This window comes from Phyllobates terribilis, unplaced genomic scaffold (assembly GCF_046119375.1).
Source record: "Phyllobates terribilis strain yellow unplaced genomic scaffold, ASM4611937v1 Scaffold_9__5_contigs__length_417890890, whole genome shotgun sequence".
In the NCBI taxonomy this organism is placed as follows: Eukaryota; Metazoa; Chordata; class Amphibia; order Anura; family Dendrobatidae; genus Phyllobates; species Phyllobates terribilis.
Genome location: NW_027362769.1, coordinates 379,842,130 through 379,914,218, shown reverse-complemented (window position 1 = coordinate 379,914,218; position 72,089 = coordinate 379,842,130).

The window sequence follows — 72,089 nt, the reverse complement described above, 5'->3', positions numbered from 1 at the left end:
ATCAAGTAATAACAAGCAACAAAAGTTGAAAAGTTTTAAAGCCGCCACCACGATAAGGTAGACTCTTCTGGCAGGGCCCTACTCTAACCTATTAAAATTTTCTTAAAATATCCAATACTCTTTTTAGATATATTTTTATTTAGTTTTCTTTAAGGGAATGTGTCATATACATTTTTTTTTTAAAAATGACCAATAATACCACATACAGGGAATACTGCCACACCATGACCAGACCACATATTACCACAACATAGTGACCGAATAATACCACACAGAAGGGGGAAAAACTGCCACACCATGACCAGACCACATATTACCACCACATTACTAATATTACCACCACATTACTAATATTACCATAAGTGTCATTATGCACGGGAGCTCTATACATGGTATGTATAATGTAAGTGTCCAGGTAATCTAGTGATCACCAGTGACATTATACACAGGAGCTCTGTATATAGTGTCAGTGTACAGGTAATACAGTGATCATCAGTGACATTATACACAGGAGCTCTGTATATAGTGTCAGTGTACAGGTAATACAGTGATCACCAGTGACATTATACACAGGAGCCCGGTACATAGTATATAGTGTAAGTGTACATGTAATACACTGACTCACTGGTGACGTCTCTAGGTGAAGTCCTTCAGCTACGCTTTTCTCCTTCATCCAGCACAGACCGCCATTACGTCTTCCAGCCAGGACTCGTCTCTGCATAAAATAACACAGTTATCTAGAGCACATTCCCCAACTTCTACATTACGCAGCTGAATACAGACGTGTATCCACCATCAATATATGGTTAGTTATTATACAACCTACCATTCCAAATATAAATTGTAATCCACCACGGTGCCCCCATTAACTGTAAATAGGCACTTAATATATAATTTAATTAGAACCTCTACTCTTTCCGCCAATTTGTTACCAGTTACACTCCTGCATCCGCAACGCCCCCTACTCTATACTTCCTGCTCCCCGCATTCATTATTTACATGCACCCCCTGCCCCAATTCATTATATCATGTCCTGCTCTCCCCACCCCATCATCATTTACTGTCCCCCACCCCACATTCATTATGTGCAGCTCATTATCCCCCTACTCCCAATTCCCCCATGTGCAGCTCATTTTCTCCCAATTCCCCCATGTGCAGCTCTCACCCCCCCATGTGCACATCTCTCATCCCCCTCCCCCACATGTGCCCCTCTCTCATCCCCCTCCCCCACATGTGCACCTCTCTCATCCCCCTCCCCCACATGTGCACACCTCTCATCCCCCTCCCCCACATGTGCACCTCTCTCATCCCCCTCCCCCACATGTGCACCTCTCTCATCCCCCCCATGTGCACATCTCTCATCCCCCTCCCCCACATGTGCACCTCTCTCATCCCCCTCCCCCACATGTGCACCTCTCTCATCCCCCTCCCCCACATGTGCACACCTCTCATCCCCCTCCCCCACATGTGCACCTCTCTCATCCCCCTCCCCCACATGTGCACCTCTCTCATTCCCCTCCCCCACATGTGCACCTCCCATTCCCCCCACTCCTAGTAAATTGTATTTAAAAAAAAAAAAAAACTTGTTATACTTACCCCCATGCGATCCCTGCAGAATCCTCGTCCAAATCGATGACACCAGGTTCTCCTGACTTCCGGTCATGTGACGGTGCCGTCACATGACCGGAAGTCAGAGAAATCATGACAGAGATGTTCCGGCCCCGGCGCTTAGCATGGGGCCGGGGGCCCCATGAGGAGAGAGACACACAAGAGGGGGGCCCCCAAGGGGGCCCCTACCGGCCGGGCCCCATACTGGAGTCAGGGCAGTCATGCCCTGATGGCGGCCCTGCTGGAGGCTGAAGGGGCCCCCTCTCCCTCGGGGCCCCCGTTCAATGAACCGGCTGCACGGGCGGTAGTTCCGCCCCTGTGTGTGAGGAGGAGAGAGTGCAGCGCGCCCGGGTCCCGGCCGGACATTTCAGAGCAGAGAGGGGGCGCCGGCGCCTGAGCACAGAAGAAACGCTGGGCGCTCCCTCTCTGCTCTTCCATAAGAAAAATACCGACGGGGAGGGAGCCAGCGCAGCGCCCCCCTTCACTCTCAAGTTTGAGGCGCCCTGTGCAGTTGCACAGCTGGCACGCCCCAAAGGCCGGCCCTGCACACACTCCTCAGGCCAAACATGGGCTGACTCCCTATAAAATTTTGTTTGGGACCCCACCCAAAATAGGAGAGATTAGGCCCCAAGAGTTGTCTGAAACACATGATAGAGTGGTAAAATTTGTGATTGCCTTGTCTAGAGAATTGACTAACACCCGCTCTCCAGTATCTGCTTCTCTCCCAGAATCTACAGGTGATGCAGTACATGATTTCATCCCAGGCGATCTAGTGTATGTGAAGAAGTTTGTCCGGAAAGACTGCCTCCAGCCGCGGTTCGAGGGACCGTACACTGTGCTTCTCACCACCCCGACGGCTCTGAAGCTTGAGGGCAAGAGCACCTGGATTCACGCCTCCCACTGCAAGAGAGACAGAACGAGTCTATAAAAGATGACTACCTTCTTCTATATCCTTTCCATATGCTTACTGTCTGTCCCAGGGTGGACAGCTACCACACAGGGGTAGATACCTCCTTCTTCTCAGGTTGGTTGGGAGGGCTCAAGGGATTCCTCCAACAAGTTTGTCTAGTAATGGGAGGTCTACTAGTATTGGGCCTGGTGGTCCTGTACTGCATAGTCCCCTTATACAGGAAAGCTATAACCAATGCTGTCCCAACCTCCGGGACCTTTCTGAATCAAGAAACCACATCTCTGTTACATGATGATACCAGTAAGGAAGATATGGAGAAATACACTCCTTTGAACAAGCCTGACCAGCCCCCCCATGACAAAGTCCAATTGAGAGATTTAGTTTAGGGACAGTTGGGAGAACTCCATGTGTCACCCAGGATAGGGCTCGATTGTCTGGGGGCGTCCCATAAGGGGGCAGCTTCTAAGATGATTGGGTGAAGAAATCCACCTCCCCTCTTCCCACACATGGACAGTCTCAAAGGCCCCGAAGCAAGGGAAAGCTTAGTGTTTAGGGGGGAATGTCGGGGTAAAAGAGAATATATATTTTTGTAACTTTTATACTTTTGTAACTTTTATACGCTTTTTTGCTAATGTACTAACCACCATTTTGTGTCTTATAACAATAAGCTTTCCTTGCTACGTATTACTTAAATCGAAACTTAAACTAAGACAGTTCCAGTGTTGCCAAGACTTATTTCAGAGAAACGAAACAAGATTATAAGCTGACGGCTGCAATATCTGCCCAGAGACTGAGATAAGGAGATGTGGACCAATCAGGAGTGGCCAGACACTGGACTTTCATGGCTTACCCCGCCCCGGACAACCCCTTTTCCCTCCCCATTATGTAGTGTATTTAGGTTTGTGTATGTAGGAATAAACACAGAACATTGCTGAGAACGTTGTCTGTAGTAGTCTTTTGAGCGTGCTCTGAGTTTGAACCAGCTTGTTGTCTGACTCATTCTTTGAATGGTTGACCCATGCTCATAATTTGAATTTGGAGTGACTGGAGGACGAGTGATTTGTCGTCACGACCCCCACATCAGTAACCCTAGCAACATGTAACCCAGGATAGAGGAAGTAACCTTGACAACTTGTATCCCAGGACAGAGGAAGTAACCCTGACAACTCGTATCCCAGGACAGAGGGAGTAACCCTGACAACCTGTATCCCAGGACAGGGGCAGTAACACTGACAACCTGTATCCTAGGACAGAGGAAGTAACCCTGACAACCTGTATCCCAGGATAGAGGAAGTAACCCTGACAACCTGTATCCCAGGACAGGGGCAGTAACCCTGGCAACATGTATCCCAGGACAGGGTCAGTGACCCTAGCAACATGTAACCCAGGATAGAGGAAGTAACCTTGACAACTTGTATCCCAGGACAGAGGAAGTAACCATGACAACTCGTATCCCAGGACAGAGGGAGTAATCCTGACAACCTGTATCCCAGGACAGGGGCAGTAACCCTGACAACCTATGCCTCGGGACAGAGGAGTAACCCTGACAACCTGTATCCCAGGACAGGAGGAGTAACCCTGACAACCTATGCCTCAGGACAGAGGCAGTAACCCTGACAACCTGTATCCCAGGACAGAGGGAGTAACCCTGAAACCTGTATCCCAGGGCAGGAGCAGTAACCCTGACAACCTATGCCTCGGGACAGAGGCAGTAACCCTGACAACCTGTATCCCAGGACAGGAGCAGTAACCCTGACAACCTATGCCTCGGGACAGAGGAAGTAACCCTGACAACTAGTATCCCAGGACAGAGGAAGTAACCCTGACAACCTGTATCCCAGGACAGGGGCAGTAACCCTGACAACCTGTATCGCAGGACAGGGGCAGTAACCCTGACAACCTGTATCCCAGGCCAGGGGCAGTAACCCCGACAACCTGTATCCCAGGACAGATGAAGTAACCCTGACAACCTGTATCCCAGGACAGGGGCAGTAACCCTGACAACCTGTATCCCAGGACAGGGGCAGTAACCCAGACAACCTGTATCCCAGGACAGGGGCAGTAACCCTGACTACCTGTATTCCAGGATAGAGGAAGTAACCCTAACATACTGTATCCCAGGATAGAGGAAGTAACCTTGACAACTTGTATCCAAAGACAGAGGAAGTAACCCTGACAGCTTGTATCCCAGGACAGAGGAAGTAACCCTGACAATCTGTATCCCAGGACAGAGGAAGTGACCCTGACAACCTGTATCCCAGGACAGGGGCAGTAACCCTGACAACCTGTATCCCAGGACAGAGGAAGTAACCCTGACAACCTGTATCCCAGGATAGAGGAAGTAACCCTGGCAACCTGTATCCCAGGACAGAGGAAGTAACCCTGACAACCTGTATCCCAGAACAGAGGAAGTAACCCTGACAACCTGTATCCCAGAACAGAGGAAGTAACCCTGACAACCTGTATCCCAGAACAGAGGAAGTAACCCTGACAACCTGTATCCCAGGACAGAGGAAGTAACCCTGGCAACCTGTATCCCAGGACAGAGGAAGTAACCCTGACAACCTGTATCCCAGGATAGAGGAAGTAACCCTGACAACCTGTATCCCAGGATAGAGGAAGTAACCCTGACAACCTGTATCCCAGAACAGAGGAAGTATCCCTGACAACCTGTATCCCAGGATAGAGGAAGTAACCCCGACAACCTGCATCCCAGGACAGAGGAAGTAACCCTGACAACCTGTATCCCAGAACAGAGGAAGTAACCCTGACAACCTGTATCCCAGGACAGAGGAAGTAACCCTGACAACCTGTATCCCAGGACAGAGGAAGTAACCCTGACAACCTGTATCCCAGAACAGAGGAAGTAACCCTGACAACCTGTATCCCAGGATAGAGGAAGTAACCCTGACAACCTGTATCCCAGGATAGAGGAAGTAACCCTGACAACTTGTATCCCAGGATAGAGGAAGTAACCCTGACAACCTGTATACCAGGACAGAGGAAGTAACCCTGACAACCTGTACCCCAGGATAGAAGAAGTAACCCTGACAACCTGTATCCCAGGATAGAGGAAGTAACCATGACAACCTGTATCCCAGGATAGAGGAAGTAACCCTGACAACTTGTATCCCAGGACAGAGGCAGTAACCCTGACAACCTGTATCCCAGGACAGAGACAGTAACCCTGACAACCTGTATCCCAGAACAGAGCAAGTGACCCTGACAACCTGTATCCCAGGACAGGGGCAGTAACCCTGACAACCTGTATCCCAGGACAGAGGAAGTAACCCTGACAACCTGTATCCCAGGATAGAGGAAGTAACCCTGACAACCTGTATCCCAGGATAGAGGAAGTAACCCTGGCAACATGTATCCCAGGACAGGGTCAGTGTCGGGGTAAAAGAGAATATATATTTTTGTAACTTTTATACTTTTGTAACTTTTATACGCTTTTTTGCTAATGTACTAACCACCATTTTGTGTCTTATAACAATAAGCTTTCCTTGCTACGTATTACTTAAATCGAAACTTAAACTAAGACAGTTCCAGTGTTGCCAAGACTTATTTCAGAGAAACGAAACAAGATTATAAGCTGACGGCTGCAATATCTGCCCAGAGACTGAGATAAGGAGATGTGGACCAATCAGGAGTGGCCAGACACTGGACTTTCATGGCTTACCCCGCACCGGACAACCCCTTTTCCCTCCCCATTATGTAGTGTATTTAGGTTTGTGTATGTAGGAATAAACACAGAACATTGCTGAGAACGTTGTCTGTAGTAGTCTTTTGAGCGTGCTCTGAGTTTGAACCAGCTTGTTGTCTGACTCATTCTTTGAATGGTTGACCCATGCTCATAGTTTGAATTTGGAGTGACTGGAGGACGAGTGATTTGTCGTCACGACCCCCACAAATGGCGCTCAACGTGCGGCGTGGCTAGCGGTACGCCGCCCTCCCGGACCCATATTGCTGACTTCCCTGGTGGTGACCGCGGTGGCTGAATTTGAGGCCTGATCAACCTCCATCGAACACGGTAAGTTGAGATATATATTATATATGTTTCACTTGCCTGTGTGTCAGCCGCAGCGGTTCCTGTTGGGTTATCAGGTTGGATCTGGGTGGGTGATCGGTCGAGTGGTGAGACCTCAGGCGTCCCGCACCACGTCCTGAACCAGCAAGTGTTAAAACGAGTGACGTCGCATGCCTGCGCGTGCTCGTGTGAACACCATCTCCTCCTCCTCCGGTCACTGAACTCTCTTTAGATAGCTGCCTCCCGTGATTGATAGTCGAGGTTTCAAAGCATTCCTGAATTGTAGTGTAAGGGAGAAAGAATCTGTGACGAATTGAGGAGTGCTCTTCGTCTAACACAGAGACTGCTGTAAAGTCAAGGTTAGGAAACAGTGTATTGAGGTGTCTCTACACTGTCGGGTGGTGCCGTGGTAGGAAAGGAGATAGATTGAGGTGTCTCTCTATCTCATCAGTGTATTGAGGTGTCTCTACACTGTCGGGTGGTGCCGTGGTAGGAAAGGAGATAGATTGAGGTGTCTCTCTATCTCATCAGTGTATTGAGGTGTCTCTACACTGACGGGTGGTGACCTGTAGTCAGGGTGCCGTGGTGAGTCACACTGTAAAGTCGCCATTCAAGGCTAGGAAAGGAGTTAGATTGAGGTGTCTCTCTATCTCATCAGTGTATTGAGGTGTGCTCTACACTGAGGAGTGGCGACCTGTGGACTGCACCAGTGATCTGAGTCGCGACAGATCATTGCATTCTATAAGAAAATGTTGCGTATATTCAAATTTGAAAGATCTCGTAAGTTGCGGAATGCTGCTGTGGGAGTTAAGCCAATTAGTGGAGTTACGGGAAGGCAAGAAGGCTGTTAAGAATGTTAAGAATTTGTATAACATGATAAGCTTATCCAGTACAGGCAGGCTTTAGCCTTCAGTGTAGAAAGAATGTGTTACACAGAAATTGGGAAAGCTGGGTGAGGACTTCTGCACCAGGCTCAAGCACATGTTAGAGTAGCGAGTGATTTGAAGTCTGAAGGCTGGAAAGAAGTAGATGGTGTGGGGGGGACAGAGAATGCCGAGCCTTTGTTCGGATACATGAAAGCTGCAGACTGTGATTTGTTATGTGCCCCCAAAATGGCCGTTGCACCTTTGATGCCTGTCACTACACCGAGCCCTCAGCCACCGCCCTATAATAGTGCCAACAACAAATCACCGGAGGGGTGGACGTGTCGGGTGTGTGGAGAGCAAAACCCACCCTGGGCGGAGTTCTGCTGTGTCTGTGGGGCGGGCCGCCCATGGCACGATGCCCAGCCTGCCTCCAAGAACAATCCCACTTCCACTCTAACTCCTCCCTCCCACGGCCATCTTGCTACACCTCTTACTTGTTGTGGGGGGCCCGGAAAGCCCCAATCCGGCCTATATCCACTACTAGATCCGTCCGGTGCATATTACCAGCCACCAGCACAGGTGGAAAAGCCCGTAGTCCCAGAGCACCCATCTGAAACTAATGTGACACCCTCTGCTCCAGTCCACGATGCTGAGATGCTTCCCCTGTTTCCTATGGGAGTCACCCACAACCCTGGGGATATCCTCCTCAACTCCCCAGAATTTCAGGCCAGACTGCTCTCCCTCCGCCAACATACTGTTACTCAAGACGATACGGAGCCAGATGAGGGATGGGCTCAAGATACTCCAGCCCCCCCTCCTTTACCCCATACGTCTCCTATGGCATCCTCCACCCCACATTTATTGCCCATACTCCGGCCCTTGCTCCAAGCAACTGCTGAAAGAGCACCACCCCCCCAGTCTCTCAGAAGTTTGGGACCCCTGCCGCTCCCGGAACCTAGTAGACCCATCAGGACGCCCCGTCACTCTGTCAATAGGCTATGGTGACATCCTTACACATCGGGTGGGGGCCATAATCAACCCTGCAAACACCCTATGAGCCATGCTGGAGGATTGGCTCGTAAAATTGCCCTTGCTGCTGGTTCTACTCTGGCTGCAGAATGCCAGGCTCACTTAGCCGAAAACGGAGAGCTTTCAAAAGGCCATGGATTCCACAAAAGCAGGACCCCTTAGTACGTATGAATCCGGCCTAGAATACATGAAACAGTTAAAAGCCTGGGCTCAGAATCGCTTGTCAGATCAAGCTGGGTCTGTACAAGATGTTCAACAAGACCCTGATGAATCTGTGGAAAGATATGCTGCAAGACTCAGCATGCATTTTGAGGATCTCGGATACAGTCCTCACGTCAAGACGCAGGCCGTCCTGTTGGTTCAGGCCCTAGTAGATGGCCTACAAGACGCTCTCAGAGATGAAGTCCTGAGGGTACGCCCCGAGATTCGTTCTTCTTCTTTTAACGACGCAGTGGACATTGTCAAAGCTTTCCAAAAAGCCATGCTAAAAATGGAAAAGGATACTAAGCCAAAGAAGAAAACCGCTCCTGCCATGGTATATCAAGCTCAAGAAAGCTACCCACCCCTTGGCAACCAACATGGAATCAAGTGGGTAATGGTTAAAGGCACAGGTGATGATACTCCTCCCACATATAGAAAACAAGACAGAAGAGATGACAAGGGACCATCTAGAAACAGAAGACAATCTCGTGATTCTGAAGGACGAATGTTGTGTTGGGAGTGTGGTAGCCTTGACCACATCCTCAGAGACTGTCCAACCCGCAGACAGTACCATGACCGGTCGTTCCGTGACGGTCCACACAACCATGGACCTTCCCGTAAACCATCTCATCTACGCCAATGACGGCTCGGTCAACCAGTGTCCACTTTCCCGGCTACGCATCTCACGGCCGCCTGTGGGACTGTCACTTTACAGGTGGACCATCAACCACTGGAGTTCCTGGTGGACACTGGGGCGGCCACATCTGTCATTTCCTCTGCACAGCTCCCTCCTTCTGTATCCCTATCACCGGATACCCTCACCTGTGTTGGGGTGGAAGGCCAACATATTTCCTCTCCACTCACAGTCCCTGTGTCTGCAGGACCGTTCACCGGAGTACTCACAAGATTCTTGGTCTCTGAAACTTGCCCTGTCAACCTGTTGGGAGCCGATCTCTTAGAGCGGATGAAGGCAACAATTACTTTCGAAAACCATGGTATGGAGCTTCTTTTGCGGGACCCTCATTCCGAACAAGGGACTGAAGACCGCTGTGTTCTTAAAGCCTTCCCTCTCATGATGATGACCATACAACCTCACACTCTTCTTGATACCTCACAGTTCCCTCACTCTCTGTGGTCCAGTGGGCCAGAGGACGTCGGCCTCCTGCAGGTTCCCCCGGTCCGAGTACACCTCAAGCCTGGACACAGGTACCCACGGTTGCCACAATACCCCCTCAAGGCTGCACAAGAACAAAGCTTGGGTACCCAAATCGCTTCCCTCCTGGAATCAGGAGTCCTTGTCAGATGTGTATCTCCATGCAATACACCCCTCTTTCCTGTAAAAAAAGAAAACCACTCCGGGAGAGCCTCCAAGATACCGGTTGGTTCAGGATCTCAGAGCCGTCAATGCAGCTACCATTTTAGAAACTCCAGTAGTACCCAACCCAAACACCCTCTTGTCTCAGGTGTCTCCAACGGCCACCTTGTTTACGGTGTTAGATCTGGCCAACGCCTTCTTCAGTATACCCTTACATGAAGATTCGTGGTTTCTTTTTGCCTTCACCTTTCAAGGAGCACAGTTTACATGGACCAGGACTCCACAAGGAGCCCAGAACTCTCCTAACCAATTCACTCATTCTATGAAGTCTATTCTGGAACCATGGGTTCAAGAGAACCCTCAGGTCACCCTTCTACAGTATGTGGATGATCTTTTACTCTGTGGCACTGAAGAAAATTTGCCAGAGATGTCAGCATCCCTTCTCTGGTTTCTTCACTCAGCTAACTGTAAAGTCTCGAAAGGCAAAGTCCAATGGTGTCTGCCCAAGGTCATTTTCCTCGGACATTGTATTTCACAAGGTGCTAGACATCTGACTGAAGAAAGAAAACAAGCCATCATGGATATCACCTTCCCAACCACCTATTCCGCTATGCAGACTTTCCTTGGCCTCATCACTTACTGCAGGCAATGGATCCCTGATGCCTCAAAGCTCATGCAACCTCTGTACGACTGTCTCAAGAATGAAGGCTCAGTTTGGCTTCATGCTGAAGATCCACGTGTTTCTCATCAACACAGACTATGTTTTGACCGCCTTAAACAGGCTGTTGTCTCTGCCCCGGCCTTGGCTTACCAGACTATACTCAGCCATTTCACCTCTTTGTCTCGGAATCGGAAGGTCATGCCTCTGGAGTTCTAGCACAACGTTATGATCATAAGTATCGGCCTTTGGGCTACTACTCAGCCCGCCTGGACCCTGTCGCCCGAACTGCCCCCACGTGCCTTAAGGCGGTCCACGCTGTTCACATCCTCCTTGACAAGTCAGCTGATATCGTCCTTGGACATGATCTAGTTATACAGGCTGGCCATGATCTCTCGGCTGTTCTGCAACAAACATCTCCGAAACATCTCACCAACCAAAGACACCTGCGGCTGCAGTGTTCCCTATTGTTGCCCTCCAATATAACATTTACCAGATGTCTGACTATCAACCCTGCCACTTTGCTTCCACCTTCTAGGGGGGAAGGTGAAGAGGGTGAAGGTCCATTGGTGGAACCTCATGATTGTATAAATATTTTGCAGGAAGAGACTTCTGCTCCAGAGAATATGGTGGCACATCCGCTCGCAGACCCTGCCTTGCACCTATGGACTGATGGATCCCGTTTCGCAGACCCTCAAGGGAAGTTCCACACGGGATATGCTGTCACAACAGACCTAACAGTTCTGAAGGCTGAAGCTCTACCACCATACATGTCTGCACAAGAAGCCTAATGAAGGCCCTGGAACTACCCATTCAGGTTGCTGTTATCAAGGTCAAGGCTCATGGAAGACTAGATTCCAGGGAAGCCAGGGACAACCACCTAGTTGACCAAGCAGCCAAGACTGCAGCAGTGGAGAATGTGTCATCAAAGTGGCAGGAAAAGGAAGAAGAGATGGGGGAAACCCTGCAAACCGTAGCTGTGGCGCTCACTAGAGCAAGAGCCAAAGAACAGCCGGCGGAAGATCATACAAGTCCAGCGGAGACACGAGTGGAATCCAGGGGGGTCAGGATGCCTGAAGAAAAATTGTGTGAGGAACAAAGGAAAACCCCCCACTGAAGAAGTCAAGCAATGGAAAGCGGCAGGAGCTGTGCTGACAGGTCGCAAAGATTCAAAGGTCAACTCGACTCTTTACCAAGTGGATGGGAAGCCTTGCTTGCCTAGACGCATGTACTCAGCTGTGGCAGCATGGGCTCACGGGCCTACACACAGAGGAAAGAATCAAGCCTTGGCATGTATCAAGAAACTGTACTTTGCACCCGGAATCTCTTCCACTGTGACTGCGTACTCAAAATCCTGCTCTGTCTGCGCTACCTGCAACCCAACGTGTACGGCACGGGTCCCTCTCCAACACCTGGCTAAACCAGACTACCCTTGGCAGAGAATACAAGTCGACTATATCCAAATGCCTAAAGCAGGAAAATAGGAGTACGTTTTGGTAGCCGTGGATATGTTCTCAGCCTGGCCCGAGGCCTACCCGGTTGTCAACATGACTGCTAAAGTCACAGCCAAGAAACTGATCACCGAAATTGCCTACAGATTTGGAGTTCCCCAAGTCATAGAATCGGATCAAGGACCAGCTTTCACAGTGAATATCTACGAAGAACTCTGGAACATGTTGGGAACAGATTTGGGCCTCCACACTCCATACCATCCTGCCAGTTCAGGCAAAGTGGAGAGAATGAATTCCACACTCAAGACCCAGGTCTTGAAAATGACCTAAGATCATCCCCTCCCCTGGCCCGACCTACTCCCCATAGTATTGTATCATATCACACACACTCCTCAGGCCAAACATGGGCTGACTCCCTATAAAATTTTGTTTGGGACCCCACCCAAAATAGGAGAGATTAGGCCCCAAGAGTTGTCTGAAACACATGATAGAGTGGTAAAATTTGTGATTGCCTTGTCTAGAGAATTGACTAACACCCGCTCTCCAGTATCTGCTTCTCTCCCAGAATCTACAGGTGATGCAGTACATGATTTCATCCCAGGCGATCTAGTGTATGTGAAGAAGTTTGTCCGGAAAGACTGCCTCCAGCCGCGGTTCGAGGGACCGTACACTGTGCTTCTCACCACCCCGACGGCTCTGAAGCTTGAGGGCAAGAGCACCTGGATTCACGCCTCCCACTGCAAGAGAGACAGAACGAGTCTATAAAAGATGACTACCTTCTTCTATATCCTTTCCATATGCTTACTGTCTGTCCCAGGGTGGACAGCTACCACACAGGGGTAGATACCTCCTTCTTCTCAGGTTGGTTGGGAGGGCTCAAGGGATTCCTCCAACAAGTTTGTCTAGTAATGGGAGGTCTACTAGTATTGGGCCTGGTGGTCCTGTGCTGCATAGTCCCCTTATACAGGAAAGCTATAACCAATGCTGTCCCAACCTCCGGGACCTTTCTGAATCAAGAAACCACATCTCTGTTACATGATGATACCAGTAAGGAAGATATGGAGAAATACACTCCTTTGAACAAGCCTGACCAGCCCCCCCATGACAAAGTCCAATTGAGAGATTTAGTTTAGGGACAGTTGGGAGAACTCCATGTGTCACCCAGGATAGGGCTCGATTGTCTGGGGGCGTCCCATAAGGGGGCAGCTTCTAAGATGATTGGGTGAAGAAATCCACCTCCCCTCTTCCCACACATGGACAGTCTCAAAGGCCCCGAAGCAAGGGAAAGCTTAGTGTTTAGGGGGGAATGTCGGGGTAAAAGAGAATATATATTTTTGTAACTTTTATACTTTTGTAACTTTTATACGCTTTTTTGCTAATGTACTAACCACCATTTTGTGTCTTATAACAATAAGCTTTCCTTGCTACGTATTACTTAAATCGAAACTTAAACTAAGACAGTTCCAGTGTTGCCAAGACTTATTTCAGAGAAACGAAACAAGATTATAAGCTGACGGCTGCAATATCTGCCCAGAGACTGAGATAAGGAGATGTGGACCAATCAGGAGTGGCCAGACACTGGACTTTCATGGCTTACCCCGCCCCGGACAACCCCTTTTCCCTCCTCATTATGTAGTGTATTTAGGTTTGTGTATGTAGGAATAAACACAGAACATTGCTGAGAACGTTGTCTGTAGTAGTCTTTTGAGCGTGCTCTGAGTTTGAACCAGCTTGTTGTCTGACTCATTCTTTGAATGGTTGACCCATGCTCATAATTTGAATTTGGAGTGACTGGAGGACGAGTGATTTGTCGTCACGACCCCCACATCAGTAACCCTAGCAACATGTAACCCAGGATAGAGGAAGTAACCTTGACAACTTGTATCCCAGGACAGAGGAAGTAACCCTGACAACTCGTATCCCAGGACAGAGAGAGTAACCCTGACAACCTGTATCCCAGGACAGGGGCAGTAACACTGACAACCTGTATCCTAGGACAGAGGAAGTAACCCTGACAACCTGTATCCCAGGATAGAGGAAGTAACCCTGACAACCTGTATCCCAGGACAGGGGCAGTAACCCTGGCAACATGTATCCCAGGACAGGGTCAGTGACCCTAGCAAGATGTAACCCAGGATAGAGGAAGTAACCTTGACAACTTGTATCCCAGGACAGAGGAAGTAACCCTGACAACTCGTATCCCAGGACAGAGGGAGTAATCCTGACAACCTGTATCCCAGGACAGGGGCAGTAACCCTGACAACTTATGCCTCGGGACAGAGGAGTAACCCTGACAACCTGTATCCCAGGACAGGAGGAGTAACCCTGACAACCTATGCCTCGGGACAGAGGCAGTAACCTTGACAACCTGTATCCCAGGACAGAGGGAGTAACCCTGAAACCTGTATCCCAGGGCAGGAGCAGTAACCCTGACAACCTATGCTTCGGGACAGAGGCAGTAACCCTGACAACCTGTATCCCAGGACAGGAGCAGTAACCCTAACAACCTATGCCTCGGGACAGAGGAAGTAACCCTGACAACTAGTATCCCAGGACAGAGGAAGTAACCCTGACAACCTGTATCCCAGGACAGGGGCAGTAACCCTGACAACCTGTATCCCAGGACAGGGGCAGTAACCCTGACAACCTGTATCCCAGGCCAGGGGCAGTAACCCCGACAACCTGTATCCCAGGACAGAGGAAGTAACCCTGACAACCTGTATCCCAGGACAGGGGCAGTAACCCTGACAACCTGTATCCCAGGACAGGGGCAGTAACCCAGACAACCTGTATCCCAGGACAGGGGCAGTAACCCTGACTACCTGTATTCCAGGATAGAGGAAGTAACCCTAACATACTGTATCCCAGCATAGAGGAAGTAACCTTGACAACTTGTATCCAAAGACAGAGGAAGTAACCCTGACAGCTTGTATCCCAGGACAGAGGAAGTAACCCTGACAATCTGTATCCCAGGACAGAGGAAGTGACCCTGACAACCTGTATCCCAGGACAGGGGCAGTAACCCTGACAACCTGTATCCCAGGACAGAGGAAGTAACCCTGACAACCTGTATCCCAGGATAGAGGAAGTAACCCTGGCAACCTGTATCCCAGGACAGAGGAAGTAACCCTGACAACCTGTATCCCAGAACAGAGGAAGTAACCCTGACAACCTGTATCCCAGAACAGAGGAAGTAACCCTGACAACCTGTATCCCAGAACAGAGGAAGTAACCCTGACAACCTGTATCCCAGGACAGAGGAAGTAACCCTGGCAACCTGTATCCCAGGACAGAGGAAGTAACCCTGACAACCTGTATCCCAGGATAGAGGAAGTAACCCTGACAACCTGTATCCCAGGATAGAGGAAGTAACCCTGACAACCTGTATCCCAGAACAGAGGAAGTATCCCTGACAACCTGTATCCCAGGATAGAGGAAGTAACCCCGACAACCTGTATCCCAGGACAGAGGAAGTAACCCTGACAACCTGTATCCCAGAACAGAGGAAGTAACCCTGACAACCTGTATCCCAGGACAGAGGAAGTAACCCTGACAACCTGTATCCCAGGACAGAGGAAGTAACCCTGACAACCTGTATCCCAGAACAGAGGAAGTAACCCTGACAACCTGTATCCCAGGATAGAGGAAGTAACCCTGACAACCTGTATCCCAGGATAGAGGAAGTAACCCTGACAACTTGTATCCCAGGATAGAGGAAGTAACCCTGACAACCTGTATACCAGAACAGAGGAAGTAACCCTGACAACCTGTACCCCAGGATAGAGGAAGTAACCCTGACAACCTGTATCCCAGGATAGAGGAAGTAACCATGACAACCTGTATCCCAGGATAGAGGAAGTAACCCTGACAACTTGTATCCCAGGACAGAGGCAGTAACCCTGACAACCTGTATCCCAGGACAGAGACAGTAACCCTGACAACCTGTATCCCAGAACAGAGCAAGTGACCCTGACAACCTGTATCCCAGGACAGGGGCAGTAACCCTGACAACCTGTATCCCAGGACAGAGGAAGTAACCCTGACAACCTGTATCCCAGGATAGAGGAAGTAACCCTGACAACCTGTATCCCAGGATAGAGGAAGTAACCCTGGCAACATGTATCCCAGGACAGGGTCAGTGTCGGGGTAAAAGAGAATATATATTTTTGTAACTTTTATACTTTTGTAACTTTTATACGCTTTTTTGCTAATGTACTAACCACCATTTTGTGTCTTATAACAATAAGCTTTCCTTGCTACGTATTACTTAAATCGAAACTTAAACTAAGACAGTTCCAGTGTTGCCAAGACTTATTTCAGAGAAACGAAACAAGATTATAAGCTGACGGCTGCAATATCTGCCCAGAGACTGAGATAAGGAGATGTGGACCAATCAGGAGTGGCCAGACACTGGACTTTCATGGCTTACCCCGCACCGGACAACCTCTTTTCCCTCCCCATTATGTAGTGTATTTAGGTTTGTGTATGTAGGAATAAACACAGAACATTGCTGAGAACGTTGTCTGTAGTAGTCTTTTGAGCGTGCTCTGAGTTTGAACCAGCTTGTTGTCTGACTCATTCTTTGAATGGTTGACCCATGCTCATAGTTTGAATTTGGAGTGACTGGAGGACGAGTGATTTGTCGTCACGACCCCCACAAATGGCGCTCAACGTGCGGCGTGGCTAGCGGTACGCCGCCCTCCCGGACCCATATTGCTGACTTCCCTGGTGGTGACCGCGGTGGCTGAATTTGAGGCCTGATCAACCTCCATCGAACACGGTAAGTTGAGATATATATTATATATGTTTCACTTGCCTGTGTGTCAGCCGCAGCGGTTCCTGTTGGGTTATCAGGTTGGATCTGGGTGGGTGATCGGTCGAGTGGTGAGACCTCAGGCGTCCCGCACCACGTCCTGAACCAGCAAGTGTTAAAACGAGTGACGTCGCATGCCTGCGCGTGCTCGTGTGAACACCATCTCCTCCTCCTCCGGTCACTGAACTCTCTTTAGATAGCTGCCTCCCGTGATTGATAGTCGAGGTTTCAAAGCATTCCTGAATTGTAGTGTAAGGGAAAAAGAATCTGTGACGAATTGAGGAGTGCTCTTCGTCTAACACAGAGACTGCTGTAAAGTCAAGGTTAGGAAACAGTGTATTGAGGTGTCTCTACACTGTCGGGTGGTGCCGTGGTAGGAAAGGAGATAGATTGAGGTGTCTCTCTATCTCATCAGTGTATTGAGGTGTCTCTACACTGTCGGGTGGTGCCGTGGTAGGAAAGGAGATAGATTGAGGTGTCTCTCTATCTCATCAGTGTATTGAGGTGTCTCTACACTGACGGGTGGTGACCTGTAGTCAGGGTGCCGTGGTGAGTCACACTGTAAAGTCGCCATTCAAGGCTAGGAAAGGAGTTAGATTGAGGTGTCTCTCTATCTCATCAGTGTATTGAGGTGTGCTCTACACTGAGGAGTGGCGACCTGTGGACTGCACCAGTGATCTGAGTCGCGACAGATCATTGCATTCTATAAGAAAATGTTGCGTATATTCAAATTTGAAAGATCTCGTAAGTTGCGGAATGCTGCTGTGGGAGTTAAGCCAATTAGTGGAGTTACGGGAAGGCAAGAAGGCTGTTAAGAATGTTAAGAATTTGTATAACATGATAAGCTTATCCAGTACAGGCAGGCTTTAGCCTTCAGTATAGAAAGAATGTGTTACACAGAAATTGGGAAAGCTGGGTGAGGACTTCTGCACCAGGCTCAAGCACATCTTAGAGTAGCGAGTGATTTGAAGTCTGAAGGCTGGAAAGAAGTAGATGGTGTGGGGGGGACAGAGAATGCCGAGCCTTTGTTCGGATACATGAAAGCTGCAGACTGTGATTTGTTATGTGCCCCCAAAATGGCCGTTGCACCTTTGATGCCTGTCACTACACCGAGCCCTCAGCCACCGCCCTATAATGGTGCCAACAACAAATCACCGGAGGGGTGGACGTGTCGGGTGTGTGGAGAGCAAAACCCACCCTGGGCGGAGTTCTGCTGTGTCTGTGGGGCGGGCCGCCCATGGCACGATGCCCAGCCTGCCTCCAAGAACAATCCCACTTCCACTCTAACTCCTCCCTCCCACGGCCATCTTGCTACACCTCTTACTTGTTGTGGGGGGCCCGGAAAGCCCCAATCCGGCCTATATCCACTACTAGATCCGTCCGGTGCATATTACCAGCCACCAGCACAGGTGGAAAAGCCCGTAGTCCCAGAGCACCCATCTGAAACTAATGTGACACCCTCTGCTCCAGTCCACGATGCTGAGATGCTTCCCCTGTTTCCTATGGGAGTCACCCACAACCCTGGGGATATCCTCCTCAACTCCCCAGAATTTCAGGCCAGACTGCTCTCCCTCCGCCAACATACTGTTACTCAAGACGATACGGAGCCAGATGAGGGATGGGCTCAAGATACTCCAGCCCCCCCTCCTTTACCCCATACGTCTCCTATGGCATCCTCCACCCCACATTTATTGCCCATACTCCGGCCCTTGCTCCAAGCAACTGCTGAAAGAGCACCACCCCCCCAGTCTCTCAGAAGTTTGGGACCCCTGCCGCTCCCGGAACCTAGTAGACCCATCAGGACGCCCCGTCACTCTGTCAATAGGCTATGGTGACATCCTTACACATCGGGTGGGGGCCATAATCAACCCTGCAAACACCCTATGAGCCATGCTGGAGGATTGGCTCGTAAAATTGCCCTTGCTGCTGGTTCTACTCTGGCTGCAGAATGCCAGGCTCACTTAGCCGAAAACGGAGAGCTTTCAAAAGGCCATGGATTCCACAAAAGCAGGACCCCTTAGTACGTATGAATCCGGCCTAGAATACATGAAACAGTTAAAAGCCTGGGCTCAGAATCGCTTGTCAGATCAAGCTGGGTCTGTACAAGATGTTCAACAAGACCCTGATGAATCTGTGGAAAGATATGCTGCAAGACTCAGCATGCATTTTGAGGATCTCGGATACAGTCCTCACGTCAAGACGCAGGCCGTCCTGTTGGTTCAGGCCCTAGTAGATGGCCTACAAGACGCTCTCAGAGATGAAGTCCTGAGGGTACGCCCCGAGATTCGTTCTTCTTCTTTTAACGACGCAGTGGACATTGTCAAAGCTTTCCAAAAAGCCATGCTAAAAATGGAAAAGGATACTAAGCCAAAGAAGAAAACCGCTCCTGCCATGGTATATCAAGCTCAAGAAAGCTACCCACCCCTTGGCAACCAACATGGAATCAAGTGGGTAATGGTTAAAGGCACAGGTGATGATACTCCTCCCACATATAGAAAACAAGACAGAAGAGATGACAAGGGACCATCTAGAAACAGAAGACAATCTCGTGATTCTGAAGGACGAATGTTGTGTTGGGAGTGTGGTAGCCTTGACCACATCCTCAGAGACTGTCCAACCCGCAGACAGTACCATGACCGGTCGTTCCGTGACGGTCCACACAACCATGGACCTTCCCGTAAACCATCTCATCTACGCCAATGACGGCTCGGTCAACCAGTGTCCACTTTCCCGGCTACGCATCTCACGGCCGCCTGTGGGACTGTCACTTTACAGGTGGACCATCAACCACTGGAGTTCCTGGTGGACACTGGGGCGGCCACATCTGTCATTTCCTCTGCACAGCTCCCTCCTTCTGTATCCCTATCACCGGATACCCTCACCTGTGTTGGGGTGGAAGGCCAACATATTTCCTCTCCACTCACAGTCCCTGTGTCTGCAGGACCGTTCACCGGAGTACTCACAAGATTCTTGGTCTCTGAAACTTGCCCTGTCAACCTGTTGGGAGCCGATCTCTTAGAGCGGATGAAGGCAACAATTACAGTCATGGCCAAAAGTTTTGAGAATGACACCAAAATTATATTTTCACATGATCTGCTGGCCTCTGGTTTTTATTAGTGTTTGTCTGATGTTTATATCACATACAGAAATATAATTGCAATCATATTATGAGTACCAATAGGTTATATTGACAGTTAGAATGAGTTAATGCAGCAAGTCAATATTTGCAGTGTTGCCCCTTCTTCTTCAAGACCTCTGTAATTCTCCCTGGCATGCTCTCAATCAACTTTTGGACCAAATCCTGACTGATAGCAGTCCATTCTTGCATAATCAATGCTTGCATTTTGCCAGAATTTGTTGGTTTTTGTTTGTCCACCCGTCTCTTGATGATTGACCACAAGTTCTCAATGGGATTAAGATCTGGGGAGTTTCCAGGCCATGGACCCAAAATCTCTATGTTTTGTTCCATGAACCATTTAGTTATCACCTTTGCTTTATGGCAAGGTGCTCCATCATGCTGGAAAAGGCATTGTTGGGCGCCAAACTGCTCTTGGACGGTTGGGAGAAGTTGCTCTTGGAGGACATTCTGGTACCATTCTTTATTCATGGCTGTGTTTTTAGGCAAGACTGTGAGTGAGCCGATTCCCTTGGCTGAGAAGCAACCCCACACATGAATGGTTTCAGGATGCTTTACAGTTGGCATGAGACAAGACTGGTGGTAGCGCTCACCTCTTCTTCTCCGAATAAGCTGTTTTCCAGATGTCCCAAACAATCGAAAAGGGGATTCATCAGAGAAAATGACTTTGCCCCAGTCCTCAGCAGTCCACTCCCTGTACCTTTTGCACAATATCAGTCGGTCCCTGATGTTTTTTCTGGAGAGAAGTGGCTTCTTTGCTGCCCTCCTTGAAACCAGCCCTTGCTCAAAGAGTCTCCGCCTCACAGTGCGTGCAGAAGCACTCACACCAGCCTGCTGCCATTCCTGAGCAAGCTCGGCACTGCTGGTAGTCCGATCCCGCAGCTGAAACAGTTTTAAGATACGGTCCTGGCGCTTGCTGGTCTTTCTTGGGCGCCCTGGAGCCTTTTTGACAACAATGGAAGCTCTCTCCTTGAAGTTCTTGATGATGCAACAGATTGTTGACTGAGGTGCAATCTTTGTAGCTGCGATACTCTTCCCTGTTAGGCCATTTTTGTGCAGTGCAATGATGGCTGCACGTGTTTCTTTAGAGATACCCATGGTTAACTGAAGAGAAACAATGATACCAAGAACCAGCCTCCTTTTAAAGTGTCCAGTGATGTCATTCTTACTTAATCATGACTGATTGATCGCCAGCCCTGTCCTCATCAACACCCACACCTGTGTTAATGGATCAATCACTAAAACGATGTTAGCTGCTCCTTTTAAGGCAGGACTGCAATGATGTTGAAATGTGTTTTGGGGGTTAAAGTTCATTTTCTGGGCAATTATTGACTTTGCAAGTACAGTAATTGCTGTTAAGCTGATCACTCTTTGACATTCAGGAGTATATGCAAATTGCCATTACAAAAAATGAATCAGTAAACTTTGGAAAAATTACTATTTGTCTCATTCTCAATACTTTTGGCCATGACTGTACTTTCGAAAACCATGGTATGGAGCTTCTTTTGCGGGACCCTCATTCCGAACAAGGGACTGAAGACCGCTGTGTTCTTAAAGCCTTCCCTCTCATGATGATGACCATACAACCTCACACTCTTCTTGATACCTCACAGTTCCCTCACTCTCTGTGGTCCAGTGGGCCAGAGGACGTCGGCCTCCTGCAGGTTCCCCCGGTCCGAGTACACCTCAAGCCTGGACACAGGTACCCACGGTTGCCACAATACCCCCTCAAGGCTGCACAAGAACAAAGCTTGGGTACCCAAATCGCTTCCCTCCTGGAATCAGGAGTCCTTGTCAGATGTGTATCTCCATGCAATACACCCCTCTTTCCTGTAAAAAAAGAAAACCGCTCCGGGAGAGCCTCCAAGATACCGGTTGGTTCAGGATCTCAGAGCCGTCAATGCAGCTACCATTTTAGAAACTCCAGTAGTACCCAACCCAAACACCGTCTTGTCTCAGGTGTCTCCAACGGCCACCTTGTTTACGGTGTTAGATCTGGCCAACGCCTTCTTCAGTATACCCTTACATGAAGATTCGTGGTTTCTTTTTGCCTTCACCTTTCAAGGAGCACAGTTTACATGGACCAGGACTCCACAAGGAGCCCAGAACTCTCCTAACCAATTCACTCATTCTATGAAGTCTATTCTGGAACCATGGGTTCAAGAGAACCCTCAGGTCACCCTTCTACAGTATGTGGATGATCTTTTACTCTGTGGCACTGAAGAAAATTTGCCAGAGATGTCAGCATCCCTTCTCTGGTTTCTTCACTCAGCTAACTGTAAAGTCTCGAAAGGCAAAGTCCAATGGTGTCTGCCCAAGGTCATTTTCCTCGGACATTGTATTTCACAAGGTGCTAGACATCTGACTGAAGAAAGAAAACAAGCCATCATGGATATCACCTTCCCAACCACCTATTCCGCTATGCAGACTTTCCTTGGCCTCATCACTTACTGCAGGCAATGGATCCCTGATGCCTCAAAGCTCATGCAACCTCTGTACGACTGTCTCAAGAATGAAGGCTCAGTTTGGCTTCATGCTGAAGATCCACGTGTTTCTCATCAACACAGACTATGTTTTGACCGCCTTAAACAGGCTGTTGTCTCTGCCCCGGCCTTGGGCTTACCAGACTATACTCAGCCATTTCACCTCTTTGTCTCGGAATCGGAAGGTCATGCCTCTGGAGTTCTAGCACAACGTTATGATCATAAGTATCGGCCTTTGGGCTACTACTCAGCCCGCCTGGACCCTGTCGCCCGAACTGCCCCCACGTGCCTTAAGGCGGTCCACGCTGCTCACATCCTCCTTGACAAGTCAGCTGATATCGTCCTTGGACATGATCTAGTTATACAGGCTGGCCATGATCTCTCGGCTGTTCTGCAACAAACATCTCCGAAACATCTCACCAACCAAAGACACCTGCGGCTGCAGTGTTCTCTATTGTTGCCCTCCAATATAACATTTACCAGATGTCTGACTATCAACCCTGCCACTTTGCTTCCACCTTCTAGGGGGGAAGGTGAAGAGGGTGAAGGTCCATTGGTGGAACCTCATGATTGTATAAAAATTTTGCAGGAAGAGACTTCTGCTCCAGAGAATATGGTGGCACATCCGCTCGCAGACCCTGCCTTGCACCTATGGACTGATGGATCCCGTTTCGCAGACCCTCAAGGGAAGTTCCACACGGGATATGCTGTCACAACAGACCTAACAGTTCTGAAGGCTGAAGCTCTACCACCATACATGTCTGCACAAGAAGCCTAATGAAGGCCCTGGAACTACCCATTCAGGTTGCTGTTATCAAGGTCAAGGCTCATGGAAGACTAGATTCCAGGGAAGCCAGGGGCAACCACCTAGTTGACCAAGCAGCCAAGACTACAGCAGTGGAGAATGTGTCATCAAAGTGGCAGGAAAAGGAAGAAGAGATGGGGGAAACCCTGCAAACCGTAGCTGTGGCGCTCACTAGAGCAAGAGCCAAAGAACAGCCGGCGGAAGATCATACAACATACAAGTCCAGCGGAGACACGAGTGGAATCCAGGGGGGTCAGGATGCCTGAAGAAAAATTGTGTGAGGAACAAAGGAAGACCCCCCACTGAAGAAGTCAAGCAATGGAAAGCGGCAGGAGCTGTGCTGACAGGTCGCAAAGATTCAAAGGTCAACTCGACTCTTTACCAAGTGGATGGGAAGCCTTGCTTGCCTAGACGCATGTACTCAGCTGTGGCAGCATGGGCTCACGGGCCTACACACAGAGGAAAGAATCAAGCCTTGGCATGTATCAAGAAACTGTACTTTGCACCCGGAATCTCTTCCACTGTGACTGCGTACTCAAAATCCTGCTCTGTCTGCGCTACCTGCAACCCAACGTGTACGGCACGGGTCCCTCTCCAACACCTGGCTAAACCAGACTACCCTTGGCAGAGAATACAAGTCGACTATATCCAAATGCCTAAAGCAGGAAAATAGGAGTATGTTTTGGTAGCCGTGGATATGTTCTCAGCCTGGCCCGAGGCCTACCCGGTTGTCAACATGACTGCTAAAGTCACAGCCAAGAAACTGATCACCGAAATTGCCTACAGATTTGGAGTTCCCCAAGTCATAGAATCGGATCAAGGACCAGCTTTCACAGTGAATATCTACGAAGAACTCTGGAACATGTTGGGAACAGATTTGGGCCTCCACACTCCATACCATCCTGCCAGTTCAGGCAAAGTGGAGAGAATGAATTCCACACTCAAGACCCAGCTCTTGAAAATGACCTAAGATCATCCCCTCCCCTGGCCCGACCTACTCCCCATAGTATTGTATCATATCACACACACTCCTCAGGCCAAACATGGGCTGACTCCCTATAAAATTTTGTTTGGGACCCCACCCAAAATAGGAGAGATTAGGCCCCAAGAGTTGTCTGAAACACATGATAGAGTGGTAAAATTTGTGATTGCCTTGTCTAGAGAATTGACTAACACCCGCTCTCCAGTATCTGCTTCTCTCCCAGAATCTACAGGTGATGCAGTACATGATTTCATCCCAGGCGATCTAGTGTATGTGAAGAAGTTTGTCCGGAAAGACTGCCTCCAGCCGCGGTTCGAGGGACCGTACACTGTGCTTCTCACCACCCCGACTGCTCTGAAGCTTGAGGGCAAGAGCACCTGGATTCACGCCTCCCACTGCAAGAGAGACAGAACGAGTCTATAAAAGATGACTACCTTCTTCTATATCCTTTCCATATGCTTACTGTCTGTTCCAGGGTGGACAGCTACCACACAGGGGTAGATACCTCCTTCTTCTCAGGTTGGTTGGGAGGGCTCAAGGGATTCCTCCAACAAGTTTGTCTAGTAATGGGAGGTCTACTAGTATTGGGCCTGGTGGTCCTGTGCTGCATAGTCCCCTTATACAGGAAAGCTATAACCAATGCTGTCCCAACCTCCGGGACCTTTCTGAATCAAGAAACCACATCTCTGTTACATGATGATACCAGTAAGGAAGATATGGAGAAATACACTCCTTTGAACAAGCCTGACCAGCCCCCCCATGACAAAGTCCAATTGAGAGATTTAGTTTAGGGACAGTTTGGAGAACTCCATGTGTCACCCAGGATAGGGCTCGATTGTCTGGGGGCGTCCCATAAGGGGGCAGCTTCTAAGATGATTGGGTGAAGAAATCTGACGCGCCCCTGGGCCTGCTGTGTCGCGCAGCGTCTCGCGCACGGGGGCTTACCCGGAACCGGATCAGATGAGGGTTGTAGTCTCCGAGTGGCGGGGACCCGGTTCGTGCCCAGGGGGTCAGACTCAGTGTGTGGCAGTCTTGATAGATGTTATTTGAGTGTCGACTACGCCACCCGTTGATTTGCAGCTATGGAGCTGCCGCTGCAGGGCAGACCGCTGAGGCCGGTGTAGAATTGTGCAGCGTGATAGTATAACCCCCAACGGGAGGGGTATGGCCTCAGGGCAGCCGACGTGGAAGATGGGGGTAGCAGGAACCACTCAGAGACGGTGTGGTGTAATTCAGGGTCTTTACTGGTAACAACGATAGACCCTCCCGGAGTACTTGCTAGCGAACGGGGCCTGGTGAGTCCTTGAGCAGATGGGATCTCCCCTGGCCAGGCGGAGTTGTAGGCCTCCCAAACTGACTGTACTCTTCTGGCTACCTTGCTAGAAGCGGGTATAAGTAGCCCACGTCCCTGAGTGTGCCGTGTGGTGCTCACCCGTATGGCCGGTGACTCGGGGCCTTCTAGTAGCTTCCGCTCCACGATGGCGGTGCTGGTCCCACACGTGTGACCGTGCCTTCGGGTTTCTGGGCCTGAGGACCTGAAATCCCCTGCCGGTCGGCTTCTGCTGCTGGGTAAGAGTTAGTCCCCACAGCCTCGGACGCCGGGTCCGGTAAGAAAGCTTCTCAGTCAGGGCGAGCTCTGCAGCTGCCAGCCCCTGACTCGTAGTAGTATTGCTCCCACTGAGCTCCAGCTGTTTCTTCCTATGACTGTCTCTTGTCTCTACTCTCCTTGACTCCTAACCCTGCTTCAGCCCCGGGTTTATATAGGGGAAGTTCTTCCCCTCCCAAGACTGGGCAGGAGGTGTGGCATGCACAGGATCCCTGACCAAAGGACCTCCCACCTGCTCTCAGACATAACATCTCTATCACTGTGGCAACCAGACCCCTGGGGTGTCACATTCCCCCCTAGTGAAATTTAGTACTCCGGGACTAAACATATTTTAGAAAAACATAACAAGGTATAAACAATAATAGTACAATAAGAAAAACATATAAAGATGGTCACGGCGTGTCCGCAACCGGGTGCAGTTTTGAAAAGCAAGGTGTCCATTTCACCAAAACAGGGAGACGTAACCAGGTAGGGGTCTGTCCTACCCCGAGTCCTTAACAGTCTTTAGTCCGTCCTGGGTTACGCTCCAACTATGTACAAGGATTCCCGGTAAATCCACCAAGGACTCCTACAAATAACTAGAAACACAAAATTATACACAAGCAACAATACACAGGTAAACATAAATAAAACAATTTATACACTTCAAATCCTCCACCGTGCGGGTAACTGGCCTCTAGTGGCCCTAGTGGACCTACGGAGCTGACTGCCTAGCCCTGAACTACAGGGTGTAGGAGCTGTCAAGGGTAAACTGGGCAGCTGTCTACCGGCTCTTTGGCTCACTAGGGATATGGCAGGCTCACTGCAAGCAGAGGGTTGATCCTCCTGATCTGCTGGTGTGGAGTCTTCTGCCTCCTGGACCGGCTGTTCTTCCAGCTCTACCTGTTGCTCCGTAGGTGCTTGGGATGCTGGTTGGAGGAAGGTGAGTACGGGTACCACAACTGCACCATTGACTTGAGTCCAAGACCGAGGGAAGTCCCCGAGCACAGTACTAACCATATCTTCCCTTTCCTCTACGGCTCGATGGTCTTCTTGTTCCTCTTCAGGGTTCCTCAGTTGTTCGGGACACTTCTTCAGGTGGTCCCGGGATACAATAGCTGTGGTTTCCCCTCCGTCTTTACTGATGGTACAAACCTTCGGGTTCTCGTGGCTTGAGGGCAGTACGGTGTACGGGTCCTTTTCCCACTGGTCGTCCAACTTGTGGAGCCGTCTCTTCCTCTTCAAGACCTGCTCTCCGGGTACCAGGGGAACAGCGGGAGCATACTGGTTGTAAGTTTTCTCTTGTCTTTCCCTAGCCTGACAGAGACTTCGCTCCACGCTCTCCTGTATTCTCCGGTACTGCTGCTGCCTCTCCGTGTCCCAGTCTGTTTCTGGTGAAGTGTCCTCGGGTGTCAGGACTCCCATTTCCAGGTCAACAGGTAACTTACCAGGTCTTGCCCTCATTAGGTAAGCCGGGGTACAGTTGGTGGAACCTACCGGGATGTGGTTGTATAGGTCCACCAGATCGGGCAACTTCTCAGGCCACAGACTGCGTTCTTCCAGGGGCAACGTTTTTAAAAGATCCATTACCACCTGGTTCATTTTCTCACAAAGTCCATTAGTTTGCGGATGGTAGGGTGTCGTCCTTATCTTCCGGCAGCCATACAGATTGCAGAATTCCTGGAAGACCTCCGCTTCAAAGGCAGGTCCCTGGTCCGTCAGCACTTGGTCCGGGTACCCGTGTGGACGGCAAAAGTGCTGCTGGAAGGCTCTAGCTGCTGTTTGAGCCGTTAAGTCCTTGACGGGGACGACAACCAAGAACCGGGAGTAATGATCCACGATGGTTAACGCGTAGACGTAGCCACTTCTGCTTGGGGTCAGTTTTAAATGATCCAAGGCTACCAGTTCCAACGGTTGCCGGGTGACGATGGACTGCAGGGGAGTCTTCTGGCTGGCACGGTCCTTCCTTCTCAGGTTGCACGGGCCACAGTCTCTGTACCACTTCTCAATGGTTCCCCTCATGCCTACCCAGTGGAATCGCTCGCGCAGCAGGAACTCCAGCTTCTTCCACCCGAAGTGTCCAGCTCCGTCGTGGTATGCCTCCATCACCATGGCTGCGTCTCTTCGTGGCACCACTACTTGCCAGAGTAGTTCATGCGTCCGGGAGTTAACCATTCTGCGGCACAACTTCCCCTTGTAAAGGAACAGTCGACTCTTCTCTGCCCATAGTTGTTTGGCTTCCTCCGGAGCGTCTGGTTCAAGGCAAGCCTCCGGGCGAGTCAGCATCTCCTTCACCAGTCGGACGGCAGGGTCGCTGTCTTGCGTTTCCGCCCAGTTGTAGTGAGGTAAGGGGTTCAACGTAGCAGCCTGCTTATTCCTTACCCGGTGGGAATACTGGATAGTCCCATGACGGTGGAACGCAGGGAGTTCAACTTCTTCCAGTCCCTCCGGATCTTCTCCTTCGTCCGGCAGGTTGGGCATCCTGGACAGGGCATCCGCGTTGGTATTGGAGCGTCCGGCCCGGTATTTGATTGTGAACTCGTAGTTGGACAGACGGGCCATCCACCTCTGCTCCAGGGCACCGAGTCTTGCCGTGTCCAGGTGTGTCAACGGGTTGTTATCCGTGTACACGGTGAACCGGGAAGAAGCGAGGTAATGCTTAAAGCGCTCGGTGACTGCCCATACTACGGCCAGGAACTCTAGCTTAAATGAGCTGTAATTCTCGGGGTTCCTTTCGGTGGGTCGCAGTTTTCGGCTGGCGTAGGCGATTACTCGTTCCTTCCCCTGCTGGATCTGGGACAGTACGGCTCCTAGCCCGATGTTACTGGCGTCGGTGTAGAGGATAAAGGGCTGGCTATAATCCGGGTACGCCAGGATTTCGTCCCCCGTGAGGGCCATCTTCAGCTGGCGGAAGGACTCTTCTTCCAACTCCTCCCATTTGAAGGGCGGCTTCTGGTTCTTGGCCTTCCGGGACTGGCCTATCAGGAGGTCCTGCATAGGTGCTGCCTTTTTGGTGAAACCGGGAATAAACCTTCGGTAGTAGCCTACCAACCCGAGGAACTGCCGCACTTCTTTTACGCTGGAGGGGCTTGGCCATTCCTTAATTGCGGTGATCTTATCAGGGTCGGGAGCCACTCCGTCAGCACTCACCACGTGTCCCAGGTACTGCACCTTTGGTTTCAGGAGGTGACACTTGGAGGGTTTCACCTTTAGGCCGTAACTCGCCAGAGCTTCGAACACTTCCGCCAGGTGTTTCAGGTGGTCCTCATACGTCTTGGAATATACGATGACATCGTCCAGGTACAACAAGACCGTCTCGAAGTTTCTGTGGCCCAGACAACACTCCATTAGTCGTTGGAAGGTTCCTGGTGCGTTGCAGAGTCCGAACGGCATGCAGGTGAACTCGCTAAGTCCCATCGGGGTGGTGAATGCGGTCTTCTCCCGGTCCGCCTCTGCTACAGGAACCTGCCAGTACCCGCTAGTGAGATCCAAGGTAGAGAAGAAGTTAGCAGATCTTAAAGCAGCCAATGACTCCTCTATCCTTGGTAAGGGGTACGCATCCTTGTGTGTGATACGGTTGATTTTCCGGTAATCTACACACATCCTCATGGTGTTGTCTTTTTTTCTGACTAAGACTAGTGGAGCTGCCCAGGGGCTACAGCTATCCCTGATCACCCCAGCCTCCTTCATGTCTCTAAGCATCCCCTTGGCGTGTTGGTAGTGGGCAGGGGGTACGGGTCGATACCTCTCTTTTATAGGAGGATGGTCTCCCGTGGGGATGTGGTGTTCTACCCCCTTGACTCGCCCGAAGTCTAACGGGTGTTTACTGAACACTCTCTCGTACTCCTGAACCACCCGATAGACTCCTTGTTTCTGGTGTGAGGGAGTGGAGTCAGTACCCAGATGTAGTTGCTGACACCAGTCCTCCTTGTTTTTCTTAGAGCCGTTACCTTCCTCCGGGTGAGATGGAGGCAAGGGTTCCACAGATTGTATAGAATTTTGGTTAATGGTATATAATTTGGCTAGCGTGGCATACCGGGGCAGGTACACTTCCATCTCCCCGATATTTATTATGCGAACGGGCACCCTCCCATGGCGTACATCAACTACCCCCCGTGCTGTCAAAATGGTGGGCCTACTGTCTGAGTAAACTGGTTCTACCATTGCCTGGTAATCCCTACCTCTCAGACCAATAGCTGCCCGGCACCAAATCATCATTTCACTTTTTGGGGGCATGGCAATAGGAAAAGGGTCACACATTCTTACGCTACCAATCTCACCGCCGGAGAGTTCCACCTGTTGCCGTCGCATCAGTGCCCGGATCTCTTTCTGGAGCACCCGCTGCTCGCCAGAGCTGGCGTTCTTGGCAACCTGCTGTAAAAGGAAAATCACCTCTGCAACACAATTTTCAATTACATTAGTTCCTAGAGTTATTTTTGGGTGACTCTCATGTTTGTCAATATCTACAATGATCAGTCCCTGTGCTGCCAGTTCGACTCTACCGATTTTGATGGTCACCTCTTTAAATCCGATCTGTGGCACGGGCTGGCCATTGCTGGCGATGATACTCAAGTCGTCGTCAGGGTAGCGGGTAATATCCGAGTCATTCCAGTACTGCTTAAAGAGCACGTACGGGATGGTGGTGACCTGCGACCCGGTGTCCAGTAGGGCACTCATGGGAATGCCATCCAGTACCACCGGCAAGACTGGACGTCCTCCCACATATCTGTCGCGCCAGTTCGATGGGCCTGGTGATCTTTTTCCTGGGGGTTGGCCCTCTACCCCAGGTTGTGCCCGTTTAAAGAACAGTACCTTGCCATATGTCCGGGTTGATTGCAGCGGCGGCAGATCGGTCGTCCGTCCTCGCTGTATCGGTCACTGGGTCTTCCTCTGGCCGGTGGGGTCCTCCTTGGTCGACGCCACGGGATGTCCTCCGGTCCGGATGCCAGCTGGATCTTCCCTGGGGTGGAAACCTGTAAAGACTGCACAGTTCGGGTTAGCGCAGCTACGCTCTTAGCTAGCTCTTGGACCTGATGGTGTAGGTCTGGAGCCGGGTCATTGTCCAAAGCCTGCGCATCAGCTCCCACAGGCCCTGCCGACAAGGGCGCCGCCTCCTGGTGGTAAGTAATAGCTGGGCGCCTGTGGGTCATAACGCCACCCGGTGCCGGTTCTCAGAGCACCCGGATGGCTCTGTCCTTGAACTGTGCAAAGCCCAGATGGGGATCCTGTAAGGCCATTGCCCGCAACTGAGTTCGGTGGGTATTACAATACAGTCCCTCTATAAACTGTTCGGTCAACAGCCTGTCCTCGTTTCCCACTCCATCAGGGTCGGTCTGCTTAATGGCCCTCAGGGCCTCTTGTAGGTTTAGTGCATAGTCCCTTATACTCTCATGCGCTCGCTGCTTGCACCCGTAGAATCTAAGCTTAATCTCGGCTGAGGTGCGGGTATCAAAGGTGTCCTTCAGCCGGGTTAGTATCCCTGCGACAGTCTTCCTCCCAGGTGGCCAGGATTTTACTTCCCTTTTGGCTGCCCCGGTTAGTTGGGCCACCAGGATGCTCACTTTTTGCTCTTCTGTGAGGGGGTACACCTGGAAGAGGCTATCCAGCTTTTCTCTAAAGTCATGCAGGGTATGTGACTCCCCTGAGTACTGGGGTAGCCAAGCTGCTCCCGGGATATAGGGCATGGTGAAGGGCATAACTGCAGCAGCGGTGGCGCTGGCGGGGGTTGAGGCAGTGAAGCTCTCCTCCGTATCCGACATCTTCCTCCCCCCTAGTGGACCGTGGCCTACCTTGCGATGATCCTGTTCCGTAGGCCGCGGCTCCGCAGTAGATCGTCAGGGTTGAGGACCTTCCGTCGCGCTCCGGTGACGTCGGCGTCTGCTGGGCTCCTTCCAGGACCTTACGCAACGTCCGGACGTAAGGCGGGGCTTCAGTTCTCGCGCGCTTTCGAAGTCCACGCCCCTCTTCTTCCCGCGCGGCGTCCTCAAGATGGCGTCCAACGGCGGGAAAACTCCACGGATGGCGGGAAGAAGGCCGAAGATGGCGCCGGATGGCGGGAAAACTTTGCGGATGGCGGGAAGAAGGCAGAAGATGGCGCCGGATGGCGGGAAACCTCACCACTGGTAAGTTTGAACAGTCTTTGCTTTTCAGGCACGCAGTACCCGGTGGTTGCGGGCACGAAATCCTGCCGACTACGCCAAAGTTGACGCGCCCCTGGGCCTGCTGTGTCGCGCAGCGTCTCGCGCACGGGGGCTTACCCGGAACCGGATCAGATGAGGGTTGTAGTCTCCGAGTGGCGGGGACCCGGTTCGTGCCCAGGGGGTCAGACTCAGTGTGTGGCAGTCTTGATAGATGTTATTTGAGTGTCGACTACGCCACCCGTTGATTTGCAGCTATGGAGCTGCCGCTGCAGGGCAGACCGCTGAGGCCGGTGTAGAATTGTGCAGCGTGATAGTATAACCCCCAACGGGAGGGGTATGGCCTCAGGGCAGCCGACGTGGAAGATGGGGGTAGCAGGAACCACTCAGAGACGGTGTGGTGTAATTCAGGGTCTTTACTGGTAACAACGATAGACCCTCCCGGAGTACTTGCTAGCGAACGGGGCCTGGTGAGTCCTTGAGCAGATGGGATCTCCCCTGGCCAGGCGGAGTTGTAGGCCTCCCAAACTGACTGTACTCTTCTGGCTACCTTGCTAGAAGCGGGTATAAGTAGCCCACGTCCCTGAGTGTGCCGTGTGGTGCTCACCCGTATGGCCGGTGACTCGGGGCCTTCTAGTAGCTTCCGCTCCACGATGGCGGTGCTGGTCCCACACGTGTGACCGTGCCTTCGGGTTTCTGGGCCTGAGGACCTGAAATCCCCTGCCGGTCGGCTTCTGCTGCTGGGTAAGAGTTAGTCCCCACAGCCTCGGACGCCGGGTCCGGTAAGAAAGCTTCTCAGTCAGGGCGAGCTCTGCAGCTGCCAGCCCCTGACTCGTAGTAGTATTGCTCCCACTGAGCTCCAGCTGTTTCTTCCTATGACTGTCTCTTGTCTCTACTCTCCTTGACTCCTAACCCTGCTTCAGCCCCGGGTTTATATAGGGGAAGTTCTTCCCCTCCCAAGACTGGGCAGGAGGTGTGGCATGCACAGGATCCCTGACCAAAGGACCTCCCACCTGCTCTCAGACATAACATCTCTATCACTGTGGCAACCAGACCACTGGGGTGTCACAAATCCACCTCCCCTCTCCCCACACATGGACAGTCTCAAAGGCCCCGAATCAAGGGAAAGCTTAGTGTTTAGGGGGGAATGTCGGGGTAAAAGAGAATATATATTTTTGTAACTTTTATACTTTTGTAACTTTTATACGCTTTTTTGCTAATGTACTAACCACCATTTTGTGTCTTATAACAATAAGCTTTCCTTGCTACGTATTACTTAAATCGAAACTTAAACTAAGACAGTTCCAGTGTTGCCAAGACTTATTTCAGAGAAACGAAACAAGATTATAAGCTGACGGCTGCAATATCTGCCCAGAGACTGAGATAAGGAGATGTGGACCAATCAGGAGTGGCCAGACACTGGACTTTCATGGCTTACCCCGCACCGGACAACCCCTTTTCCCTCCCCATTATGTAGTGTATTTAGGTTTGTGTATGTAGGAATAAACACAGAACATTGCTGAGAACGTTGTCTGTAGTAGTCTTTTGAGCGTGCTCTGAGTTTGAACCAGCTTGTTGTCTGACTCATTCTTTGAATGGTTGACCCATGCTCATAGTTTGAATTTGGAGTGACTGGAGGACGAGTGATTTGTCGTCACGACCCCCACAAATGGCGCTCAACGTGCGGCGTGGCTAGCGGTACGCCGCCCTCCCGGACCTATATTGCTGACTTCCCTGGTGGTGACCGCGGTGGCTGAATTCGAGGCCTGATCAACCTCCATCGAACACGGTAAGTTGAGATATATATTATATATGTTTCACTTGCCTGTGTGTCAGCCGCAGCGGTTCCTGTTGGGTTATCAGGTTGCATCTGGGTGGGTGATCGGTCGAGTGGTGAGACCTCAGGCGTCCCGCACCACGTCCTGAACCAGCAAGTGTTAAAACGAGTGACGTCGCATGCCTGCGCGTGCTCGTGTGAACACCATCTCCTCCTCCTCCGGTCACTGAACTCTCTTTAGATAGCTGCCTCCCGTGATTGATAGTCGAGGTTTCAAAGCATTCCTGAATTGTAGTGTAAGGGAGAAAGAATCTGTGACGAATTGAGAAGTGCTCTTCGTCTAACACAGAGACTGCTGTAAAGTCAAGGTTAGGAAACAGTGTATTGAGGTGTCTCTACACTGTCGGGTGGTGCCGTGGTAGGAAAGGAGATAGATTGAGGTGTCTCTCTATCTCATCAGTGTATTGAGGTGTCTCTACACTGACGGGTGGTGACCTGTAGTCAGGGTGCCGTGGTGAGTCACACTGTAAAGTCGCCATTCAAGGCTAGGAAAGGAGTTAGATTGAGGTGTCTCTCTATCTCATCAGTGTATTGAGGTGTGCTCTACACTGAGGAGTGGCGACCTGTGAACTGCACCAGTGATCTGAGTCGCGACAGATCATTGCATTCTATAAGAAAATGTTGCGTATATTCAAATTTGAAAGATCTCGTAAGTTGCGGAATGCTGCTGTGGGAGTTAAGCCAATTAGTGGAGTTACGGGAAGGCAAGAAGGCTGTTAGGAATGTTAAGAATTTGTATAACATGATAAGCTTATCCAGTACAGGCAGGCTTTAGCCTTCAGTATAGAAAGAATGTGTTACACAGAAATTGGGAAAGCTGGGTGAGGACTTCTGCACCAGGCTCAAGCACATCTTAGAGTAGTGAGTGATTTGAAGTCTGAAGGCTGGAAAGAAGTAGATGGTGTGGGGGGGACAGAGAATGCCGAGCCTTTGTTCAGATACATGAAAGCTGCAGACTGTGATTTGTTATGTGCCCCCAAAATGGCCGTTGCACCTTTGATGCCTGTCACTACACCGAGCCCTCAGCCACCGCCCTATAATGGTGCCAACAACAAATCACCGGAGGGGTGGACGTGTCGGGTGTGTGGAGAGCAAAACCCACCCTGGGCGGAGTTCTGCTGTGTCTGTGGGGCGGGCCGCCCATGGCACGATGCCCAGCCTGCCTCCAAGAACAATCCCTCTTCCACTCTAACTCCTCCCTCCCACGGCCATCTTGCTACACCTCTTACTTGTTGTGGGAGGCCCGGAAAGCCCCAATCCGGCCTATATCCACTACTAGATCCGTCCGGTGCATATTACCAGCCACCAGCACAGATGGAAAAGCCCGTAGTCCCAGAGCACCCATCTGAAACTAATGTGACACCCTCTGCTCCAGACCACGATGCTGAGACGCTTCCCCTGTTTCCTATGGGAGTCACCCACAACCCTGGGGATATCTGTTAGAACCTTGCTGTTAGGTTTTTTTTCCTTTGCTGGTCACATGACCTTGTTGGCCTATTTAATCCTGCTCCGCCCTTCTGGCTTTGCTGGACTTCATTGTATATCTACTTTCTAGCTAGCCTGTGCTCTGTATCTTACTCTGTTAGTTTGCTTGGTCTACGGACCTCTATGTTCTATCTATTTTGTTTGTTCGTCTGTCTGCTACTATTTCTGTTAGGAGGTGTCCCATATTCCTCCCAGTCCTTAGTACTTGTAGGGATTCCCTCCTCACATCTATAGGTCTCCGTACAGACTAGATTAGGACTTTAGCAGGTCTGATCGCAGGATCAGGTTCCCTGTTACATCGTAGGGATTCAGCTGAGTCTTATAGTAGGGACAGATCTCCTCTCTTTCCTTAGCTTTGGTAGCAGAACATAACAGTAAGTCCAGCCTGCAAATTCTCTAAGGAAAGATTTTTTTTTTTTTTTTGTTCCATCATGGTGTCGGTTCAGGATTTGGCTAAACACCTGCAGGGACTCTCTCTGGAAGTGGCCGAGCTCCGTCAGCACGTGAGTAACTGTCCTGGAGCATATTTCTTGGAGCCTAAGGTATGTTTGCCGGATTTATTTTTTGGTGAACATTGAGAATTTTTTTCATTTAAAAATGCTTGCTTATTGTATTTTCGTTTGAGACCCAAGTCCTCTGGGGATGAATCCCAGCGCGTAGGGTTCATAATGTCACTTTTGCGCAAAGAGCCTCAGGAGTGGGCCTTTTCTTTGCAACCTAGTGATACATGCTTCAGATCAGTGGATAGTTTTTTTTCTGCTTTAGGACTATTATATGATGATCCTGACCGTGTGGCATCAGCTGAGACTGAGTTGAGACGTTTAAAACAAGGATCAGGTAATGTCGAAAAATATTGTACTCATTTTCGTCGTTGGTCCACTCAAACAGGGTGGAACGATTCTGCTCTGAAAAGTCTATTTCTTGCTGGGCTCAGTGAAAGGGTTAAAGACCTGCTAATTGCTTATCCTACACCTGAGGATTTGCAACAGGCTATGCAATTAGCTATACGGGTGGATAGAAGACTGCGTGCTAGGGTTAATGAGAGCAAATCCTCTGCTATGTCAGTTTCTGGTTATGATAATGTGTGTACTAACAGTGGTGAACCGATGGAGATTGGATCGGTGGCACCTCGCTCTCAAGAAAAAGACCGTCGTTTTTCAGAAGGCTTGTGTTTCTATTGCGGAAAATCTGGTCATTTGATTAAAGGCTGTGAGCTTCGTATGAAGAAAGAAAAAAAAATGGTCAGTCACGCCCGTATTGCCTGTTTAAATTCCAAGGGTATATTTTTAGCTGCTTCCACGATTGCTCAGGAAAAATTAATGGAATTTCGGGTGTTTGTTGATTGCGGGTCTACACTGAATGTAATTGATGGGGGATTCGTGGAAAAACTCAATTTAAAACCTGAACCTTTATCATCCCCCATTGCTGTGGTTTCTGTGGATGGCTCCCCTTTGAAGAATATTACTCTTAAGGTCAGTGAATTTCCTCTCACTATTAATGGTGTTCACCATGAGAAATTGGATTTGGTAGTGTTGAATAACTTGCCTTCTCCAGTAATATTGGGATTGCCCTGGTTAAAATTTCACAATCCTGTACTGGATTGGTCTACCAGTGAAATTAAATCCTGGAGCCATAAATGTTATGACAAGTGTTGTAACGGGCGTATTGCAGCCTTGGATAGGGGAGAATTGCCTGTTCCTATTCAGGATTTTTGGAGAGTTTTTTCTGAGAAGGAATCGCAGGTTTTGCCTCCCCATAGAGACTATGATTGTTCTATTGAATTTGTCCCTGGAGCGACTCTTCCTAAAAGTCGTTTATTTAACCTTACCATTCCTGAGAGGAAGGCTTTGGAGGAATACATACAGACAAGTTTGGCCGCCGGTCACATTAGGCCCTCTAAGTCTCCTGTGGCGGTTGGATTTTTTTTTGTAAAAAAAAAGGACGGCGGTTTACGTCCTTGTCTGGATTTTCGTGAGATTAACAAAATTACGGTACGCAATCCTTACCCACTGCCATTGATTCCTGATCTGTTTAACCAGTTATTGGGGGCCAAGTGGTTCTCTAAAATTGACCTTAAGGGGGCATACAATCTGTTGCGCATGAAGGAGGGTGATGAATGGAAGACTGCTTTTAACACTCCTGTGGGTCATTTTGAGAATCTGGTTATGCCTTTTGGTCTTACTAATGCTCCTGCATTTTTTCAGAATCTGATTAATGACATCCTTAGACCTTTGATCGGTAAAAATGTGGTTGTGTATTTGGATGACATTTTGATTTATTCGCCTGATCTGGAGTCTCATTGGCGGAGCGTGCGTGAGGTATTACAGTTATTAATGGACAATTCGCTTTTTGCTAAGCTGGAGAAATGTGAGTTCGCTGTACAGAGAATTAGTTTTTTGGGCTACATTATCTCCAGCAAAGGTTTTGAGATGGATCCGGTTAAGGTTCAGGCTGTGCAGGAATGGCCTAGGCCTATTGGTTTGAAATCGATACAGAGGTTTTTGGGTTTCGCCAATTACTACAGAAAATTCATAAAAAATTTTTCTAGTATTGTCAAACCTCTGACTGATCTCACCAGGAAAGGTGCTGATGCGGTTCAGTGGTCTTCTGAGGCCATTGAAGCTTTTGTGTATCTCAAGGAGAGGTTCACCTCTGCTCCCATCCTTATGCAGCCTGATGTTACTAGGCCGTTTTTGGTTGAGGTTGATGCTTCCTCTGTGGGGGTTGGCGCAGTATTGTCTCAGGATAACGGGGATGGATTACATCCCTGTGCCTTTTTTTCAAAAAAAATTTTCGGAGACTGAACTGAATTACGATATTGGTAATCGGGAATTATTGGCTATTAAACTCGCATTTGAACACTGGCGCCACTTCTTGGAAGGTGCGGAATTTCCCGTTCAGGTTCTTACGGATCATAAAAATCTGATATATCTTGATGCTGCCAAGCGACTGAATGCCCGTCAGGCTAGGTGGGCACTGTTTTTCTCGCGGTTTAATTTCTCCGTTACTTACATCCCTGGTACTAAGAATGTTAAGGCGGATGCCTTGTCTCGCAGTTTTTCTCCCATAGTCGGTGCTGAGAAAGAGGAAAACATTTTACAAGAAGGTGTTGTGATAGCTGCTTTAGACTCCGTTTTGGAAGATGAGATTCTTAAAGCTCAGGAGAATGCCCCATCTAACACTCCTTATGGGAGGTTGTTTGTGCCTGGGACCTTTAGGAGAGATTTGTTTGTTGAGTGTCACGAATCTCGGTTGGCAGGTCATCCCGGAATCTCTGAGACCAAGAGACTGGTGGGTCGCAGTTTTTGGTGGCCTGGATGGCAGAAGGAAGTCATTAAGTGGGTGCGCCAATGTACTATATGTGCTAGATCTAAGTCCTCACATACTCCTGCTGCGGGGTTGCTTTGTCCTTTGGAGGTCCCCAGTGCTCCTTGGACACATTTGGCTATGGACTTTATAACTGACCTTCCCTCCTCTGAGGGTTTTACTGTCATCTGGGTGGTCGTGGACCGTTTTAGCAAGATGTGTCACTTGGTTCCCTTCGTCAAACTGCCCTGCGCTAAAACTCTCGCTAAGGCCTTTGTCAAGGAAATTGTCAGACTTCATGGCGTTCCTACTGACATTGTTTCTGATAGGGGTCCTCAGTTCGTGGCTCGTTTTTGGCGTGCCTTTTGTGACAGGTTGGGAATTCATTTGTCGTTTTCGTCCGGATATCATCCTGAATCTAATGGCCAGACAGAAAGGAAAAACCAGGATGTTGAGCAGTTCTTGCGTTGTTTTGTGGCAGACAATCAAGAAGGGTGGTCTGAGTTTCTGCCACTTGCCGAATTTGCTCTGAACAATCATACATCTTCTTCTGCTGGTTGTTCGCCTTTTTTTTGTTGTTCTGGGAGACATCCGTCGTTTGGGTCGTTCTCCAAGTTGGGATCTGCCGTGCCTGAGGAGGAGAATTTTTCCGGTAATTTGGAAAGAGTTTGGACGGATGTGCGTGGTAATCTTCAGGAGGCCAACAGAAAATCTAAAGACTACTTTGATAGGAAACGACAGGAGGTTTTGTTCGCTGTTGGTGACATGGTTTGGTTGTCCTCTAGGAATCTGCGGTTGAGGATTCCTTCTAAGAAATTGGGTCCCAAGTTTGTAGGGCCCTTTAAGGTGCTTCAGGTTGTCAACCAATCTGCTGTTAGGTTGGAGGTTCCTACCTCCTGGAGAATTAATCCGGTCTTTCATGTCTCTCTGTTAAAAAAAGCCGTTGTGTCGGATGGTGACGCCTCTGCCTCTGTTCCTCCGGTGGTGGAGGACGGGGAATATGAAATTTCTCGCATCCTTGACTCTAGACGGTATAGAGGTAGTTTGCAGTATCTTGTGGCCTGGAAAGGTTTCGGACCCGAGGATAACTCTTGGGTGAGGTCAGATGATGTTTCCGCGTCCAGACTTATCAGAGCGTTTCACAGGAGATTTCCTGATAAGCCTGGTCCTAGGGGATCCGGAGGATCCTCTTAGAAGGGGGGGTACTGTTAGAACCTTGCTGTTAGGTTTTTTTTCCTTTGCTGGTCACATGACCTTGTTGGCCTATTTAATCCTGCTCCGCCCTTCTGGCTTTGCTGGACTTCATTGTATATCTACTTTCTAGCTAGCCTGTGCTCTGTATCTTACTCTGTTAGTTTGCTTGGTCTACGGACCTCTATGTTCTATCTATTTTGTTTGTTCGTCTGTCTGCTACTATTTCTGTTAGGAGGTGTCCCATATTCCTCCCAGTCCTTAGTACTTGTAGGGATTCCCTCCTCACATCTATAGGTCTCCGTACAGACTAGATTAGGACTTTAGCAGGTCTGATCGCAGGATCAGGTTCCCTGTTACATCGTAGGGATTCAGCTGAGTCTTATAGTAGGGACAGATCTCCTCTCTTTCCTTAGCTTTGGTAGCAGAACATAACAATATCCTCCTCAACTCCCCAGAATTTCAGGCCAGACTGCTCTCCCTCCGCCAACATACTGTTACTCAAGACGATACGGAGCCAGATGAGGGATGGGCTCAAGATACTCCAGCCCCCCCTCCTTTACCCCATACGTCTCCTATGGCATCCTCCACCCCAAATTTATTGCCCATACTCCGGCCCTTGCTCCAAGCAACTGCTGAAAGAGCACCACCCCCCCAGCCTCTCAGAAGTTTGGGACCCCTGCCGCTCCCGGAACCTAGTAGACCCATCAGGACGCCCCGTCACTCTGTCAATAGGCTATGGTGACATCTTTACACATCGGGTGGGGGCCATAATCAACCCTGCAAACACCCTATGAGCCATGCTGGAGGATTGGCTCGTAAAATTGCCCTTGCTGCTGGTTCTACTCTGGCTGCAGAATGCCAGGCTCACTTAGCCGAAAATGGAGAGCTTTCAAAAGGCCATGGATTCCACAAAAGCAGGACCCCTTAGTATGTATGAATCCGGCCTAGAATACATGAAACAGTTAAAAGCCTGGGCTCAGAATCGCTTGTCAGATCAAGCTGGGTCTGTACAAGATGTTCAACAAGACCCTGATGAATCTGTGGAAAGATATGCTGCAAGACTCAGCATGCATTTTGAGGATCTCGGATACAGTCCTCACGTCAAGACGCAGGCCGTCCTGTTGGTTCAGGCCCTAGTAGATGGCCTACAAGACGCTCTCAGAGATGAAGTCCGAGATTCGTTCTTCTTCTTTTAACGACGCAGTGGACATTGTCAAAGCTTTCCAAAAAGCCATGCTAAAAATGGAAAAGGATACTAAGCCAAAGAAGAAAACCGCTCCTCCCATGGTATATCAAGCTCAAGAAAGCTACCCACCCCTTGGCAACCAACATGGAATCAAGTGGGTAATGGTTAAAGGCACAGGTGATGATACTCCTCCCACATATAGAAAACAAGACAGAAGAGATGACAAGGGACCATCTAGAAACAGAAGACAATCTCGTGATTCTGAAGGACGAATGTTGTGTTGGGAGTGTGGTAGCCTTGACCACATCCTCAGAGACTGTCCAACCCGCAGACAGTACCATGACCGGTCGTTCCGTGACGGTCCACACAACCATGGACCTTCCCGTAAACCATCTCATCTACGCCAATGACGGCTCGGTCAACCAGTGTCCACTTTCCCGGCTACGCATCTCACGGCCGCCTGTGGGACTGTCACTTTACAGGTGGACCATCAACCACTGGAGTTCCTGGTGGACACTGGGGCGGCCACATCTGTCATTTCCTCTGCACAGCTCCCTTCTTCTGTATCAGTATCACCGGATACCCTCACCTGTGTTGGGGTGGAAGGCCAACATATTTCCTCTCCACTCACAGTCCCTGTGTCTGCAGGACCGTTCACCGGAGTACTCACAAGATTCTTGGTCTCTGAAACTTGCCCTGTCAACCTGTTGGGAGCCGATCTCTTAGAGCGGATGAAGGCAACAATTACTTTCGGAAACCATGGTATGGAGCTTCTTTTGCGGGACCCTCATTCCGAACAAGGGACTGAAGACCGCTGTGTTCTTAAAGCCTTCCCTCTCATGATGATGACCATACAACCTCACACTCTTCTTGATACCTCACAGTTCCCTCACTCTCTGTGGTCCAGTGGGCCAGAGGACGTCGGTCTCCTGCAGGTTCCCCCGGTCCGAGTACACCTCAAGCCTGGACACAGGTACCCACGGTTGCCACAATACCCCCTCAAGGCTGCACAAGAACAAAGCTTGGGTACCCAAATCGCTTCCCTCCTGGAATCAGGAGTCCTTGTCAGATGTGTATCTCCATGCAATACACCCCTCTTTCCTGTAAAAAAAGAAAACCGCTCCGGGAGAGCCTCCAAGATACCGGTTGGTTCAGGATCTCAGAGCCGACAATGCAGCTACCATTTTAGAAACTCCAGTAGTACCCAACCCAAACACCGTCTTGTCTCAGGTGCCTCCAACGGCCACCTTGTTTACGGTGTTAGATCTGGCCAACGCCTTCTTCAGCATACCCTTACATGAAGATTCGTGGTTTCTTTTTGCCTTCACCTTTCAAGGAGCACAGTTTACATGGACCAGGACTCCACAAGGAGCCCAGAACTCTCCTAACCAATTCACTCATTCTATGAAGTCTATTCTGGAACCATGGGTTCAAGAGAACCCTCAGGTCACCCTTCTACAGTATGTGGATGATCTTTTACTCTGTGGCACTGAAGAAAATTTGCCAGAGATGTCAGCATCCCTTCTCTGGTTTCTTCACTCAGCTAACTGTAAAGTCTCGAAAGGCAAAGTCCAATGGTGTCTGCCCAAGGTCATTTTCCTCGGACATTGTATTTCACAAGGTGCTAGACATCTGACTGAAGAAAGAAAACAAGCCATCATGGATATCACCTTCCCAACCACCTATTCCGCTATGCAGACTTTCCTTGGCCTCATCACTTACTGCAGGCAATGAATCCCTGATGCCTCAAAGCTCATGCAACCTCTGTACGACTGTCTCAAGAATGAAGGCTCAGTTTGGCTTCATGCTGAAGATCCACGTGTTTCTCATCAACACAGACTATGTTTTGACCGCCTTAAACAGGCTGTTGTCTCTGCCCCGGCCTTGGGCTTACCAGACTATACTCAGCCATTTCACCTCTTTGTCTCGGAATCGGAAGGTCATGCCTCTGGAGTTCTAGCACAACGTTATGATCATAAGTATCGGCCTTTGGGCTACTACTCAGCCCGCCTGGACCCTGTCGCCCGAACTGCCCCCACGTGCCTTAAGGCGGTCCACGCTGCTCACATCCTCCTTGACAAGTCAGCTGATATCGTCCTTGGACATGATCTAGTTATACAGGCTGGCCATGATCTCTCGGCTGTTCTGCAACAAACATCTCCGAAACATCTCACCAACCAAAGACACCTGCGGCTGCAGTGTTCCCTATTGTTGCCCTCCAATATAACATTTACCAGATGTCTGACTATCAACCCTGCCACTTTGCTTCCACCTTCTAAGGGGGAAGGTGAAGAGGGTGAAGGTCCATTGGTGGAACCTCATGATTGTATAAAAATTTTGCAGGAAGAGACTTCTGCTCCAGAGAATATGGTGGCACATCCGCTCGCAGACCCTGCCTTGCACCTATGGACTGATGGATCCCCTTTCGCAGACCCTCAAGGGAAGTTCCACACGGGATATGCTGTCACAACAGACCTAACAGTTCTGAAGGCTGAAGCTCTACCACCATACATGTCTGCACAAGAAGCCTAATGAAGGCCCTGGAACTACCCATTCAGGTTGCTGTTATCAAGGTCAAGGCTCATGGAAGACTAGATTCCAGGGAAGCCAGCGGCAACCACCTAGTTGACCAAGCAGCCAAGACTGCAGCAGTGGAGAATGTGTCATCAAAGTGGCAGGAAAAGGAAGAAGAGATGGGGGAAATCCTGCAAACCGTAGCTGTGGCGCTCACTAGAGCAAGAGCCAAAGAACAGCCGGCGGAAGATCATACAAGTCCAGCGGAGACACGAGTGGAATCCAGGGGGGTCAGGATGCCTGAAGAAAAATTGTGTGAGGAACAAAGGAAGACCCCCCACTGAAGAAGTCAAGCAATGGAAAGCGGCAGGAGCTGTGCTGACAGGTCGCAAAGATTCAAAGGTCAACTCGACTCTTTACCAAGTGGATGGGAAGCCTTGCTTGCCTAGACGCATGTACTCAGCTGTGGCAGCATGGGCTCACGGGCCTACACACAGAGGAAAGAATCAAGCCTTGGCATGTATCAAGAAACTGTACTTTGCACCCGGAATCTCTTCCACTGTGACTGCGTACTCAAAATCCTGCTCTGTCTGCGCTACCTGCAACCCAACGTGTACGGCACGGGTCCCTCTCCAACACCTGGCTAAACCAGACTACCCTTGGCAGAGAATACAAGTCGACTATATCCAAATGCCTAAAGCAGGAAAATAGGAGTACATTTTGGTAGCCGTGGATATGTTCTCAGCCTGGCCCGAGGCCTACCCGGTTGTCAACATGACTGCTAAAGTCACAGCCAAGAAACTGATCACCGAAATTGCCTACAGATTTGGAGTTCCCCAAGTCATAGAATCGGATCAAGGACCAGCTTTCACAGTAAATATCTACGAAGAACTCTGGAACATGTTGGGAACAGATTTGGGCCTCCACACTCCATACCATCCTGCCAGTTCAGGCAAAGTGGAGAGAATGAATTCCACACTCAAGACCCAGCTCTTGAAAATGACCTAAGATCATCCCCTCCCCTGGCCCGACCTACTCCCCATAGTATTGTATCATATCACACACACTCCTCAGGCCAAACATGGGCTGACTCCCTATAAAATTTTGTTTGGGACCCCACCCAAAATAGGAGAGATTAGGCCCCAAGAGTTGTCTGAAACACATGATAGAGTGGTAAAATTTGTGATTGCCTTGTCTAGAGAATTGACTAACACCCGCTCTCCAGTATCTGCTTCTCTCCCAGAATCTACAGGTGATGCAGTACATGATTTCATCCCAGGCGATCTAGTGTATGTGAAGAAGTTTGTCCGGAAAGACTGCCTCCAGCCGCGGTTCGAGGGACCGTACACTGTGCTTCTCACCACCCCGACTGCTCTGAAGCTTGAGGGCAAGAGCACCTGGATTCACGCCTCCCACTGCAAGAGAGACAGAACGAGTCTATAAAAGATGACTACCTTCTTCTATATCCTTTCCATATGCTTACTGTCTGTCCCAGGGTGGACAGCTACCACACAGGGGTAGATACCTCCTTCTTCTCAGGTTGGTTGGGAGGGCTCAAGGGATTCCTCCAACAAGTTTGTCTAGTAATGGGAGGTCTACTAGTATTGGGCCTGGTGGTCCTGTGCTGCATAGTCCCCTTATACAGGAAAGCTATAACCAATGCTGTCCCAACCTCCGGGACCTTTCTGAATCAAGAAACCACATCTCTGTTACATGATGATACCAGTAAGGAAGATATGGAGAAATACACTCCTTTGAACAAGCCTGACCAGCCCCCCCATGACAAAGTCCAATTGAGAGATTTAGTTTAGGGACAGTTGGGAGAACTCCATGTGTCACCCAGGATAGGGCTCGATTGTCTGGGGGCGTCCCATAAGGGGGTAGCTTCTAAGATGATTGGGTGAAGAAATCCACCTCCCCTCTCCCCACACATGGACAGTCTCAAAGGCCCCGAAGCAAGGGAAAGCTTAGTGTTTAGGGGGGAATGTCGGGGTAAAAGAGAATATATATTTTTGTAACTTTTATACTTTTGTAACTTTTATACGCTTTTTTGCTAATGTACTAACCACCATTTTGTGTCTTATAACAATAAGCTTTCCTTGCTACGTATTACTTAAATCGAAACTTAAACTAAGACAGTTCCAGTGTTGCCAAGACTTATTTCAGAGAAACGAAACAAGATTATAAGCTGACGGCTGCAATATCTGCCCAGAGACTGAGATAAAGAGATGTGGACCAATCAGGAGTGGCCAGACACTGGACTTTCATGGCTTACCCCGCCCCGGACAACCCCTTTTCCCTCCCCATTATGTAGTGTATTTAGGTTTGTGTATGTAGGAATAAACACAGAACATTGCTGAGAACGTTGTCTGTAGTAGTCTTTTGAGCGTGCTCTGAGTTTGAACCAGCTTGTTGTCTGACTCATTCTTTGAATGGTTGACCCATGCTCATAGTTTGAATTTGGAGTGACTGGAGGACGAGTGATCTGTCGTCACGACCCCCACATCAGTAACCCTAGCAACATGTAACCCAGGATAGAGGAAGTAACCTTGACAACTTGTATCCCAGGACAGAGGAAGTAACCCTGACAACTCGTATCCCAGGACAGAGGGAGTAACCCTGACAACCTGTATCCCAGGACAGGGGCAGTAACACTGACAACCTATGCCTCGGGACAGAGGCAGTAACCCTGACAACCTGTATCCCAGGACAGGAGCAGTAACCCTGACAACCTGTATCCCAGGACAGAGGAAGTAACCCTGACAACCTGTATCCCAGGATAGAGGAAGTAACCCTGACAACCTGTATCCCAGGACACGGGCAGTAACCCTGGCAACATGTATCCCAGGACAGGGTCAGTGACCGTAGCAACATGTAACCCAGGATAGAGGAAGTAACCTTGACAACTTGTATCTCAGGACAGAGGAAGTAACCCTGACAACTCGTATCCCAGGACAGAGGGAGTAATCCTGACAACCTGTATCCCAGGACAGGGGCAGTAACCCTGACAACCTGTATCCCAGGACAGAGGAAGTAACCCTGACAACCTGTATCCCAGGACAGGGGCAGTAACCCTGAAAACCTGTATCCCAGGACAGAAGTAGTAATCCTGACAACCTGTATCCCAGGATAGAGGAAGTAACCCTAACAACCTGTATCCCAGGATAGAGGAAGTAACCTTGACAACTTGTATCCCAGGACAGAGGATGTAACCCAGAAAACTTGTATCCCAGGATAGAGGAAGTAACCCTGACAACCTATATCCCAGGACAGGGGCAGTAACCCTGACAATCTGTATCCCAGGACAGAGGAAGTAACCCTGACAACCTGTATCCCAGGACAGGGGCAGTAACCCTGGCAACCTGTATCCCAGGACAGGGGCAGTAACCCTGGCAACCTGTATCCCAAGACAAAGGCAGAAACCCTGACAACCTGTGTCTCAGGACAGGGGCTGTAACCCTGACAAACTGTATCCCAGGAATGAGCAAGCAACCCTGACAACCTGTATTGCAGGACAGAGGAAGTAACCCGGACAACCTGTATCCCAGGACAGGGGCAGTAACCCTGACAACCTGTATCCCAAGACAAAGGCAGTAACCCTGACAACCTGTATCCCTGGACAGGGGCAGTAACCCTGACAACCTGTATTCCAGGACAGAGTAAGTAACCCTGACAACCTGTATCCCAGGACAGAGGAAGTAACCCTGACAACCTGTATCCTAGGACAGGGGCAGTAACCCTGGCAACCTGTATCCCAGAACAGGAGCAGTAACCCAGACAACCTGTATCCCAAGACAAAGGCAGTAACCCTGACAACCTGTATCCCAGGACAGGGGCAGTAACCCTGACAACCTGTATCCCAGGACAGAGGAAGTAACCCTGACAACCTGTATCCCAGGACAGAGGAAGTAACCCTGACAACCTGTATCCCAGGACAGGGGCAGTAACCCTGAAAACCTGTATCCCAGGACAGAAGTAGTAACCCTGACAACCTGTATCCCAGGATAGAGGAAGTAACCCTAACAACCTGTATCCCAGGATAGACGAAGTAACCTTGACAACTTGTATCCCAGGACAGAGGATGTAACCCTGAAAACTTGTATCCCAGGATAGAGGAAGTAACCCTGACAACCTGTATCCCAGGACAGGGGCAGTAACCCTGACAATCTGTATCCAAGGACAGAGGAAGTAACCCTGACAACCTGTATCCCAGGACAGGGGCAGTAACCCTGGCAACCTGTATCCCAGGACAGGGGCAGTAACCCTGGCAACCTGTATCCCAAGACAAAGGCAGAAACCCTGACAACCTGTATCTCAGGACAGGGGCTGTAACCCTGACAAACTGTATCCTAGGAATGAGCAAGTAACCCTGACAACCTGTATCGCAGGACAGAGGAAGTAACCCGGACAACCTGTATCCCAGGACAGGGGCAGTAACCCTGACAACCTGTATCCCAGGACAGAGGCAGTAACCCTGGCAACCTGTATCACAGGACAGGGGCAGTAACCCTGGCAACCTGTGTCCCAGGACAGGGGCAGTAACCCTGACAATCTGTATCCCAGGACAGAGGAAGTAACCCTGACAACCTGTATCCCAGGACAGGGGCAGTAACCCTGACAACCTGTATCCCAGGACAGAGGAGGTAACCCTGACAACCTGTATCCCAGGACAGGAGCAGTAACCCTGACAACCTATGCCTCGGGACAGAGGCAATAACCCTGACATCCTGTATCCCAGGAAAGGAGCAGTAACTCTGACAACCTATGCCTCGGGACAGAGGCAGTATCCCTGACAACCTGTATCCCAGGACAAGGGCAGTAACTCTGACAACCTGTATCCCAGGACAGGGGCAGTAACCCTGACAACCTGTATCCCAGGACAGGGGCAGTAACCCTGACAACCTGTATTCCAGGACAGAGCAAGTAACCCTGACAACCTGTATCCCAGGACAGAGGAAGTAACCCTGACAACCTGTATCCTAGGATAGGACAGGGACAGTAACCCTGGCAACCTGTATCCCAGGACAGGAGCAGTAACCCTGACAACCTGTATCCCAAGACAAAGGCTGTAACCCTGACAACCTGTATCCCAGAACAAAGGCACTAACCCTGAAAACCTGTATCCCAGGACAGGGGCAGTAACCCTGACAACCTGTATTCCAGAACAGGGGCAGTAACCCTGACAACCTGTATTCCAGGACAGAGCAAGTAACCCTGACAACCTGTATCCCAGGACAGAGGAAGTAACCCTGACAACCTGTATCCCAGTACAGAGGCAGTAACCCTGACAGCCTGTATCCCAGGAAAGGAGCAGTAACCCTGACAACCTATGCCTCGGGACAGAGGCAGTAACCCTGACAACCTGTATCCCAGGACAAGGGCAGTAACTCTGACAACCTGTATCCCAGGACAGGGGCAGTAACCCTGACAACCTGAATCCCAAGACAAAGGCAGTAACCCTGACAACCTGTATCCCAGGACAGGGGCAGTAACCCTGACAACCTGTATTCCAGGACAGAGCAAGTAACCCTGACAACCTGTATCCCAGGACAGAGGAAGTAACCCTGACAACCTGTATCCTAGGATAGAACAGGGACAGTAACCCTGGCAACCTGTATCCCAGGACAGGAGCAGTAACCCTGACAACCTGTATCCCAAGACAAAGGCTGTAACCCTGACAAACTGTATCCCAGGAATGAGCAAGTAACCCTGACAACCTGTATCGCAGGAAAGAGGAAGTAACCCGGACAACCTGTGTCCCAGGACAGGGGCAGTAACCCTGACAATCTGTATCCCAGGACAGAGGAAGTAACCATGACAACCTGTATCCCAGGACAGGGGCAGTAACCCTGACAACCTGTATCCCAGGACAGAGGAGGTAACCCTGACAACCTGTATCCCAGGACAGGAGCAGTAACCCTGACAACCTATGCCTCGGGACAGAGGCAGTAACCCTGACAACCTGTATCCCAGGAAAGGAGCAGTAACCCTGACAACCTATGCCTCGGGACAGAGGCAGTAACCCTGACAACCTGTATCCCAGGACAAGGGTAGTAAGTCAGACAACCTGTATCCCAGGACAGGGGCAGTAACCCGGACAACCTGTATCCCAAGACAAAGGCAGTAACCCTGACAACCTGTATCCCAGGACAGGGACAGTAACCCTGACAACCTGTATTCCAGGACAGAGCAAGTAACCCTGACAACCTGTATCCCAGGACAGAGGAAGTAACCCTGACAACCTGTATCCTAGGATAAGACAGGGGCAGTTACCCTGGCAACCTGTATCCCAGGACAGGAGCAGTAACCCTGACAACCTGTATCCCAAGAAAATGGCAGTAACCCTGACAACCTGTATCCCAAGACAAAGGCAGTAACCCTGACAACCTGTATCCCAGGACAGGGGCAGTAACCCTGACAACCTGTATTCCAGGACTGAGCAAGTAACCCTGACAACCTGTATCCCAGGACAGAGGAAGTAACCCTGACAACCTGTATCCCAGGACAGGGGCAGTAACCCTGGCAACCTGTATCCCAGGACAGGGGCAGTAACCCTGACAACCTGTATCCCAAGACAAAGGCAGAAACCCTGACAACCTGTATCCCAGGACAGGGGCTGTAACCCTGACAAACTGTATCCCAGGAATGAGCAAGTAACCCTGACAACCTGTATCGCAGGACAGAGGAAGTAACCCGGACAACCTGTATCCCAGGACAGGGGCAAAAACCCTGACAACCTGTATCCCAGAACAAAGGCAGTAACCCTGAAAACCTGTATCCCAGGACAGGGGCAGTAACACTGGCAACCTGTATCCCAGAACAAAGGCAGTAACCAGGACAACCGGTATCCCAGGACAGGGGCAGTAACCCTGACAACCTGTATTCCAGGACAGAGCAAGTAACCCTGACAACCTGTATCCCAGGACAGAGGAAGTAACCCTGACAACCTGTATCCCAGGACAGGGGCAGTAACTCTGGCAACCTGTATCCCAGGACAGGGGCAATAACCCTGGCAACCTGTATCCCAAGACAAAGGCAGAAACCCTGACAACCTGTATCCCAGGATAAGGGCTGTTACCCTGACAAACTGTATCCCAGGAATGAGCAAGTAACCCTGACAACCTGTATCGCAGGACAGAGGAAGTAACCCAGACAACCTGTATCCCAGGACAGGGGCAGTAACTCTGACAACCTGTATCCCAGGACAGGGGCAGTAACCCTGGCAACCTGTATCACAGGACAGGGGCAGTAACCCTGACAACCTGTATCCCAGGACAGGGGCAGTAACCCTGACAACCTGTATCCCAAGACAAAGGCAGTAACCCTGACAACCTGTATCCCAGGACAGGGGCAGTAACCCTGACAACCTGTATCCCAGGATAGGGGCAGTAACCCTGACAACCTATATCCCAGGCCAGAGGAAGTAACCCTGACAACCTGTATCCCAGGACAGGGGCAGTAACCCTGACAACCTGTATCCCAGGACAGGAGTAGTAACCCTGACAACGTGTATCCCAGGATAGAGGAAGTAACCCTAACAACCTGTATCCCAGGATAAAGGAAGTAACCTTGACAACTTGTATCCCAGGACAGAGGAAGTAACCCTGACAACTTGTATCCCAGGACAGGGGCAGTAACCCTGACAATCTGTATCCCTGGACAGAGGAAGTAACCCTGACAACCTGTATCCCAGGACAGGGGCAGTAACCCTGACAACCTGTATCCCAGGACAGAGGAGGTAACCCTGACAACCTGTATCCCAGGACAGGAGCAGTAACCCTGACAACCTAATCCTCGGGACAGAGGCAGTAACCCTGACAACCTGTATCCCAGGACAGGAGCAGTAACCCTGACAACCTATGCCTCGGGACAGAGGCAGTAACCCTGAGAACCTGTATCCCAGGACAGGGGCAGTAACCCTGACAACCTGTATCCCAGGACAGAGGAAGTAACCCTGACAACCTGTATCCTAGGACAGAGGAAGTAACCCTGACAACCTGTATCCCAGGACAGGGGCAGTAACCCTGACAACCTGTATCCCAGGACAGGGGCAGTAACCCTGGCAACCTGTATCCCAGGACAGGGGCAGTAACCCCGACAACCTGTATCCCAGGACAGGGGCAGTAATCCTGACAACCTGTATCCCAAGACAAAGGCAGTAACCCTGACAACCTGTATCCCAGGACAGGGGCAGTAACCCTGACAACCTGTATCCCAGGACAGAGGAAGTAACCCTGACAACCTGTATCCCAGGACAGAGGAAGTAACCCTGACAACCTGTATCCCAGGACAGGGGCAGTAACCCTGAAAACCTGTATCCCAGGACAGAAGTAGTAACCCTGACAACCTGTATCCCAGGATAGAGGAAGTAACCCTAACAACCTGTATCCCAGGATAGACGAAGTAACCTTGACAACTTGTATCCCAGGACAGAGGATGTAACCCTGAAAACTTGTATCCCAGGATAGAGGAAGTAACCCTGACAACCTGTATCCCAGGACAGGGGCAGTAACCCTGACAATCTGTATCCCAGGACAGAGGAAGTAACCCTGACAACCTGTATCCCAGGACAGGAGCAGTAACCCTGGCAACCTGTATCACAGGACAGGGGCAGTAACCCTGGCAACCTGTGTCCCAGTACAGGGGCAGTAACCTTGACAATCTGTATCCCAGGACAGAGGAAGTAACCCTGACAACCTGTATCCCAGGACAGGGGCAGTAACCCTGACAACCTGTATCCCAGGACAGAGGAGGTAACCCTGACAACCTGTATCCCAGGACAGGAGCAGTAACCCTGACAACCTATGCCTCGGGACAGAGGCAGTAACCCTGACAGCCTGTATCCCAGGAAAGGAGCAGTAACCCTGACAACCTATGCCTCGGGACAGAGGCAGTAACCCTGACAACCTGTATCCCAGGACAAGGGCAGTAACTCTGACAACCTGTATCCCAGGACAGGGGCAGTAACCCTGACAACCTGTATCCCAAGACAAAGGCAGTAACCCTGACAACCTGTATCCCAGGACAGGGGCAGTAACCCTGACAACCTGTATTCCAGGACAGAGCAAGTAACCCTGACAACCTGTATCCCAGGACAGAGGAAGTAACCCTGACAACCTGTATCCTAGGATAGGACAGGGACAGTAACCCTGGCAACCTGTATCCCAGGACACTAGCAGTAACCCTGACAACCTGTATCCCAAGACAAAGGCTGTAACCCTGACAAACTGTATCCCAGGAATGAGCAAGTAACCCTGACAACCTGTATCGCAGGAAAGAGGAAGTAACCCGGACAACCTGTGTCCCAGGACAGGGGCAGTAACCCTGACAACCTGTATCCCAGGACAGGAGCAGTAACCCTGGCAACCTGTATCACAGGACAGGGGCAGTAACCCTGGCAACCTGTATCCCAGGACAGGGGCAGTAACCCTGACAATCTGTATCCCAGGACAGAGGAAGTAACCATGACAACCTGTATCCCAGGACAGGGGCAGTAACCCTGACAACCTGTATCCCAGGACAGAGGAGGTAACCCTGACAACCTGTATCCCAGGACAGGAGCAGTAACCCTGACAACCTTTGCCTCGGGACAGAGGCAGTAACCCTGACAACCTGTATCCCAGGAAAGGAGCAGTAACCCTGACAACCTATGCCTCGGGACAGAGGCAGTAACCCTGACAACCTGTATCCCAGGACAAGGGCAGTAAGTCAGACAACCTGTATCCCAGGACAGGAGCAGTAACCCGGACAACCTGTATCCCAAGACAAAGGCAGTAACCCTGACAACCTGTATCCCAGGACAGGGGCAGTAACCCTGACAACCTGTATTCCAGGACAGAGCAAGTAACCCTAACAACCTGTATCCCAGGACAGAGGAAGTAACCCTGACAATCTGTATCCTAGGATAAGACAGGGGCAGTTACCCTGGCAACCTGTATCCCAGGACAGGAGCAGTAACCCTGACAACCTGTATCCCAAGAAAATGGCAGTAACCCTGACAACCTGTATCCCAAGACAAAGGCAGTAACCCTGACAACCTGTATCCCAGGACAGGGGCAGTAACCCTGACAACCTGTATTCCAGGACTGAGCAAGTAACCCTGACAACCTGTATCCCAGGACAGAGGAAGTAACCCTGACAACCTGTATCCCAGGACAGGGGCAGTAACCCTGGCAACCTGTATCCCAGGACAGGGGCAGTAACCCTGACAACCTGTATCCCAAGACAAAGGCAGAAACCCTGACAACCTGTATCCCAGGACAGGGGCTGTAACCCTGACAAACTGTATCCCAGGAATGAGCAAGTAACCCTGACAACCTGTATCGCAGGACAGAGGAAGTAACCCGGACAACCTGTATCCCAGGACAGGGGCAAAAACCCTGACAACCTGTATCCCAGAACAAAGGCAGTAACCCTGAAAACCTGTATCCCAGGACAGAGGCAGTAACACTGGCAACCTGTATCCCAGAACAAAGGCAGTAACCAGGACAACCGGTATCCCAGGACAGGGGCAGTAACCCTGACAACCTGTATTCCAGGACAGAGCAAGTAACCCTGACAACCTGTATCCCAGGACAGAGGAAGTAACCCTGACAACCTGTATCCCAGGACAGGGGCAGTAACTCTGGCAACCTGTATCCCAGGACAGGGGCAATAACCCTGGCAACCTGTATCCCAAGACAAAGGCAGAAACCCTGACAACCTGTATCCCAGGATAGGGGCTGTTACCCTGACAAACTGTATCCCAGGAATGAGCAAGTAACCCTGACAACCTGTATCGCAGGACAGAGGAAGTAACCCAGACAACCTGTATCCCAGGACAGGGGCAGTAACTCTGACAACCTGTATCCCAGGACAGGGGCAGTAACCCTGGCAACCTGTATCCCTGGACAGGGGCAGTAACCCTGACAACCTGTATCCCAGGACAGGGGCAGTAACCCTGACAACCTGTATCCCAAGACAAAGGCAGTAACCCTGACAACCTGTATCCCAGGACAGGGGCAGTAACCCTGACAACCTGTATCCCAGGATAGGGGCAGTAACCCTGACAACCTATATCCCAGGCCAGAGGAAGTAACCCTGACAACCTGTATCCCAGGACAGGGGCAGTAACCCTGACAACCTGTATCCCAGGACAGGAGTAGTAACCCTGACAACCTGTATCCCAGGATAGAGGAAGTAACCCTAACAACCTGTATCCCAGGATAAAGGAAGTAACCTTGACAACTTGTATGCAAGGACAGAGGAAGTAACCCTGACAACTTGTATCCCAGGACAGGGGCAGTAACCCTGACAATCTGTATCCCTGGACAGAGGAAGTAACCCTGACAACCTGTATCCCAGGACAGGGGCAGTAACCCTGACAACCTGTATCCCAGGACAGAGGAGGTAACCCTGACAACCTGTATCCCAGGACAGGAGCAGTAACCCTGACAACCTAATCCTCGGGACAGAGGCAGTAACCCTGACAACCTGTATTCCAGGACAGGAGCAGTAACCCTGACAACCTATGCCTCGGGACAGAGGCAGTAACCCTGACAACCTGTATCCCAGGACAGGCGCAGTAACCCTGACAACCTGTATCCCAGGACAGAGGAAGTAACCCTGACAACCTGTATCCTAGGACAGAGGAAGTAACCCTGACAACCTGTATCCCAGGACAGGGGCAGTAACCCTGACAACCTGTATCCCAGGACAGGGGCAGTAACCCTGGCAACCTGTATCCCAGGACAGGGGCAGTAACCCTGACAACCTGTATCCCAGGACAGGGGCAGTAATCCTGACAACCTGTATCCCAAGACAAAGGCAGTAACCCTGACAACCTGTATCCCAGGACAGGGGCAGTAACACTGACAACCTGTATCCCAGGACAGAGGAAGTAACCCTGACAACCTGTATCCCAGGACAGAGGAAGTAACCCTGACAACCTGTATCCCAGGACAGGGGCAGTAAGCCTGAAAACCTGTATCCCAGGACAGAAGTAGTAACCCTGACAACCTGTATCCCAGGATAGAGGAAGTAACCCTAACAATCTGTATCCCAGGATAGACGAAGTAACCTTGACAACTTGTATCCCAGGACAGAGGATGTAACCCTGAAAACTTGTATCCCAGGATAGAGGAAGTAACCCTGACAACCTGTATCCCAGGACAGGGGCAGTAACCCTGACAATCTGTATCCCAGGACAGAGGAAGTAACCCTGACAACCTGTATCCCAGGACAGGAGCAGTAACCCTGGCAACCTGTATCACAGGACAGGGGCAGTAACCCTGGCAACCTGTGTCCCAGTACAGGGGCAGTAACCCTGTCAATCTGTATCCCAGGACAGAGGAAGTAACCCTGACAACCTGTATCCCAGGACAGGGGCAGTAACCCTGACAACCTTTATCCCAGGACAGAGGAGGTAACCCTGACAACCTGTATCCCAGGACAGGAGCAGTAACCCTGACAACCTATGCCTCGGGACAGAGGCAGTAACCCTGAAAGCCTGTATCCCAGGAAAGGAGCAGTAACCCTGACAACCTATGCCTCGGGACAGAGGCAGTAACCCTGACAACCTGTATCCCAGGACAAGGTCAGTAACTCTGACAACCTGTATCCCAGGACAGGGGCAGTAACCCTGACAACCTGTATCCCAAGACAAAGGCAGTAACCCTGACAACCTGTATCCCAGGACAGGGGCAGTAACCCTGACAACCTGAATTCCAGGACAGAGCAAGTAACCCTGACAACCTGTATCCCAGGACAGAGGAAGTAACCCTGACAACCTGTATCCTAGGATAGGACAGGGACAGTAACCCTGGCAACCTGTATCCCAGGACAGGAGCAGTAACCCTGACAACCTGTATCCCAAGACAAAGGCTGTAACCCTGACAACCTGTATCCCAGAACAAAGGCAGCAACCCTGAAAACCTGTATCCCAGGACAGGGGCAGTAACACTGGCAACCTGTATCCCAGAACCTGGGCAGTAACCCTGTCAATCTGTATCCCAGGACAGAGGAAGTAACCCTGACAACCTGTATCCCAGGACAGGGGCAGTAACCCTGACAACCTGTATCCCAGGACAGAGGAGGTAACCCTGACAACCTGTATCCCAGGACAGGAGCAGTAACCCTGACAACCTATGCCTCGGGACAGAGGCAGTAACCCTGAAAGCCTGTATCCCAGGAAAGGAGCAGTAACCCTGACAACCTATGCCTCGGGACAGAGGCAGTAACCCTGACAACCTGTATCCCAGGACAAGGTCAGTAACTCTGACAACCTGTATCCCAGGACAGGGGCAGTAACCCTGACAACCTGTATCCCAAGACAAAGGCAGTAACCCTGACAACCTGTATCCCAGGACAGGGGCAGTAACCCTGACAACCTGAATTCCAGGACAGAGCAAGTAACCCTGACAACCTGTATCCCAGGACAGAGGAAGTAACCCTGACAACCTGTATCCTAGGATAGGACAGGGACAGTAACCCTGGCAACCTGTATCCCAGGACAGGAGCAGTAACCCTGACAACCTGTATCCCAAGACAAAGGCTGTAACCCTGACAACCTGTATCCCAGAACAAAGGCAGCAACCCTGAAAACCTGTATCCCAGGACAGGGGCAGTAACACTGGCAACCTGTATCCCAGAACCTGGGCAGTAACCCTGACAACCTGTATTCCAGGACAGAGCAAGTAACCCTGACAACCTGTATCCCAGGACAGAGGAAGTAACCCTGACAGCCTGTATCCCAGGACAGGGGCAGTAACCCTGGCAACCTGTATCCCAGGACAGGGGCAGTAACCCTGGCAACCTGTATCCCAAGACAAAGGCAGAAACCCTGACAACCTGTATCCCAGGACAGGGGCTCTAACCCTGACAAACTGTATCCCAGGAATGAGCAAGTAACCCTGACAACCTGTATCGCAGGAAAGAGGAAGTAACCCGGACAACCTGAGTCCCAGGACAGGGGCAGTAACCCTGACAACCTGTATCCTAGGACAGGGGCAGTAACCCTGGCAACCTGTATCACAGGACAGGGGCAGTAACCCTGGCAACCTGTATCCCAGGACAGGGGCAGTAACCCTGACAACCTGTATCCCAGGACAGAGGAGGCAACCCTGACAACCTGTATCCCAGGACAGGAGCAGTAACCCTGACAACCTATGCCTCGGGACAGAGGCAGTAACCCTGACAACCTGTATCCCAGGAAAGGAGCAGTAACCCTGACAACCTATGCCTCGGGACAGAGGCAGTAACCCTGACAACCTGTATCCCAGGACAAGGGCAGTAAGTCAGACAACCTGTATCCCAGGACAGAGGCAGTAACCCGGACAACCTGTATCCCAACACAAAGGCAGTAACCCTGACAACCTGTATCCCAGGACAGGGGCAGTAACCCTGACAACCTGTATTCCAGGACAGAGCAAGTAACCCTGACAACCTGTATCCTAGGATAAGACAGGGGCAGTTACCCTGGCAACCTGTATCCCAGGACAGGAGCAGTAACCCTGACAACCTGTATCCCAAGAAAATGGCAGTAACCCTGACAACCTGTATCCCAAGACAAAGGCAGTAACCCTGACAACCTGTATCCCAGGACAGGGGCAGTAACCCTGACAACCTGTATTCCAGGACTGAGCAAGTAACCCTGACAACCTGTATCCCAGGACAGAGGAAGTAACCCTGACAACCTGTATCCCAGGACAGGGGCAGTAACCCTGGCAACCTGTATCCCAGGACAGGGGCAGTAACCCTGACAACCTGTATCCCAAGACAAAGGCAGAAACCCTGACAACCTGTATCCCAGGACAGGGGCTGTAACCCTGACAAACTGTATCCCAGGATTGAGCAAGTAACCCTGACAACCTGTATCGCAGGACAGAGGAAGTAACCCGGACAACCTGTATCCCAGGACAGGGGCAAAAACCCTGACAACCTGTATCCCAGAACAAAGGCAGTAACCCTGAAAACCTGTATCCCAGGACAGGGGCAGTAACACTGGCAACCTGTATCCCAGAACAAAGGCAGTAACCAGGACAACCGGTATCCCAGGACAGGGGCAGTAACCCTGACAACCTGTATTCCAGGACAGAGTAAGTAACCCTGACAACCTGTATTCCAGGACAGAGTAAGTAACCCTGACAACCTGTATCCCAGAACAAAGGCAGTAACCCTGAAAACCTGTATCCCAGGACAGGGGCAGTAACTCTGGCAACCTGTATCCCAGGACAGGGGCAGTAACCCTGGCAACCTGTATCCCAAGACAAAGGCAGAAACCCTGACAACCTGTATCCCAGGACAGGGGCTGTAACCCTGACAAACTGTATCCCAGGAATGAGCAAGTAACCCTGACAACCTGTATCGCAGGACAGAGGAAGTAACCCGGACAACCTGTATCCCAGGACAGGGGCAGTAACCCTATCAACCTGTATCCCAGGACAGGGGCAGTAACCCTGGCAACCTGTATCCCTGGACAGGGGCAGTAACCCTGGCAACCTGTATCCCAGGACAGGGGCAGTAACCCTGACAACCTGTATCCCAGGACAGGGGCAGTAACCCTGACAACCTGTATCCCAAGACAAAGGCAGTAACCCTGACAACCTGTATCCCAGGACAGGGGCAGTAACCCTGACAACCTGTATCCCAGGATAGGGGCAGTAACCCTGACAACCTATATCCCAGGACAGAGGAAGTAACCCTGACAACCTGTATCCCAGGACAGGGGCAGTAACCCTGACAACCTGTATCCCAGGACAGGAGTAGTAACCCTGACAACCTGTATTCCAGGATAGAGGAAGTAACCCTAACAACCTGTATCCCAGGATAAAGGAAGTAACCTTGACAACTTGTATCCCAGGACAGAGGAAGTAACCCTGACAACTTGTATCCCAGGACAGGGGCAGTAACCCTGACAATCTGTATCCCTGGACAGAGGAAGTAACCCTGACAACCTGTATCCCAGGACAGGGGCAGTAACCCTGACAACCTGTATCCCAGGACAGAGGAGGTAACCCTGACAACCTGTATCCCAGGACAGGAGCAGTAACCCTGACAACCTAATCCTCGGGACAGAGGCAGTAACCCTGACAACCTGTATCCTAGGACAGGAGCAGTAACCCTGACAACCTATGCCTCTGGACAGAGGCAGTAACCCTGACAACCTGTATCCCAGGACAGGGGCAGTAACCCTGACAACCTGTATCCCAGGACAGAGGAAGTAACCCTAACAACCTGTATCCTAGGACAGAGGAAGTAACCCTGACAACCTGTATCCGAGGACAGGGGCAGTAACCCTGACAACCTGTATCCCAGGACAGGGGCAGTAACCCTGGCAACCTGTATCCCAGGACAGGGGCAGTAACCCTGACAACCTGTATCCCAGGACAGGGGCAGTAATCCTGACAACCAGTATCCCAAGACAAAGGCAGTAACCCTGACAACCTGTATCCCAGGACAGGGGCAGTAACCCTGACAACCTGTATCCCAGGACAGAGGAAGTAACCCTGACAACCTGTATCCCAGGACAGAGAAAGTAACCCTGACAACCTGTATCCCAGGACAGGGGCAGTAACCCTGAAAACCTGTATCCCAGGACAGAAGTAGTAACCCTGACAACCTGTATCCCAGGATAGAGGAAGTAACCCTAACAACCTGTATCCCAGGATAGAGGAAGTAACCTTGACAACTTGTATCCCAGGACAGAGGATGTAACCCTGAAAACTTGTATACCAGGATAGAGGAAGTAACCCTGACAACCTGTATCCCAGGACTGGGGCAGTAACCCTGACAATCTGTATCCCAGGACAGAGGAAGTAACCCTGACAACCTGTATCCCAGGACAGGGGCAGTAACCCTGGCAACCTGTATCCCAGGACAGGGGCAGTAACCCTGGCAACCTGTATCCCAAGACAAAGGCAGAAACCCTGACAACCTGTATCTCAGGACAGGGGCTGTAACCCTGACAAACTGTATCTCAGGAATGAGCAAGTAACCCTGACAACCTATATCGCAGAACAGAGGAAGTAACCCGGACCACCTGTATCCCAGGACAGGGGCAAAAACCCTGACAACCTGTATTCCAGAACAAAGGCAGTAACCCCGACAACCTGTATTCCAGGACAGGGGCAGTAACACTGGCAACCTGTATCCCAGAACAAAGGCAGTAACCAGGACAACCTGTATTACAGGACAGGGGCAGTAACCCTGACAACCTGTATTCCCGGACAGAGCAAGTAACCCTGACAACCTGTATCCCAGGACAGAGGAAGTAACCCTGACATCCTGTATCCCAGGACAGGGGCAGTAACCCTGGCAACCTGTATCCCAGGACAGGGGCAGTAACCCTGACAACCTGTATCCCAAGACAAAGGCAGAAACCCTGACAACCTGTATCCCAGGACAGGGGCTGTAACCCTGACAACCTGTTTCCCAGGACAGGGGCTGTAACCCTGACAAACTGTATCCCAGGAATGAGCAAGTAACCCTGACAACCTGTATCGCAGGACAGAGGAAGTAACCCGGACAACCTGTATCGCAGGACAGAGGAAGTAACCCGAACAACCTGTATCCCAGGACAGGGGCAAAAACCCTGACAACCTGTATCCCAGAACAACGGCAGTAACCCTGAAAACCTGTATCCCAGGACATGGGCAGTAACACTGACAACCTGTATCCCAGAACAAAGGCAGTAACCCTGACAACCTGTATCCCAGGACAGGGGCAGTAACCCTGACAACCTGTATCCCAGGACAAGGGGCAGTAACCAGGACAACCTGTATCCCAGGACAGAGGCAGTAACCCTGACAACCTGTATTCCCGGACAGAGCAAGTAACCCTGACAACCTGTATCCCAGGACAGAGGAAGTAACCCTGACATCCTGTATCCCAGGACAGGGGCAGTAACCCTGGCAACCTGTATCCCAGGACAGGGGCAGTAACCCTGACAACCTGTATCCCAAGACAAAGGCAGAAACCCTGACAACCTGTATCCCAGGACATGGGCTGTAACCCTGACAACCTGTTTCCCAGGACAGGGGCTGTAACCCTGACAAACTGTATCCCAGGAATGAGCAAGTAACCCTGACAACCTGTATCGCAGGACAGAGGAAGTAACCCGGACAACCTGTATCGCAGGACAGAGGAAGTAACCCGAACAACCTGTATCCCAGGACAGGGGCAAAAACCCTGACAACCTGTATCCCAGAACAAAGGCAGTAACCCTGAAAACCTGTATCCCAGGACAGGGGCAGTAACACTGACAACCTGTATCCCAGAACAAAGGCAGTAACCCTGACAACCTGTATCCCAGGACAGGGGGCAGTAACCCTGACAACCTGTATCCCAGGACAAGGGGCAGTAACCCTGACAACCTATGTCCAAAGATTGAGGCGGTAATCTTGACAACCTGTATACCAGGACACAGGAAACTAACCTGACAACCTATGCCTCAGGACAGAAGTGGTTCTGCTTGCAAACTGTGTGCCAGAACCGAAGCAGTACCTCTGACAACCGAAATCCCAGGAAATGCGGTTACCATGACAATTCAGGGCAGAGTCAGTTCCTCTGACAACCAACATAATCAGTCACATTATCAACATCATTGTAAGGAAAAGTGGATGAGTAACCCATAGCAACCGCACCAGCTCTTAGGGTTGTTCTGGGCAACAGGTCAGTATGATTACTGTGATATTAATCTGTGTGCTGCTATACCTGAATACATCCAGCAGGGGGCAGTGCAGACTACAATTTATTTTTACACATTTTTTTTTATACATTTCAGGACACCTAAACTGTTAAAAAACATAAAAGTACATTAGAAAGTCTATAAGTCCATGCATCGCTCTCCCAGGACTAGCTGGCGGCATTACACAGGGTTTCAGTAGCTATAACACATTTTTCCATGCCGTGAACATACCTCCTACCTGATCATGTTCTCCTTCCGTGGCTGTACTCTTCATTGATGGATATTGCCGGATAGAACTGGTAAATAGATGCAATTTTTCAATTTACTACTTCCGTTCTTTAGATATTAACACTTTTATTTGCTGCTCGTTGCCTTGGAGACCGACCACCGCTACTAGACAGCAGAACATGCACAGCGCTTACAAGCTCCTTTCTATTGAGCTTGTCAGCACTGTTTTAAAGATGGCCAGGATTGCTGGTGAGCGCTGTTACCTCCTAATCCCGGAGAGCAGCAGCTACACAGCTGCGATGGTCGGTCTCCTAGGCAACGAGCTGTAAACAAAAGAAAAGTGTTAATATCTCGAGAAAGGCTGCAAATTTTAATAAACAGTAAATTGCAAAAGTGCTCATATTTACATGAACTATCCGACAATATCCATCTATGAAAGCGGGAATAACCCCTTTAAAATGCAGGTACAATTCAATGTGGCGGTTGTCTTGCAAACAGGTGGCGCGATGATGTCGTTGTGCCACCTACAAAGTTTAGTGATCGAATGACCAAAAGAGGCCAAAGCAGGAGCTGGAAGATGGCATGGGGTCCGTGACCTGGAGCAAAGGGCCGCATGAAAAAATTTAGAAATTTTGCAATTTTCACACTAGTCACTAAGTCTAATACTAGACTCATATTGTGAAGGGTGGGTCCTGTGTTATCTACTGTATATAGAGGTGTTATCAGTCATTGTACAGGAGGAGGAGGTGAGCTGTGACCACTTATTGTGAATTGTGCATCCTGTGTTATCTACTGTATATAGAGGTGTTATCAGTCATTGTACAGGAGGAGGAGGTGAGCTGTGACCACCTATTGTGAATGGTGGATCCTGTGTTATCTACTGTATATAGAGGTGTTATCAGTCATTGTAGAGGAAGAGGAGGTGAGCTGTGACCACCTATTGTGAATGGTGGATGCTGTGTTATCTACTGTATATAGAGGTGTTATCAGTCATTGTACAGGAGGAGGAGGTGAGCTGTGACATCACCGATTGTGAATGGGGGATCCTGTGTTATCTATTGTATATAGAGGTGTTATCAGTCATTGTACAGGAGGAGGAGGTGAGCTGTGATATCACCTATTGTGAATGGTGGATCCTGTGTTATCTGCTGTATATAGAGGTGTTATCAGTCATTGTACAGGAGGAGGAGGAGGTGAGCTATGAATTGTGACCAGTTAACTACTGTATGCAGCCAGGACACAACATCTTTGAATTATGATATATCTCCTGACTCTAATAAACACTGTAAAATACTTAAAGTTGTATGTGGTTGTTCATATCTCATCATAATTATGGCAGCCATACTAGTTCCACAAGTTAAAGACCAGATAACTCTCACCTTCACCCTGCGGGAAGCACCGCAGCTGTGTATAGAGAGCAGAATATAACTACTATAATACTGCCCCTATGTACAAAAATATAATTGCTACAATACTGCCCCTATGTACAAGAATATAACTACTATAATACTGCTCCTATATACAAGAATATAACTACTATAATACTGCTCCCTATGTACAGGAATATAACTACTATAATACTGCCCCTATGTACAAGAATATAACTACTATAATACTACTTCCGATGTACAAGAATATAACTACTGTAATACTGCCCCTATGTACAAGAATATAACTACTATAATACTGCCCCTGTGTTCAAGAATATAACTATTATAATACTGCCCCATGTACAAGTATATAACTACTATAATACTGCCCCTATGTACAGGAATATAACTACTATAATACTGCCCCCTATGTACAAGAATATAACTACTATAATACTGCTCCTATGTACAAGAATATAACTACTATAATACTGCCCCTATGTACAAGAATATAACTACTCTAATACTGTCCTCTATGTACAAGAATATAACTACTATAATACTGCTCCTATGTACAAGAATATAACTACTATAATACTGCCCCCTATGTACAAGAATATAACTACTATAATACTGCCCCTGTGTACAAGAATATAACTATTATAATACTGCCCCATGTACAAGTATATAACTACTATAATACTGCCCCTATGTACAGGAATATAACTACTATAATACTTCCCCCTATGTACAGGAATATAACTACTATAATACTGCCCCCTATGTACAGGAATATAACTACTATAATACTGCTCCTATGTACAGGAATATAACTACTATAATACTGCTCCTATGTACAAGAATATAACAACTATAATACTGCTCCTATGTACAAGCATATAACTGCTATAATACTGATCCTATGTACAGTCATATAACTACTATAATACTGCTCCTATGTACAAGAATATAACTACTATAATACTGCTCCTATGTAAAGGAATATAACTACTATAATACTGCTCCTATGTACAGGAATATAACTACTATAATACTGCTCCTATGTACAGGAATATAACTACTATAATACTGCCCCCTATGTACAAGAATATAACTACTATAATACTGCCCCTATGTACAAGAGTATAACTACTATAATATTGTCCCCTATGTACAAGAATATAACTACTATAATACTGCCCCTTATGTACAAGAATATAACTACTATAATATTGTCCCCTATGTACAAGAATATAACTACTATAATACTGTCCCCTATGTACAAGAATATAACTACTATAATACTGCCCCCTATGTACAAGAATATAACTACTATAATACTGCCCCCTATGTACAAGAATATAACTACTATAATACTACTCCTATGTACAAAAATATAACTACTATAATACTGCCCCCTATGTACAAGAATATAACTACGATAATACTGCCCCCTATGTACAGGAATATAACTACTATAATACCGCTCCTATGTACAGGAATATAACTACTATAATACTGCCGCTATGTACAAGAATATAACTACTATAATACTGCTCCTATGTACAGAAATATAACTACTATAATACTGCTCCTATGTGCAGGAATATAACTACTCTAATTCTGCTCCTATGTACAAGCATATAACTGCTATAATACTGCTCCTATGTACAGGCATATAACTACTATAATACTGCTCCTATGTACAAGAATATAACTACTATAATACTGCTCCTATGTAAAGGAATATAACTACTATAATACTGCTCCTATGTACAGGAATATAACTACTATAATACTGCTCCTATGGACAAGAATATAACTACTATAATACTGCCCCCTATGTACAAGAATATAACTACTATAATACTGCCCCCTATGTACAAGAATATAACTACTATAATACTGCCCCCTATGTACAAGAATATAACTACTATGATACTACTCCTATGTACAAAAATATAACTACTATAATACTGCTCCTATGTACAAGAATATAACTACTATAATACTGCCCCCTATATACAGGAATATAACTACTATAACACTGCACACTATCTACAAAAATATAACCACTATAACACAGCCCCCTATGTATAAGAATACAATTACTATAAAACTGCTCCTATGTACAAGAATATAACTGCTATAATACTGCCCATATGTACTAGAATATAACTACTATAATACTGCCCCCTATGTACAAGACTATAACTACTATAATACTGCCCCTGTGTTCAAGAATATAACTATTATAATACTGCCCCATGTACAAGTATATAACTACTATAATACTGCCCCTATGTACAGGAATATAACTACTATAATACTGCCCCCTATGTAGAAGAATATAACTACTATAATACTGCTCCTATGTACAAGAATATAACTACTATAATACTGCCCCCTATGTACAAGAATATAACTACTATAATACTGCCCCCTATGTACAAGTATATAACTTCTATAATACTGCTCCTATGTACAAGAATATAACTACTATAATACTGCCCCTATGTACAAGAATATAACTACTATAATATTGCCCCATGTACAAGTATATAACTACTATAATACTGCCCCTATGTACAAGAATATAACTACTCTAATACTGTCCTCTATGTACAAGAAAATAACTACTATAATACTGCTCCTATGTACAAGAATATAACTACTATAATACTGCCCCCTATATACAAGAATATAACTACTATAATACTGCCCCTGTGTACAAGAATATAACTATTATAATACTGCCCCATGTACAAGTATATAACTACTATAATACTGCCCCTATGTACAGGAATATAACTACTATAATACTTCCCCCTATGTACAGGAATATAACTACTATAATACTGTCCCCTATGTACAGGAATATAACTACTATAATACCGCTCCTATGTACAGGAATATAACTACTATAATACTGCTCCTATGTACAAGAATATAACTACTATAATACTGCTCCTATGTACAAGCATATAACTGCTATAATACTGCTCCTATGTACAGTCATATAATAACTACTATAATACTGCTCCTATGTACAAGAATATAACTAGTATAATACTGCTCCTATGTACAAGCATATAACTGCTATAATACTGCTCCTATGTACAGTCATATAATAACTACTATAATACTGCTCCTATGTACAGGAATATAACTACTATAATACTGCTCCTATGTACAAGAATATAACTATTATAATACTGCCCCCTATGTACAAGAATAGAACTACTATAATACTGCCCCCTATGTACAAGAATATAACTACTATAATACTGCCCCCTATGTACAAGAATATAACTACTATAATACTAGTCCTATGTACAAAAATATAACTACTATAATACTGCCCCCTATGTACAAGAATATAACTACGATAATACTGCCCCCTATGTACAGGAAGATAACTACTATAATACCGCTCCTGTGTACAGGAATATAACTACTATAATACTGCCCCTATGTACAAGAATATAACTACTATAATACTGCTCCTATGTACAGAAATATAACTACTATAATACTGCTCCTATGTACAGGAATATAACTACTATAATACTGCTCCTATGTACAAGCATATAACTGCTATAATACTGCTCCTATGTACAGGCATATAACTACTATAATACTGCTCCTATGTACAAGAATATAACTACTATAATACTGCTCCAATGTAAAGGAATATAACTACTATAATACTGCTCCTATGTACAGGAATATAACTACTATAATGCTGCTCCTATGAACAAGAATATAACTACTATAATACTGCCCCCTATGTACAAGAATATAACTACTATAATACTGCCCCCTATGTACAAGAATATAACTACTATAATACTACCCCCTATATACAGGAATATAACTACTATAACACTGCCCACTATCTACAAGAATATAACCACTATAACACAGCCCCCTATGTATAAGAATACAATTACTATAAAACTGCTCCTATGTACAAGAATATAACTGCTATAATACTGCCCATATGTACTAGAATATAACTACTATAATACTGCCCCCTATGTACAAGAATATAACTACTATAATACTTCCCCTGTGTTCAAGAATATAACTATTATAATACTGCCCCATGTACAAGTATATAACTACTATAATACTGCCCCTATGTACAGGAATATAACTACTTTAATACTGCCCCCTATGTACAAGAATATAACTACTATAATACTGCTCCTATGTACAAGAATATAACTACTATAATACTGCCCCTATGTACAAGAATATAACTACTATAATACTGTCCTCTATGTACAAGAATATAACTACTATAATACTGCTCCTATGTACAAGAATATAACTACTATAATACTGCCCCCTATGTACAAGAATATAACTACTATAATACTGCCCCTGTGTACAAGAATATAACTATTATAATACTGCCCCATGTACAAGTATATAACTACTATAATACTGCCCCTATGTACAGGAATATAACTACTATAATACTGCCCCCTATGTACAGGAATATAACTACTATAATACCGCTCCTATGTACAGGAATATAACTACTATAATACTGCTCCTATGTACAAGAATATAAGTGCTATAATACTGCTCCTATGTACAAGCATATAACTGCTATAATACTGCTCCTATGTACAGTCATATAACTGCTATAATACTGCTCCTATGTACAGAGAATATAACTACTATAATACTGCCCCCTATGTACAAGAATATAACTACTATAATACTGCCCCCTATGTACAAGAATATAACTACTATAATACTACTCCTATGTACAAAAATATAACTACTATAATACTGCTCCTATGTACAAGAATATAACTACTATAATACTGCCCCTATGTACAAGAATATAACTACTACTAGATGGTGGCCCGATTCTAACGCATCGGGTATTCTAGAATATATATGCGGCAGACCGGGCGCAATCAGCACAGCAGTGTTTAAATTTGGCGCCAAAATCGCTGATTGGTCGCAGCCGGCAACCGCGACCAATCAGCAAAGTGGTCTTGAAATTTGGCGACTATATCGCTGATTGGTCACGGCCGGCGGTTGCGACTAATCAGCAGAGCGGGGTTTAAATTTTGCGCCAATAATGCTGATTGGTTACGGCCGGCGGTCGCGACCAATCAGCAAAGCGGTGTTTAAATTTGGCGCCAATAATGGTGATTGGTCACGGCCGCGACCATTCAGCAGAGCAGCGTTTAAATTTGGCCGCAATAATGCTGATTAGTCGCGGCTGGCAATTTGGCGCCAACAATGCTGATTAGTCGTGGCCGGCAACCGCGACCAATCAGTAGAGAGGGGTTTAAATTTGGCGCCAAAATCGCTGATTGGTCGCAATCGCCGGCCGCGACCAATCAGCAGAGCGGTGTTTAAATTTGGGGCAAAATCGCTGATTGGTCGCGGCTGGCAACCACAACCAATCAGCAGAGCGGTGTTTAAATTTGGCGCCAATACTGCTGATTGGTCACGGCCGGCAACCGCAACCAATCAGGTGAGCGGGGTTTAAATTTGGCGCCAATATTGCTGATTGGTCGCGGACGGCGACCGCGACTAATCAGCAGAGCGGTGTTTAAATTTGGCGCCAATACTGCTGATTGATCTCGGCCAGCGACGGCGATCAATCAGCAGAGCGGTGTTTAAATTTGGCGCCAATAATGCTGATTAGTCGCGGCATCCGCGACCAATTAGCAGAGCGGGGTTTAAATTTGGCGCCAAAATCGCTGATTGGTCGCGGCCGGCGGCCTCGACCAATCAGCAGAGCGTTGTTTAAATTTGGCGCCAAGCTCGCTGATTGGTCGCGTCTGGCGTCCGCGACCAATCAGCACAGCAGTGTTTAAATGTGGCGGCATGATCGGTGATTGGTCGCGGCCGCTATTTAAATGTTGCGCCCAAATTGGTGATTGGTCGCGGGCAGCGGCCGCGACCAATCAGCAGAGCGGTGTTTAACTTTAGCGCCAAGATCACTGATTGGTCGCGTGCGGAGAGCGCGACCAATCAGGGAATCGTATTGGTGAGGACCGGGGAGCGGAATCGTATTAGTGAGGACCGGCTGCGAGAAGCCGGGAGATGAGCGACTGCTAGCAGCAGAAGTATCCCGACCCGCAGCGCCGCTCCCCGGTCCTCCCTTCACTCCCTAGCCGCTGATGTCCCCACAGTATCCGCATGGTGTTACAAAGGCCCGGACATTTGTGTTAAAAATCGCTGATTGGTCGCTGGCGCTGCCCGCGACCAATCACCGATTTGGGCGCCAAATTTAAATATCGGCCGCGACCAATCACCGATCTTGGCTCCACATTTAAACAACGCTGTGCTGATTGGTCGCCGACGCTGGGCGCGACCAATCACCGATTTTGTTGCCACATTTAAATAGTGTCCGCGACCAATCAGCACAGCGGTGTTTAAATGTGGAGCCAAGATCGGTGATTGGTTGCTGCCGATATTTAAATTTGGCGCCCAAATCGGTGATTGGTCGCGGGCAGCGTCCGCTACCAATCAGCACAGTAGTGTTTAACTTTTGCGGCAAGATCAGTGATTGGTCGCGGGCCAAGACCGCGGCCAATCACCGATTTGTGCGGCACATTTAAATAGCGGCCGCGACCAATTGGATGTCAGCGCCGCTCCCCGGTCCTCCCTTCACACCCTAGCCGCATGGATGTCAGCGCCGCTGCCTGTGCGGATACTTCCGCTGCGAGAACCCGGGACATGAGCGACTGCTCGCAGCAGAAGTATCCCGACCCGCAGCGCCGCTCCCCCATCCTCCCTTGATACCCTAGCCGCTGATGTCCCCACAGTATCCGCATGGTGTTACAAAGGTCCGGACATTTGTGTTAAAAATCGCTGATTGGTCGGTGATTTTTAACACAAATGTCCAGACCTTTGTAACACCATGCGGATACTGTGGTGACATCAGCGGCTAGGGTGTGAAGGGAGGACCGGGGAGCGGCGCTGACATCCAATTGGTCGCGGCCGCTATTTTAATGTGCCGCACAAATCGGTGATTGGTTGCGGTCTTGGCCCACGACCAATCACTGATCTTGCCGCAAAAGTTAAACACTACTGTGCTGATTGGTCGCGGACGCTGCCCGCGACCAATCACCGATTTGGGCGCCAAATTTAAATATCGGCCGCGACCAATCACCGATCTTGGCTCCACATTTAAACACGGTTGTGCTGATTGGTCGCGGACGCTATTTAAATGTGGCGACAAAATCGGTGATTGGTCGCGCCCAGCGTCGGCGACCAATCAGCACAGCGGTGTTTAAATGTGGAGCCAAGATCGGTGATTGGTCGCGGCCGATATTTAAATTTGGCGCCCAAATCGGTGATTGGTTGCGGGCAGGGTCCGCGACCAATCAGCACAGTTATGTTTAACTTTTGCGGTAAGATCAGTGATTGGTCGGGTCCGAAGACCGCGACCAATCATCGAATCGTCTTGGTGAGGACCGGGGAGCGGCGCTGCCTGAGCGGGTACTTCCGCAGCGAGAACCCGGGACATGAGCGGGCGCTCGCAGCAGAAGTATCCCGACCCGCAGCGCCGCTCCCCGGTCCTCCCTTCCGCATGGAGGCCAGCGACGCCGGCGGTCAGGGTCCTTCTGCTGCTACCGGCCGGGAGATGAGCGCCTCGCGCCGGTCATCTCCCGGCTGCATCTCCGTCCCGCAGATGGGTCCGGCGGTCGAGGTCCTTCTGCTGTTACCGGCCAGGAGATGAGCGCCTCGCGGAGCTCATCTCCCGGCTGCATCGCCGCTGAGCTCCGTCCCGCAGATGAGCCGCTAACGGCCACCATCTTTTTTCAGAAATCCCGCCGCGCTGATTGGCCGCTGCCGGACCAAAGAGCGACGCGGGATTTCCAGGACAGACAGACAGACAGACAGACGGGATAAGACAATTATATAGTAGATAATACTACCCCCTATGTACAAGGATATAACTACTATAATACTGCTCCTATGTACAAGAATATAACTACTATAATACTGCTCCTATGTAGAAGAATATAACTACTATAATACTGCCCCCCCTGTACAAGAACATAACTACTATAATACTGCCCCCTATGTACACGAATATAACTACTATAATACTGCTCCTATGTACAAGAATATAACTACTATAATACTGCTCCTATGTACTAGACTATAACTACTATAATATTGCCCCTATGTACAAAAATATAACTACTATAATACTGCCCCCTATGTACAAGAATATAACTACTATAATACTGCCCCCTATGTACAAGAATATAACTACTATAATACTGCCCCCTATGTACAAGAATAT